The sequence below is a fragment of the Scardinius erythrophthalmus genome (genome assembly GCF_964197995.2).
Source record: "Scardinius erythrophthalmus genome assembly, chromosome: 24".
Taxonomy (NCBI): Eukaryota; Metazoa; Chordata; class Actinopteri; order Cypriniformes; family Leuciscidae; genus Scardinius; species Scardinius erythrophthalmus.
Genome location: NC_138244.1, coordinates 14,731,471 through 14,803,432, shown reverse-complemented (window position 1 = coordinate 14,803,432; position 71,962 = coordinate 14,731,471). Strand labels below are relative to the sequence as shown.

General features: G+C 40.7%; 1 protein-coding gene across 3 annotated transcripts; it reads right to left on the bottom strand.

Moving 5' to 3' along the window:
- Positions 1-17,248: 17,248 nt before the first annotated feature.
- LOC308685228 (interferon-induced GTP-binding protein Mx3-like) lies at positions 17,249-43,905 on the bottom strand. 3 transcript variants are annotated; one of them, XM_081356893.1, is made up of 15 exons: positions 43,794-43,905; positions 29,783-29,889; positions 26,657-26,853; positions 24,311-24,412; positions 24,089-24,199; positions 20,822-20,976; positions 20,600-20,738; positions 20,288-20,486; positions 19,567-19,663; positions 19,345-19,467; positions 18,663-18,795; positions 18,395-18,538; positions 18,178-18,254; positions 17,853-18,062; positions 17,249-17,770 (listed from the first exon to the last, which is right to left on the bottom strand). In XM_081356893.1, exons 2-15 carry the CDS (start codon positions 29,884-29,886, stop codon positions 17,528-17,530), a joined length of 2,034 nt encoding a protein of 677 aa, XP_081213019.1. In that variant the 5' UTR covers positions 29,887-29,889; positions 43,794-43,905; the 3' UTR covers positions 17,249-17,527. The 3 variants fall into 3 exon arrangements, with proteins under 3 accessions (XP_081213019.1, XP_081213018.1, XP_081213020.1); XM_081356892.1 differs by lacking the exon at positions 43,794-43,905 and having other exon boundaries at positions 29,783-30,004; XM_081356894.1 differs by lacking the exon at positions 43,794-43,905 and having other exon boundaries at positions 24,332-24,412; positions 29,783-30,004.
- Between the last annotated feature and the right edge of the window lie 28,057 nt (positions 43,906-71,962).

The window sequence follows — 71,962 nt, the reverse complement described above, 5'->3', positions numbered from 1 at the left end:
ATCTCCTCTGGAAGCTGGTTCCAGCTACGGCTGGCATAATAGCTAAAAGCGGACTCACCATGCTTAGAGTGAACCCTTGGTATTTCTAGCTGATATGATCCTAGTGATCTGAGTGATCTGTTGGGTTTATATTCAGTGAGCATATCTGCAATGTATTGAGGTCCTAGGCCATTGAATGATTTATATACCAGTAATAATACTTTAAAATCAATCCTAAATTTAACTGGGAGCCAGTGTAAAGACCTGAGGACTGGTGTGGGGTGTTCATATTTTCTAGTTCTGCTCAGAATCCTGGCGGAAGCATTCTGTATGAGCTGCAACTGTCTTATGGTCTTTTTGGGAAGGCCAGTGAGGAGTCTATTACAGTAATCCACCCTGCTGGTGATGAAAGCATGAACAAGTTTCTCTAAGTCTTGTCTGGAAACAAAGCATCTAATTATTGCAATATTTTTCAGATGATAGTATGCTGATTTAGTTATTGCTTTGACATGACTACTGAAACTAAGGTCTGACTCTAGTGTCACATCAAGATTCCTGACTTGATGTTTAGTTGTTTGACCCCTAGAGTGAAGGTATGCGTTCACCTTGAGAACTTCATCTTTGTTTCCAAGAAGTATGTTATGATCGACAGTGTCAAATGCAGCACTAAGGTCAAGTAGTACCAGCACTGATAATTTGCCTGAATCAGTATTTAAGCGAATATCGTTTATTATCTTTATGAGCGCTGTCTCTGTGCTGTGGTGCGGTCGGAAACCAGACTGAAAATTGTCAAAGGATCCATTCAAGCTCAAGAATTTGTTCAGCTGATTGAAGACAACTTTTTCAATGATCTTGCCTATGAAAGGAAGATTTGAGATCGGCCTATAGTTGCTTAATATGGTCTTATACAGATTGCTCTTTTTCAGGAGGGGCTTGACAACTGCAGTTTTCAGGGAGTATGGAAAACTCCCAGAGCGAAGTGAGACATTTACCACTTCTAGAAGATCTGCTTCTAAACTGTTTAAGACACTTTTGAAAAATGATGTGGGGAGTGTGTCAAGAGCGCATGTTGATGTTTTAAGGTGCTGTACAGTTTCTTCCAAAATTTTGGGATCAATTTCTTTGAAATCAGACATAGTAACTACTTTCTCTAGTCAGGTCCGAATCTTCAAGATTGTGTAACCCTGTAGGCATTTTTGAGGAAAAGTTGTTATACCACATTTTTAGAAAGTTCAATGTCTCCTGAATAAGGATCCACCGTATAACATTGAAATAAGGGTCCCATTTTCTTGTAATTGTTATCGAAACAATAGGTGCATTATTCACAGCCGAAACACTACAGGTGGATAGGGTAAAATTTTTAAGTTATAGATATCACCATAAAACCTTTCCAGTTTTTCACTTGCATAGAGACAGACATTTTTTGTATTACAAGTTTTCTGAAATGTCATGTTTACATATGCAAATGAGGCATACCAGTATATGTATATATATATATATATATATATATATATATATATATATATATATATATATAATTTGAGGGGCAGGCATACCAGTACGTGGTTCTCCCTTTCGGGCTAGCCCTGTCTCCTTTCGTCTTCACGAAGGTTGTCAAGGCAGCCCTTGTTCCTCTCGACGACTGGCTGATCCTAGCTCACTCTCGAGACAAGGTTTGCGAACACAGGGACCTAGTGCTCCGGCACCTAGCTTGTCTGGGCCTCCGGGTCAACTGGGAGAAGAGCAAACTCTGCTCCGTGCAAAGGATCTCTTCTCTCGGTATGGAAATCGACTCGGTCGCCGAGCGCGCGCAGTCACTGCTGACTTACCTTCGTCAGTTCGAGGACAAGAGTGCGGTTCCACTGAAATTATTTCAGAGGCTCCTGGGGCATATGGCATCCGCAGCCGCAGTAACGCCGCTCGGTTTGCTTCATATGAGACCGCTTCAGCTTTGGCTTCGCGATCAAGTCCCGAGGTGGGCATGGCAACACGGCATGCTCCGAGTCCCAGTGACTTTGACCTGCCGTCAGACCTTCACCCCGTGGACAAACCTCAGTTTTCTATGGGCTGGAGTGCCCATAGAACGAGTTTCCTGGCATGTTGTTGTGTCAACAGATGCCTCCACAATGGGCTGGGGTGCCATGTGCAATGGACATGCGGCCGCGGGCTCCAGGACAGGACCCCAGCACCTTTGTCATGTCAATAGCCTCGAGTTGCAGGCTGTACGTCTCGCCCCGCACCTCTTCTGTGCGTTGCTCAGGGGTCAGCACGTATTAGTCCGTATTAGAACCGGTTCAGCTGATTTGGGATCAGTTCGGGGACGCACAGGTAGATCTGTTTGCCTCCCACGACTCGTCCCACTGCGACCAGTTTTATTCCCTGACCGAGGGCACGCTCAGCACGGATGCACTGGCGCACAGCTGGCCGCGGGGCCTCCGCAAGTATGCGTTTCCCCCAGTGAGCCTTCTTGCGCAGACTTTGCACAGGATCAGGGAGGAAGAGGAGCAGGTAATTTTGGTTGCCCCGTATTGGCACAACCGCACCTGGTTCCCAGAACTAGTACTCCTCGCGACAGCACCTCCCTGGCCAATTCCTCTGAGAAAGAACCTGCTTTCTCAGGGACGGGGCACCCTATGGCACCCTCGTCCCGATCTTTGAAACCTCCATGTGTGGTTCCTGGACAGGACGAGGCAGGTTTGAGTACCCTACCACCAGCGGTGGTGGCTACCATCACTTATGCTAGAGCATTGTCCACGAGACATGCCTATGCGTTGAAGTGGAACCTCTTCGTCAACTGGTGTTCTTCTAAACTTCAAGAACCCACGAAAGGCCCGATCAGTGTCGTGCTTTCCTTCCTGCAAGAAGGGTTGGAGCGAACGCTGTCTCCCTCTACCCTGAAAGTTTATGGTGCCGCCATTGCCACACATCACGACGCAGTTGAAGGTAAGTCCATTGGAAAGCACGACCTGATCCTGAGAGGAGTGAGGAGACTGAATCCTCCTCGCCCTCCTCTCATACCCTCTTGGGACCTCTCAGTGGTTTTAACTGCTCTGCAGAGTGTGCTCCCTTTGAGCCTCTGCAATCAGTGGAGCTTAAGTTCCTGTCAATGAAGACAGCACTCCTGGTTGCATTGGCCTCCATCAAGAGGGTAGGGGACCTGCAGGCATTTTCGGTTGACGAAGCGTGCCTGGAATTTGGACCGGCTAACTCTTACGGGATCCTGAGACCCCGGCCTGGATATGTGCCCATGGTTCCCACCACACCCTTTCAAGACCAGGTGGTAAACCTGCAAGCGCTGCCCTCGGAGGAGGCAGACCCAGCCTTGGCACTGCTCTGTCCAGTACGCACCCTCCGTGCTTACGTAGACAGAACGCAGTGTTTCAGGATCTCAGACCAGCTCTTTGTCTGTCATGGTGGGAAGCTGAAGGGAAAGGCTCTCTCCAAGCAAAGGTTGTCTCACTGGATAGTGGACGCCATTGCTTTGGCTTACCAGCAGCAAGGTTGACCATGCCCCCTTGGTGTGGCATCCTCTTGGGCTCTAGCGCATGGCGCCTCGCTAACAGACATCTGTAGAGCTGCAGGCTGGGCGACACCTAACACGGCCTCTGGGCGACACCTAACACGGCCTCTGGGTGACCCCCACGTGTGTATTCCACTGTAAGCCTCTCTGAGTATGTATCTTTCCCTCGGCAAGCCACCTTGCCACCCCTGGGTTTGAAATATTCCACCTGCAGCTGGACACCCCAGTGATTCTCAATATGCAGCCCCCTGGGGTCATGTGTATTCCAAGTCCCCCCCTTCGGGCTGGGCATAATTGCATATTTCCAATGATATATGCTTCCCAGTGTACCTTGGTACCTTGGCATAATTCCAGCAGCCATTAAAAACTGTCCCTTTCATGTTAATGTTGTTTTTTCATTGTTTACATGTTTAAATATTCTGAGAATGCATAGTTTAGTTCTAATGTTTAAACTGCAATAAATGCACTAAAACGTTTTTTTTTGGCAGCCAAAAAAAGTTTGTTTTTATTGTTTATGCCAAAACAGTGATGTTTACAACTTGTTATATGGCAGAAATGGATTCAGCACCTAAAAATCATATAGAAACAAGACTTGAAGTACTTTTCCTCAAAAATGCCTACTGCATCTTATCCAGGGCTATTTATCTATTTTGGGACTCGACTACTCGGGTGGTCTGATCTGTCTGACCTCAGTGCAACTCAAGGATGTGCTGATCACCTTTCTGATATTATTGATTTTCTCAGAGAAGAAAGAAGCAAACTCACTGCACTTGTTCTCTGAGAGCATTTCACTGGGAATCTGGCTTGGAGGGTTTGTCAGTCTCTCTACAGTAGCAAAAAGAGTGCGTGTGTTGTTTAAATTACTGTTTATAATATTTGAGAAGAAAGTCTGTCTAGCTTTGCCTAGTTCCATATTGAAAGCATGAAGGCTGTCTTTGTAGATGTTATAATGGACTACAAGTTTTGTCTTCCGCCACATGCGCTCTGCTTTTCTGCATTGTCTTTTCATATTTTGCACTGTTGTTGAGTTTCTCCAAGGTGCTTTTTGTCTACCACTCTTCTTCCTGACTTTAACAGGAGCAATATCATCAATTATACCTTTAACTTTTGAGTTAAAAGAATCAAGGAGAAAATCAACAGAGTCTGCAGATATGCTTGGTGTTAAGGATATAGCCTTCATAAATAGTACACTAGTGTTCTCATTTAAGCATCTCTTCTTGACAGACACAGATCTAGCTTCAGTGGCAGGAGAGATCAATATATCAAAGAAAATACAGAAATGATCAGACAGTGCTACATCCTTAATAACAATTAATGAAATGTTTAGACCCTTACTGATAAGTAAATCTAGAGTGTGTCCACGATTGTGTGTGGGTCCATGTACATGCTGAGTCAGATCAAAAGTTTTTAAAACAGTTTTGATTTCTTTTGCCATATTGTTTTCTGCACTATCTATGTGGATGTTAAAATCTCCAGCAATGGCAAAACAGTCAAACTCTGAGGTAATTGTTGATAACAGTTCTGTAAAGTCCTCAGCGAAGGCTGGAGAGTATTTTGGAGGCCTGTAAATAATGATAAGTAAAATGCGTGGAGCACCTTTCAACACAATACCCAGATATTCGAAAGAAGGGTAATTCCCAAATGATATTTGCTTACATTGATAGATATCTTTAAAAAGAGCAGCTAGACCCCCACCTCTCTTAACAGCTCTGCAGACACTCATAAAGTTAGGGGGGGCTGCTTCATTGAGGATTGTTGCACTGTAGCTGTCTTCTAGCCAGGTTTCGTTTAGAAGCATAAAATCCAGGTTGTTTGTGGTTATTAAATCGTTGACTAGAAGTGATTTATTTTTAAGTGAACGAATGTTTAAAAGTGCTAACTTAACAGTCTTACTTTTTGTCCCCACATCAATCTTACTTTGACGTGTAATAGGCACCAGATTAGTTAGGTTTGCTGCACGGCTATTGAAGGCCTTAGATTTTCTATCTTGTAATAGAACAGCAATAGAGAAAGATACAGGCACACTGGGTTCCCGCTTGTTTTGTAAACATTTGAGAAAGTTACTGTTATCAGAGCGGGGACCCAAAACACATCACTGAGAGCTGGTATCAGTTGTTTTTGGTTCACCTCGAGCAGATGGAGGAGGGTGTGGGCCCTGGCGTTGTGGTAGAGGCCGAAGAGCTCTCACAGGAGGGGGAGGGCGAGCTGGGCCCGCAGGCTTTGGTGCGGGTGGTAATGGTGCCTGTCGTTTTTTGGTTGGTATCTGGGGGCTTGCAAAAGAGTGGGATAGTCTGGTTCCAGCATACACCAGTTCTTCCATTTTCTGTGAGAAACACAGTAGTGGCGATGCTGGAGAGAGGGATAGCGTGTCTGGTGAAAGGGGCTGTTGCTCTGGTGTTATAGGAGGGTGATATGCTGTCCTGGCTTCCCTGGCTGTTTTCCAGGAAGTCGTCCTTGGGTGTTGAATCTTCAAGCAGTTCTGATATGTTTTAAGATAATACTGATATAGTATTAAGAGATTTAACTCTTTTCGATTTACATGTACCTGAAATATTTTCAAATGAATCAGTAACTTATCAAATCGGGAAATTCATATCAACACTCAACCCTTTAGTTTAATTTAATCAAATAAAATCATCACACAAACGGATTCTTACTAAATGTAAACCATTAGTTGGTCCACATCTTCTTCCAGGTCATCTCGTTTGCCCCACGGACGTTCCCTCTTCACCAGGGTGACTCTTTACGAGCCATTGCAATGGGATTTCCTTTCCTTCCTTGGCGAGGGAGGTACATTACCAGCATGTCCTTTGATCCCCACTTTATGCTGTGTGGGGTCGTTGAGGCTGGTTGGTGTAGTTTAAGGTGAGAGGCTTGGACCCAGATGTCACACTCTTCAACCATTTTGTTGATCATTGCAAGATGCAACCAAACCCCCACTGATCCTTATTGGTGGAGTGAACCATTTCCTGGCTGCTGTCACCTGTGAATGCAGACCTTAAGTATTTTTGTTAGTGTCAACATCTATTAACTCATTTCATCTGGCTGGGTGTCCCACATGTTGTCACCTGTGGAAATTTTTGTGTGGGCTGAGAGCTGTCCTGGCTCTTTTTGAGCTCTCACTTTCATTGCCATCAATACAATGAGCAGGACTTGAACCTTGAACCAATCATTTTCTGTCATGCACAATTTTAGGTTCACTTTCATAGGTTCACTCAACGCTGCGGATAGCGCAGTGGGATATTCTCTGAATGTGCCGACTGTCTGAAGCCCTATAGAATCACGCCAATTCATTGGCTGATGGCGCCCGCGCAATCTGGCTCCGCCCCGACGCGCTTACGTCGCATCATTACATATTTGCGCGCGCCATCTGCTCCTCAGATTTCTCTGCCTTCAGAACGAAGCGGTCACGTTTGCCCTTCGCTCGTGATTTTTCTGAGCTCGAATTACAACTTCTGGATTATTCTCGGCGCTTCTGCGACTGTTCAAGCGGAACTCTGTTTCTCCTTACGGTGAAGTGCCATGGAATACCGACGCTGTACCCCGCCATGTGGTCGTTACATTGCTAACGACGACCCACACAGTAAGTGTGTTAAATGTTTGGGCTTTTCACATGCGCGCGAGGCAGTCATAGGATCGTCTAAATGCAAATTCTGTGAAAATTTGTTGCTCAAAACCCTCAAATCGCGGCTCGCGGTTTTTGAGAGGGAATCATTCGTCTCCCCCTGTCGCGCTCCCGAGGCCTCTCGAGGATCCGCGACTTGGGGTTCGGATGTAGAGCTTGAGGATGTGGAGTTCGAGCAGACGAGCCCCGCTCTTTCTCTCCCTCCCTCCATCCCCTCGGCACGCGCGAGGCATGCCAGTCGAATTTTCGCACGATTATTTGCGCCCCAGCCCGAGAGCACGCGATGCGGTTTCTTTCGGGCTGGAGGATGTACTTTATACCGAGGCCTCCGACTCCGAGGATTTCGGGCCTACTCTCGCCGACGAGGTTATCCCGCCGAGCGGCCAGGAAGCGCGGCCTACTGCGGCCTACGCGGAGCTCGTTGACGTACTTTCGCGCGCTACAGAGAAGCTCGCTATTGATTGGCCCGACGAGCCCCGCGAATCTTCTCAGTGGCCCTAATTCTAGGCCTCAACGGAGAAAGCTGCCATTTTTCAGTGATCTGCATCACGAGATTTCCAGATCCTGGAAGCAGCCTTTCTCTGCGCCTCACTAATGCGGCAGCTGCTGATTTCACCAACCTAGTGGGTTCAGTGGAACAGGGCTATTCCGCCATTCCGGCGATTGAGGAGACTTTAGCCGACCATCTTGCACCGTCGTCCGCGCCGTCCTGGAAGTCGCGCCCCCTCCTCCCCTCTAAAGCATGTAGGACCACTTCCTCTCTCATTGGAAAATCCTACATGGCGGCTGGGCAGGCAGGCATGACCCTGCACACTATGGCCATTCTTCAGGCCTACCAAGCGGACGTCCTGAAGGAAATGGACGAGGGCGATGGCATCACCCCTGAAGCGGTCAAGGAGCTTCGTAAGGCTACGGATTTAGCCTTAAGAGCCACCAAACATACCGCACACGCTATAGGTCGCTCTATGGCTGGTTCTGTTGCGGTGGAGCGCCACTTGTGGCTTAATCTCACAGAGATCCGTGACAAGGAGAAGGTTTTCCTCTTGGACGCCCCCATTTCTCAAACAGGGTTGTTTGGTGAGGCGGTCAACACGGTGGTTGAGAAATTCCGCTCCTCCAAATCCCAATCGGCCGCGTTCAGACAGTTCATGCCCAGGAGGGCTAGGGAACCTTCTGCTCCCTCCCCTGTTCGACCCAGAGAACGTCCCTCTCATAGACCGGAGTTCTTTAACAGGAGGAGCGAACCGGTGCATCCCCCACCTAACACGGTTTGGGGAGCCCGTGGTCGCCCGTTTCCCCGTCAACGGCCTCACAAGCGCCTCCAGATGAAGCGGTCCGACAAACCGACCGCTCCGGCGGCCCAAAGCTGTTCCTGACCCTTGGGTCGGAAAAAGGAGAGCTCCTCTGCTTCCTCAAGGTTGGGACAGACCGCGCAAGCGAAAAACAGCGAAAAACGACTGAACTTCTCCCTTTACAAAGGGAAATTCAAGATGTTGACGCTGAAAGCTATCATATCTCAGATTCGACCAGGGGATTGGTTCGTGACAGTAGACCTAAAGGATGCTTACTTTCACATCCAGGTTGTATGGCGACACAGGCAGTTCCTCAGGTTCGCCTTTGGAGAAAGAGTGTTCCAGTACAGGGTCCTTCCCTTCGGCCTCGCTCTGGCCCCGAGGACATTCACGAAGTGTATGGATGCAGCTCTGGCCCCATTGAGGCTCCAGGGCATCCGTATTCTAAATTACCTGGACGATTGGCTCATTTTAGCTCAGTCCAGGGAGCTAGTGACCCACCACAGAGACATAGTCTTGAGTCATATCCAGTCTCTCGGTTTGAGGTTGAGGTTGCGGAGAAGAGTGTTCTTGCTCCGGCTCAAAGCACCGTTTTCTTGGGGGTGAACATGGATTCCGTTCTCATGCAGGCCCGCTTGGCTCCTGCGCGGATTTCCAGTCTAATGACATGCTTGGCCTGTTTTTCGCTAGGCCATCATGTGTCTGTGGGCACTTGCCGCAGGATGCTGGGCCTAATGGCCGCGGCCTCCTCCGTGCTACCGCTGGGCCTGCTCCACATGAGACCCTTCATGTGGTGGATGAAGCTCTCAGGGGTTCGGCCCTCCGGGCCAACCCTTCGCCTACTGAAGGTATCGCGCAGTTGCTTTCGAGCCCTGTCAGTTTGGCGGGACCCTCTTTTTCTTCGGAAAGGGGTCAGCATGGGTCCGGTATTTCGTCGCCAGATGATTACGACGGATGCCTCTCTCACCGGCTGGGGAGCAGTTTTCGAGGGCAGACCAGCGTGTGGGGTCTGGACTGGCGAGACTCTCTCTTGGCACATAAACTGCCTGGAGTTAAGAGCCGTTTTTCTGGCTCTGCATCATTTTCTCCCTCTTCTGGAGGGACACCATGTAATTGTCAGAACAGACAACATGGCAGTGGTGTCTCATGTGAACCGGCAGGGGGGTTCTCGGTCGCGCACCCTAGACAGGCATGCGCGTCACCTTCTCCTGTGGTCTCAGAGCAGATTCCTATCTCTGAGAGCAGTTCATGTCCCAGGGGTTCTGAACCTCGCAGCAGATTTTTTGTCGAGGCAGAAACTCAGATCGGGAGAATGGATGTTGAACCGCCAGACGGTGGCCCTGATCTGGGAGGTTTTCGGAGAAGCGGAAGTGGACCTCTTTGCATCTCAAGAGTCGGCCCAATGCCCGCTTTGGTTCTCCCTGAGTCCCCCGGCTCCATTAGGGATAGATGCGTTCGCTCACCCTTGGCCAACGCAGAAACTCTATGCCTTCCCGCCCATCAAACTGATCCAGGCGGTCTTGGCCAGAGTGAGGGAGAGCGGAGTCCGCCTCCTCCTGGTAGCTCCGTTCTGGCCGTCTCAGCCATGGTTTTCGGAGCTAATTCCTCTGCTGGAATTTCCCCCCTGGAAGATCCCGGTCAGGGAAGACCTGCTGTCCCAGCTGCAGGGCAGGATATGGCATCCTCGCCCAGACATGTGGAAGCTGTATGTTTGGCCGATCAGAGGCCGTTAGCATTAAGTTCTGATCTCCCAACTGACGGAAACTAAGATTAGTTTCGGCCTTCATGCGTGGGGATGAAACCGGCTCGCTCCCCTAGAGTTCCCTCATGGGACCTTTCTGTTGTCCTAGAGGGTTTGACGAAGGCCCCCTTTGAGCCCTTGGAGTCAGCTCCGGAGCGGATTCTAACTCTCAAGGTTTCTCTTTTGTTGGCTTTGTCCTCATTAAAGCGGGTAGGAGACTTACAAGCTCTTTCTGTTAGCGAGTCTTGCTTGGACTTTGCTCCTGGCTTGGTCAAGGTTTCCTTGAGGCCGAGACCAGGGTATGTCCCCAAAGTTCTTTCCACAACTTTCCGCTCGCAGGTGGTTAACCTTAACGCTTTCCACCCTCCTCCATTTTCTTCTGAGGAAGATAAGAAGCTTAATTTGCTCTGCCCAGTTCGTTCTCTTAAGATATATTTAGACCGCTCAGGCGGTTGGAGGAAATCTAACCAGCTTCTGGTTTGCTTCGGTGCTGGCCGCCGTGGGCTTGCTGCATCAAAGCAGAGGATTTCCCACTGGGTCACAGAAGCTATCTCGTTGGCTTATGAGGTGCGTGGCTTGCCTTCACCTCTTAGCATTAGAGCACATTCCACCAGAAGTGTGGCATCTTCTCAAGCTCTTTTTAGAGGAGCACTTTTGGAGGACATTTGTGTTGTGGCAGGCTGGTCCTCTCCGCACACTTTTGTAAGGTTCTATAATTTGGATCTTGACATGACCCCGGGTTCCCAGGTTCTTTCTGTTTGAACTCATCTTGGTCGTTGTCTCATTTATGTACCAGTCATGGAAAGCGCTCTAGCTTGGCGAGTTTGGTAGTCCGTTCCCACTGCGCTATCCGCAGCGTTGAGTGAACCTATGAAAGAGAACGTCTCTGGTTACTTGCGTAACCTATGTTCTCTGAATAGGGAACGAGACGCTGCGTTAGCTGCCAAGCTCCTCGCGCTGCTGACAGTTTTCTTTTCGGCAGAGAAATCTGAGGAGCAGATGGCACGCACAAATATGTAATGATGCGACATAAGTGCGTCGGGGCGGAGCCAGATTGCGCAGGCGCCATCAGCCAATGAATTGGCGTGATTCTACAGTCGGCACATTCAGAGAATATCCCACTGCGCTATCCGCCGCGTCTCGTTCCCTATTCAGAGAACATAGGTTACGCAAGTAACCAGAGACGTTTTATCATCTGATTTGCATTCTCACTATTTATTCACCTTGTGGATGATATGCACAATCAATTTCAAATTTATTCTCTGTTTCTCCTTGTTTTACAAACTGAAACATATCACCAGATACATTCTTGAGCTCACTCAGTAGCACATGACTTTTTTACCTGAAAAACACTTTGCTCATGTTTACAGTAACAAGACAACATTCTATACATTTGGAGCAGAATCAGGTCTGCTCGATGCAATCCATCATGATATCCTGCAAAAGGAAAAAGTTAAGTGTGGGGTGGACAGGGCAAGCTTGCTTGCTCTCTGCCTTCCCACCTTATGCGCTGCACAGGTGTGGCACGGTTTCTTTCACAACAGTAACCCAGGCCAGGATAGGTAGCCAAATTCATCCATGGCCACTAATTTATTGGGCATATATTTTGCCCAGTGGGCCCACTTAATAAATTTAGATACAGCTGTTTTTATATTGGAATGATTCATTTGTTTTTGGTGTCTCACCAAACACCATATCTCAGTCTCTCACACACACTTTCACACCTCTGGCCAGTGCATCACACTTTTTTTCATCACACACTTGTGAATTGAATGGGGAATGTATATATTAGCAGTGGAATACCACCAAGTCTGAAAGGGTAACAAAACTTTGCCGACGACAGAAGCTACTGAATGCAATACGCATTCCCCTTGAGACAGTGTCTAAACATTAGGATATCAATTTTCCGATGTCAGTCGCCATGAGATAGGGTTTAACACAGCCAACGTAAACCTTCCAAAAATCAAATAAATTGAATGTTTTAAAATAATCATATAGACCTAGGCCTGCAGTTGACAGAGCCAATTTAAATTTCTCAAATGCAATTTGTCATTCATTGCGCAATTACAATTTTCAAACGTTTTGTTGTTGCTCATGAGCTTCTTAGAAGAATATTGAAGATCTCTTCAATCTTGGATCCATGGCCAAAAAACATTCCTATCTCATACCCCTGGTAATGACAGCATTTGTGATTTCAAAAGTTTGGAATTTTAGATTATTATTTTTTCTTTCTATTGAATCTAGAAAATGACCTTTAAACGAAATAGAGTAATCAATATTGTTGATTTTCTAGCCATAATTTTCTCTTTGGACACCTTGTGCCCTATTTCCCTTTTCTTTTTCAGAGAACTCTGCATAGTCAATAACCTATTTATGTCTTTACCACTTGTTGGTTGATGTAATAACCCTAACTATGCCCCAGTTTTAACTGATTGGTGAGTCAAGATCCCACTTCTGTTAATGAACTTCCTTTTCCTTCAATAAGATGCAAAGTAGGGCTGGACTGGTACCTATTGAAAGCAGATTCAGAATGTTAGTTTAACAGAGAATACAAAAAACTGCTGTGAGACAAGTGAATAATCAAAGTAACCAAGTTTATATAACAATGAACACATTTTGAAGCGGTCTCTAGTGATCATTAAAAATGCTTTAAGGGAGGGGATGGAAGTCATTGTCATTCAGTTGAACTTGTTGGGCTGATGCATTAGATCATCAGCCTGTGATGGCACTCAAAGGCCTGGTGTTGTGGTGTATGGGCTCCGTTGCTTCTCTCCTCAGTCTGGCTTTTGATCCATCCTGGCACAAAATTGCATACGTGAATTTTTCACCTTTTCCTGCAGTGAATTAGTGTCTATCCATGCTGACCCCTCTAAGAAGTGTCAACTTCCTCTTTCAGGAGGGGAGCTGAACGCCCATCCACCACTTCCTCTTCTTATTTCAGCAGTCATCTCATTGAAGACTCAGAGAACCGCAAAAATCAAATTCTGGTTAAACACAGCAGTTCCCCATTCAATTAATAAGCCAATGTTCTTTTTTTTCAGAAAAAAGCAAGCAGATTCTTCCTTGGAAATGCAGGAAAAAGCAATAAAATAATCTAATTAATATAGATTATGGTGTATAATAAAATGGTAAAGAATTCCTTGTCTTTTGTCTTAGAAACTAGAAACTAAAATTACTGTGAGATGTCTGTTATGTGCCTGTTTAAATCAAAATGTCTATTTAACTTGGTCACCCAATCTCGTTCTTATTCAACACAATGCACAAAAGTTATCTTATTTTACATAAATCAAAATCTTAGAATCTCTGCAATGGATAAACCTTTTCACACTGTCTCCCAGGAATAACGGGATACAAATTCTAGACGTCTTCAGATACAGAGTATAATATTTAAGCATGTGCAGTTAAAATCATACTATTAATTCATTACTTTTAGAGTGCCTATTTCTTGATTTAATGAAAGCCATCTTATACATAAATTAAAAACCCATAAAGTTTGTTCACGAGTGATGCACAGGTGCATATTCCAATTATTTATAATTTTAACAATTTAAGAAATTATTTATTTATTTCATAAATCTCAGGATATTGATTGTTAACAATTTTTTAGAGCTGCTTACAGTGTTTGCTCTCTTCTGTCTCATTGTTTGTATCAGGACTGATCCAATTACTCATTTGTCATTCATACTCTTGTCATTCATACTCACTCATACTCAATTTGTCAGCCATATTTTATTTTCATTTCCCTATAAATGGGACTGTTCCAATTGTCAGGACAAAATTTCTGTTTGGTATCTCCAGACCCCATGTCTCTCGGTCACTTAACCTTGGGTCGTCCCTTTTTCTTTCCCCTTCCTTTCTACAAACCAGCACAGATTTGGCTAAAAAAAAATTTGACACAATTTTAAATTTTATTGCATAATGTTTTCTAAACTATTATAATTATTTGTGAATCATCCGTGATTGTATATACATTGTTGTGATTGATTGCGATTAGACTTTTTAAAGAACCTGGTAAGAATAAATAATCAAATAGATAAATTAAAAAAAATATTTTCTGTATCTGGAATTTTTATTTCTAGAAAATATTCACATCTTTAAAATTGCACTGTAATGTCACTCTTTACATGGTCGTCTTCTGGCCTTTGCGCTAGCCACAAGTTTTGTACGTGACCATTCAGCACATTATAGGCATCTAAAGAATTATACTCCCCCAGTTTCTCTTTAATCTCGGTTTCTCTATCAGGTAGGTGTAGATGTCAGGCCACTCAATCTGAGGTTGCGTTAATGTTAATACTGTCAGATCGTCCATCCATTGAGTGAACGAGTACTGGTTGGTTAATCTGGTTCCGTCCGTTAAAATTTATTCCAGTCATTGTTAAAAAACAAGCAAACAAAACGTGCTAACTAACGTTAGTGAAGTGGCCAGGGGAATCGTTCTGCCTCCACCTAAGCCCCGCCCACAACAAGACGTCACAATGTTTATTAACTGAAAAGGGGTCTGTACCCTCTCCTAGATCACCTTTTGATCCTTTCTTAATTAATTTCCAATATTTTAGAAATTTCTTAAACCCCACGCCGGAGGAGGAAAGGGGTGTAAAACAGAGAATCAAGTGTCTAGGTACACCAAAATAAAATTAACTGGTTTCAACAGACTCACACCACTCTGGGCCTCAGAAATTTGTCCCTCCTCCCTGAAACCTTCAGGGTAGGGAGTCATTCTTTGGAAACCAGGATGTTCAGCCTCAACACGTTCTCAGGTCCAGCTGAATCACACATGGAATCCCACTTCTGACACATAGGGAGTGTTGAGGAAATTATCTATTTAGTGGTGAGACTGCAATGAACTTTATTCTTGCAAGACAAGAATTGACAAATTTCCCCCACACTGACAAAGCAATTTGCTTAATAAATTTACAGGGGAAAAACCAGAGTACAAGCAGTTCTAGCTTAAAATGAAAAAGACAAGCCAAAACAACAGTAGATGAATATGAATAGTTATTAATGAACTAATATTAAAAAATATAGTTAGTTATTGTTGCATTGTAGCATTTTACCCCACTCCACCATAAAGCTCTGCTTATTCTAAGCACATGTTGCAAGGTTTGTTGTCTGCCGCTTTAAATGCTCAAGCTCTTGTAGCCTATTCTGAGTGGCTGTCAAAGTTTTTTGTCAGCTGGAAAAAAATCGTTCTGAAATTATTCCAATTATATCGTTTCTCTGTCGTTGTGGTTGTGGTGTGGATTACTGTGGTGTGCTATTCTTTTATATGTATAACATTTTTAAAACAATCATTAGGGCCTCGTTATCATCCTGGTGTGAATGTGTTTAAATACATTAATATCGATTTGGATTTAACCCTGAAAAATCAGATTTTTGGATTTGACACTGAGCAACTAGCCTGACTACGTCAGACTTCGTACTTCCGCTCAATTTCAGTTTGCTTCTGTACTCAGTCTGAGATAGCGACCTATCTCCCAGTTTTCCTCTGGCCTCAAAACAGCCGGCCAATCAACGAACAGAGGGCGGGCTGAGAGCCATGACGTAGACACTGATTGTACCGTGGATGCATAGATTTACTTCATATAATCTGCAAAAGTCGTTCACAGCCATGTTCACTGCGGTGTTTCGCTCGATGGTTTTGTTTTCGCATCATACATGTGTTTACAGTGGAAGTTCGATGCGGCTGAGCCGGCGCATAACACACGTCATAACCAAACGTTATGTGATTGGCTTACGGGTAACCAATGATTTTAAACTTCAGACAAGCCCCCCCCCCCCCCCCCGGGGAGAAAGAAAACGCTTTTCAATTACGCCCTTCCAGACTCTGTCTACGAAGCAAAGCGAAGTAGCAGAGTTTGGTATTACCAGGCTACTGAGCAACTGCCATGCTTCGCTTGTTTGCAAGCCATGATGTCTCCCGAGGAAAAACCAATATCGCGCTCGCGTAGCTCATTTTCTCATGGGCGGGCCAAATTCTTTTTGCGGTCAAATAAGAGAAAGGGGAGGTAACCTTTCCCCTTATGGCGACATAAGGGGAAGATTTCTAGATTCGTCCGTCTGAGCTTTTGTTTTCTCAAAAATACCCAGGACTTGGTTTACACCCATCAAAACGTCTAGCCACTGGGGGACCATAGGCAGGCTAGGGAAACTCATATTAAGGTTAAAAAACCTCATGAAGTGAAATTTTCATGCAATGGGACCTTTAAGACAATACTGAGGTGATCAACACAGTATGACTGTGTCTCGGATGAGGATGCTAATTTCGCAAGAGAGAGTTCAAATGTCCTTTGATTTCTCAGAGAGTAGCCTATACCTTCTCTAAGCCAGATGGCTTGACTCTAGTCTTACATACTCGCTGAACTACAGTGAGTGAATGCTATTCACTGCATCAGTGTACACAATCTTATACATGCACTGCCATCATTTTCACTGGCCCTCAAAAATTATAAATATATATATATTTTGCATATTTTTAAACATTTTATATGAGCCAAAAAAATCATTAAATCTCAAGTTAGACCTAATCTTAAAGCAACATCATGTAGTTTTTCTACCTTCATAATATATTTCCAAGACCCTTGTGATGGTACATCAACTTACAATAGGTTGAATGACACATCTGCCATAGCCTGACGGGGTCTGTATCACTTTTACTGGCACTACGGAACTTCGGGGTTTGAGTAGTAACCCAAACACAAAAAGAACTACAAAATTCGACTGCTTTACGGCATACCTCACTTCCCCCACCACGCCCCACCCCCCCATTTCCTCAAATTCGGACGTATATAGCGTGTGGTATAGAGTGTGTATGTTGTTGTCATGGCCGAAGCAGCAACGAAACCGAAGAAGGCAAAGGTTTTGTCGGAGGAGACTAGGAAGAGAAAAAGGGAGAGTGACAAAATCAAAGGCCGATGAAGTTTTCGATGAAAAAATAAAACCCATGAAATTAACAATTTCAACAAATTAACTTGTTAATTAAAAAAACAAGTTAACTTGTCAACAAATGCATGTGTATCCCCTGGTGTAACCATGACAGATTTTATGACAGTGGTAAAGACAATACTGTTTCCCAACTGTAGGGGGACCCCGAGAGCAAATGTCACTTGGTGCTGCTTTAAGTTAGACCTTACCTTGTAGCTAACGCACTGAAGCTTTTAGCTATTTTAGAAAAACAAAATGTATCGGCCCTGCTTTAGCCCATTTTGTGAGTAATATGGAAACAATCAAAAAGTATAAGATGTGGGTTAATGTATGTATGTATATTTTAATATTCTGAAGAAAATTGTATAGGTTTATTTATGGAAAATGGATGTTTGTTTTGAACTTGTCAGATACATTATAAGATTGACATAGATCCATTATATGTATTTTCAGTTACCCTCTAGTCTAGTAAAAAAAGTGCTAAGTACTTCCTGAGCAGCACTCAAACGATCCCGGCGCTCTCGTAGGTCTTTGCGCTTTCTGCTGACTTCAGAGTCCTCAAACAGGAGCTCGTGCACATTTGCCCCATCCAGTAAACTCAACATGTCAATAGACAGGAGCTCAGCAGTCTGCGTCAACATGAAAAATAAGATCATCATGGGCAGTTGGTCAGCCATTCGCTGCACCACAACCTGAAAGAAAACAAAGAGATAGTTACTTCCACATACACATACACAGCACTGCTATTTGTTTCTGAAAACTAAGAAGATCTACCTCATAATACGCCTCCAGCATCTTACTGTACGTGCATTTTTTGTCAAAGAAGGGTAACTGATCTTCTGAAAACTTCTCATTCGTAATCTCATTCAAGAGCTTTAAGTAGATGGGATCTTGAGTGTAGAGCCTGTTTTCCATTTCAAACTGCTCTGAGATCCTCTGCTCCATCTTTTCTTGCTGGGTTAACTGAATGTTCTTGATTTTGTCCTATGGGCAAAATGGAAAAGTCAAATGAAAAAGTAGCGAGGAAAGAGAACTTGATTAAACTGGATTAGTTTTAGTTTAGTTATTAGTTTTTCCACCAATTAGAAGCAATATTTACCTTAGCAGTGTTTTGAAGGACAGAGTAGTTCCTGAAACACTGATTCACCACGTCAGTCAAATGTGTGATGATGATGTCTTCAGGAGAAATACATCAAGTCAAGAAGACAAACAGCCACATTTGTTAAATCTATTAATGTCATTAAATTTGTGATCTAATCTTTTGGTTTTATAATGGAGGCTCTCCACAATAACCATAAAGTCTTTTGTGATGGTACCTTTGGTGGTATTGAGTAATTCAGTGGCTGGCTTCTTAAGTTTGGCCACATGTTTTTGCAGAACCGACTCAAACACTCTGTAGTTACTGAATCCGAGCAGTTCCCGCCCTCTGTTTTTCAGGCTCAACTCTTTTGAATTGCTGACTTGTTTGGAAACAAAATGGATTTCTTATGAAATTAACTGACTTTTTCATTTTTATAAGAACTCTAAGAAAACAACAACATCAACAGTGAATTCAAAGTTGTTGCATGTTGTAAATAAACTGACAGGATGTTTTTGTTCTGTTAAGATGATCATTCCACTTCTTGAATTCAACTCGAAGCTGGACAAACAAATTTTCTTCACTCATCAGCTCCCCTGATGATAAAGAGTTCATTTGATCACTGAATCTTTTTAGGGTCTGTGAAGAAAAATGTTTTGTTTCATTAGCCTTTTACAATATCATTTTACAGCAAAAGTGAATCTTCTGAGGAGGTAAAAGAGGTATTATCTGAAGAGAGAACATTTTCAGGGGCTGTTCACACAAGGCACGAGACAAAGCATAGTGGATTTAAACAGAATGAACCTTGCTTTTCAAACATTTACTTCTTTTAACTTGACGTTAAGGTAATTTAAAAAAAATATTATTCACAATTCTGATTTAATATTTTCTTATTCTTTTTTTCCTAAGAAAAAAATCTTGCAATTCAAATTTTTCTCAGAATTGTGAGTTTGTTATTCTGACTTTCTTTCTTGCAAACACAAAAAAATATGTATCTCGCAATTTTGACTTTTTTCAGTATTCTGTATTTTTATCTTTTTAAAGGGCTGCTAATTTTACGGATGAAATTATCTGTTTCACAAAATGCATATTGAGAAATGTTTACATTCCATCTTATAGGGTTCCAGCATCTTGAACCCCTAATCATAATTCTCCTAAGCAAGAAGATGTGATGACTTGAGGTCCTACTTCAGTGAGGAACTGTTTGGCTCCCTTAAGATCTTCTGGTGGTCCAGTCTCGTACTCCTTAAGATCATTCTTCACATCCCACAACTGTTTTTTAATCTTCTGATTGAGATGTGGCAGTGATTTCTGACAAAGATAGGTAAGAAACAATTTGATTATAGAAACCACAAATGCAGTTCACCACATTTAGGACTCTTAGTTTAGTTTAGACATTTACAAACTTACTTTGATATGATCAACAAGATTCTGAGTCAGCTTGACAGCAAGACATTCAATAGTTGCTTTACCCTCACTCAATTTATTTGGAGACGGTAAGAGGTCTCTGTAGTAGAACAAGAGAAGGCACTTAGTTTAGATGGGGTTTACTTTAGCTCATTTAGCCTACTGTAGCTTGGCAAACAGGTATTCTTGAAAAAATAATAATGGACAAAGTGAACATCACAAAAATCTAACATTAATAAAAAAAATAATAATTTAGGTTTTGGGGGAGTTATACCACATATTACAATTTTACAATCTGAACTAACTTTGCCTTGTCCCATAAAGGTGAAATATATCTGAGACTTTTATTGACCTTGATACAGTCTTAAGGGTCTGCAAGGCTTCTTTCTGTGATTTTTTGTTTTGTTTTGTTTTTTGTTTTGCATGTAGTTTATGCCATATGGCTATATGATTTTGTGGACAAACTTTTTTCCAAGAATATTAATAAGCAGCGAATCTCATGTCTTGTGAAAATATTTTTCTTAAGAAATATTACTAAAAGATTATGCCAAACTACTTAAGGTTTTATTTTCATTCATTTAATTCTTAAGTTTTTTATTTTATTTACTTTTATCAGGACAGTTGTGTCACCCTGAATATATGCACCTCAAAACATAAAATTAATTTGAATTCATAAATGACATGCTAAAAGTATAATTATATTCTTAAATATATAGTCTGTAACCTGAAATGGTCATGGTTTTGGAAGAAATCTCTCTCTATTTGTGTCGCCTCCTCCAGAGGAATTTTCTCATCGATCTGCTGTTGTCCTCTACACTTCACCATGGTGTAACCTTTGTGGAGAGGAATCACTTTGTTGTGGACAATAGCCAGAATGTTCTTCTCTGTTCCCTTGTCTATGAGATCCGGCTTGGTCAAAATGGCTGTGAGAATGAAACATTTTCTTTTAAAAAGTGCATTTGATGAGTTGAAGCCTCAAATCCTCAAAGATATTTAATGTTATTAGATGTTTTGTGCGGATCATCTGCTTCATTACCGACAGTTCTTCTGCCCTCAGGATCTACTTTTTGTGCCATTTGTAATGCTTCTGTTGTTGCAATGTCAGTGTTACAAGGAACCACTACCAGGTTTATAGTCTCTTGCTTCCCAATAAATTTCATAATCAGAAGTTTGATCTGCAAGACATGAAGACATAGTTTTAAAACTGGATGTCTATGGTACTGAAATGTGGTGCGCAAAATCAGCTTATGCTGCTCACCTGGTTTCCAATATCCTCTGGTTGTCCTTTTACTGGGACTCTGGCAATTCCAGGTAGATCGATCAGTGTGAGGTCACACACATCTGGTGACATGACCTCTAAAGTGATGAGCTCATCACATATTCCTACACCTTTTCCTGCCAGCTCATTCTGGGCTGTACAACACACACACTGTAAAATTAACTGTGTTTATAAGAAAAAATATGTCATTTAAAGCAGCATGAGCCTGAAGCTTCCCTTAAGCTCTTTCATTGATACAAATGTTTCTTTTAAGAAACAGTAGGCTAAATGTTAGAGACAATGATTTGATACTTTTAAGTACTGAATGAAATATGTTTAATTATAACCGTTTTGGTCACATTTGGTGGTGAAAAAATTATAATTAGCTATTATTATTATTATTAATAGTGAGTGGCCGGGGCTCTTTCTCTGCTCGTTCTTATATATGCCCTGTCCAGCGAGCCATGTTAAACTGACAGGACTTAAAAACACATGCAAATGATAAACTTTCACTCTATGATGGTTAAACTGTGCAATTAATCTGATAATGATAGGAAACCCAACAACGGCGATGATCAGCTTATCCTCCATTTTCTCGGAACTAATGTTTTGGTAAGAACGAAAGTTATCCTCTCTCTCACGTCTGTATTCCGATTGGTTGCTGGCGTTTGCCGCTGCTTGCCGCCCTATGCTTGCCACTGAACCGCGTCATAGCTCATTACCATAAAGTTGAGCTACTTTCAACTTTCTGATTGACGCTCAAAACGCTCAAAACGCCCAAAACGCGACGCCGATGGATTTGACACTCCTTGCAGCTGAGAGAAGCCAGCTTCCTTTGAAAATGAATGACTTCCGGTAACTTTGGAAGCTCAAGTCGGCGGTGGTGTGAACGTACAGTTAGGATATTGTATTCACTATCAGTCGCAACTTACACTAAATGAATGCAGAATAGTAATTTTTTGTTATTTACGTTTTAATCAGGCTATTTGTCCGGTCGGGCAAGTAACATTCTCTTTCACTTGCCCCTTCAAAAAGTCCACTTGGCCCGGACAAGTGTAAATGTCGAGCCTGTAATAGGCCTACATATCAAAACATATTTTAAATATGATGTACTAATTCCATTATAGCACTCATCAGCCTGCAGCATCTACGATGATGTTTACTGTAAACAACAGAACAGCACAAACAAACAAACTATAGGGTCAGAACTCATGTCTCCATTTGTGTTTAAAATAGTTACAGTTTTTAGACTTTAAAACATTTATCACCACTTGTGATTCACAAAGTGAAAATTAATTTTAAGAAGTTTGTTTCTATCCAGTTGGCTATTGGCTTTTACTGATAAAACAGACATATTTTAATTTGTTTACACAACAGCTCTGACAAAAAAATATGATAATTAAAGGTTTTGGGTTGAACACCAAATTACAAAAACATTATTATGTGAAAGTGAATAAAGTTGTGTGTGTTCAGTTATAAATATAGCCAATGCTGTGTAAGTTACTTTTGAAAATGATAGGCCAATAACTTTAAACAAACATTTAATAACCCATATAAATAAATTATAATTTATAATATGGAATGCATTTACTTAATTTACAATGTAACATTTATTAATTTACTCTAGCACTTAAGATATCAGTAAAAAAAAGGCCAAAATAAACTAAAGGATTAAAATGCGGGTAAATCTAAAAGTAAGTCTGCTTTAAAAAAATATTACAAGTTCGAACATGGCCAGAATGTGCACGTTGAGAAACACGTTCAAATTGGTCGTCTTAACATGGTAAAACTGTGTGTCTAACGCGACGAAAACTGACGCCTTAACACGACCAGAATGTGCGTGTCTACACAAACAAAAGAAACACGTAAAAAAATTGCTGCGTTATCGCGGACAAATAGTGCGTGTTGACGCGGGCAAAATTCACGCGTTTCGTTTACTAAACTCCATAGAGTCAATCGGCGATTGGTAAAGTCATTGCATCACTGCAGCTGCCATTAGAAGATCCGATTGCTATAGACAGAAACTAGGGCGCCGCCATCTTTCGAATATTGTCTTTGAACTTCCGTTTTTGCGGTCGCTCTGTATATTTCTATGGCATTGCTGTCCAGGAGTATTTAGCTTTTGAAGTGGATTTACTTGTAAAGTTAACGAAAGTTATCATGAGGATTGTAATGTTTAAAGCAGATGTCTTAACAAATGTCAGTAGACCGGGAAGATTTTAAAACGAGCCGTTCATTCATAAATACGTAAGATCGCTGTGAAAATACAGACCGGAAGTCAAAAGACAATGAGCGCAGCGCTGAAAAGGGGCGGGGCTACATAAGGTCTTATAGAAACAGTCAAGCTGCGTCCGAAATCGCGTACTATGTGAGTAGGTACTACATTTAAATTAGAACGTACTTCACGACCATTAAAAAAGTACGTTCTATATAGTATGAATACGGGTAGTATGAATGGAGTCCGGACGTACTTTAGAATCTCGATGGAAGTAGTAGGTCATCCGGGTACTTTTCGCCTACTGTTTTTCGAATTCTATGATTTCGGACATACTACTCTGTTCGCGTTCTGTTTTTCGCATACTATATAGTAGGGACGTATTCGATTTCGGACGCAGCTTCAGTGTTATGAGACCGAGACGCGTGCTTAGGAATCCACATGTGCATTAGCTTAGCCCAGCTTTTAAAAAAAATCATTTTTTTGGTCATGATACAAGCGTTTAGAAATAAAATTTATGAGACAAATTTCATTGATGATTTCAAATATGAAATTTAATCGTAAGCTTTGCAAACAGTTTTGGAGATTTTCCCATTCAAAGAGATATTTGCCTTAAAGGGACACATCCTCGGACTCAGAATTATGTGTTTCTATGGCAACACTTTCAATGCCAAAATGAATCTGCAGCAGTCAGGGGGTAAAGCAGTCATGTGGTTTAAGTCGAAGCTCTTCAAAAATTCTGAGTCATAATTACGAGTTTCTACGAGGACATGTGCTTTTTACAAGTCGGAATCTCATAATTACGACATGGCGTACATGGACAGCCTAACAGGATGTTGCTATGCAATATTAGTTCTGTGCAGTGATATGATGAACTGGAATAATACATTTAATTGACTGAATCAGCATCCAAGACAACAGCCATCAATTTTATAAGACAAAACAAATTTTTATATTTATTTACTGATTGTGACTGCAGCTTGAGATTTTGTTCTCTATATTATGTTCAAGTAACTCTGAAAAGAAAGGAGTTTTCCTGCAGATTTACTAACCTGCTGTAACACGTTCTTCAACTAATGAAGGATCTCCAAATTCAAATTTCTTCAAATCACAAGATGGATGTGCTACCTTTCCATTTGCCAATTTGCTGGCTTTAATAGGACCTGCAAGATTTCATAATTTAAATTCAGTTGTAAGATTGATAATTTCGAGTCAGTTGCAAAAAAACAACATCAAGTGAAGAACGCAAAAGAAACTGCAAGCAGTTTATAAACCTAATTCATTTATCTTTTTACGGTAGGATAGAACAGCCTTCCATTTGGCTCCACCAGTAACCTTCTTCAGCCTCAGCTCTAGTGGACATCTAGTGACAATTCCTATAACAAACACAGTCCAGTTAGCAACCAAGAAAACTGACAGTGGAAAATGGTGTGACAACAGTGCATGTGCTGACAAAAGTTATCATTCTTTAATTCTTAAGGCCCATTCACACCATGGACGATAACGATAGCGATAAAGATGTCCAAAAAAAAAAAAAATTCTATGTATGTAAATGAATAGCAGAGTCCAAATCACAACTACATGGATATTAACGGCACAGAGAAAATATATTTTGGAATTACTTTCAAAGTGTTTTTTCCAAGCTGATAAAACTATAAAAACTTTGAAAGCCAATTTTTGTCTTTTTCAGTTTTGTTTTTTGATCGCTTTGCCTGTGTTAATACTAACTGCATAAAATGCGGCACAGGTGTGTATTTTTATTGGATTTTTACTATTTCACCCTCATTTCCTTTAAAAAAATAGTTCCTCTTAGCGCCTTTTGGACAAAAAGAAAAATTTTAATCCCAGTGCCATTTAACTATAAAATGATGTAATCTTTATTAAGAGGCTTTCATTCTGTTGGCAAATTTTTTTACAATTTTTTACTAGCCTGGGAAAACCCAGACAACTTCTGGCAAATTTATATTTGTTCTGCAAGTAGTCTGGCAAAGAGCTCATTCAAGCCCATTTCTAATCCGTCGAAATCGTGGCACCAATCAGAAACGTTGGGGCTGGCTTTACACAATGACGATCGCTCTGATTGGTTTTAGGTCTATCCAATTGCGCCCAGAGGCATTTGAGCGACGTCCGTTGGTGACGCCCCTTTGGAAATGAGTTATTAATGAAGCTTTGCCAGACCATAACTCAGTTACTAATCTTGTTAATATTTATGGCTTTGAATTTATATCAGTTTTAGAGTTCAACATGTTCCATAAAATATATAATCTATATAAAATAATTCATAATGTTCATAAATCATTTTCATAAACTTAAACTTCTATAACTTTTTTTTGGTTTCACTTTTTTAACTTCAGCAATAATCTGCCATGGGTCTTCTTTAAAATGAGACCAAATTTAAGTCTGTGCTCCCAAGCTTAAAATTTGTATGACAGTTTTTTGACACGGACATTTTTGTCCACTATGGACCTATATGTGTAACTTTTTTTAATTGATGCACAAGAGTTAAGAGCTCAAGCATTTAAAGTGGCAGACTACAAAACTGTAGTGTGCGCTTGTAATAAACAGAACATTATTATCGACGCTAATAGTTATCGTTATAGTTATCTTTAGTTATGGTTCTTGGTGTGAACAGGCCTTCAGAATTCAACTTGAACATACAACCCGTTCCAGAATTGCGGGTACATTTCAAGTAGAGAAAGAAAACAAAAATAGGAGTAATTATTCTGTTAAACTTTTTTTATTTTCATGGAACACACTTTAAATTTAATATTTTCAATATCTGCTGATCTTAAACTTGTAATATTTAAAATAATTCAGAAAATCAATGTGCTAACAGAAAAAGCTGTCAACTCTGTTATAGACAAATTGGGTCAAACATATACAGTTAACATATAATTAAAAACCATGTCTTCCCTAAGATAACTTTTGTCTCTTCTTCCATTAATTCAACTTTAAGCCTAATAAGATAGAGACTTATTGTTTTGGAGTAAAAATATCAACATGTTTAACTAAAAAGTTGCCAAGATGGTATGCATTTTCATTAAACATAGCTTTAAAAATGAATAAAATCCTTTAAGAATACTAGTTATGCTAATCAGCTTCTGATCAATTTGTTGACAATAAAACACACATAATGATAATTTTTAAAGCAAAACCTTAAAACAAACAGAGTTGACATTGATGGTAACAGAGTTGATATCAATAACAGAGATCTTCTGCTAGACTCCAGAAACCATTTTAAATGTAAAAACAACTATTTAATCCTAACAAATACATCTGAATTACAAATCTTTCATAAACTTGAAAATTAACTGCATGTGTCTCATGCATTACTGATCTGGTAACCACTTTACCTTTACACCTGCTTGTTGATGCAAATATCTGATTAGCCAATCTAATGAAATCTGATTAAAGTGGTTTGTTGCTTCCAGACCAACTTTCTGCTGTGACATGCAGATGGTAGGGTCAGACTTTGGCATAAACAATTTGAATTCATGGATCCATCCTACCTTTCAGGCTAGAAGTGCAATAGAGCAACATTGGAGAGGTGTAGGCTACCTAAAATGGTCATTGTGTTTATATGAATTTCCAATACCAAAGGAGAGTAAACCAGTCCTCACCACTTCCTCTTGGTAGTGCAACTCCAGACAGCGCTTCCAACACCGAGCTTTTCCCAGAACTCTGGTCTCCGATCACTGCAATAGTCGGTAATGCCAAGTCCTTCTGAATGCCAACTGACCGCAGAGTGTCGATCAGATCAATGTATGGACGAATTCTCTCCTCTAAATGACTGTGAACTGCTCCCTTCATTTGCTGACTGTAAAGATAAAAACATACATTTGTAGACATATATAAACAAATCTCATTATTGCACAGTATTAATTCAGTTTTTAGGCATTAATTAAAGCTTAATGGTACAGGTTTTCTTTCTTCAAAAATCACATGGTAACATTATTTCTAATATATTGGAAATAATCTTATTATTGTGGTCGTCTGAGGGCACTATGCCCTTTCTAATATCTTGTCTGAGTGCAAAATGCTGCTTGGACAAGAGAATTTCAATACTAAAAATGCATACAATATTGTACACTTGTTTAGATCTGTTTATTATTGTTTGGAGTTTTTTTTTAATTCACATTCAAATGATTATGAACATAAGCATGAAAAACCAAATTAACATTGTGGCAAGCAGGACGAGGCCTGGGGCAGTGAGAGAATGGCGCGAGGCGGTGACGTGATTGATGATGAGCGACACCTGCGTGATGCACCGCTTTTCGCACCTCTTGTCGCGTGCCTTGTCACGTGGCACACCACCCGTTTTCACAGACTGTGACGACGTGTTTTAAAGGTCATCCACATTGTAAATCCTGCAAAGTATATATATATATACAAAGCTTTTGTATATATATATATACAGCGGGGGAAATAAGTATTGAACACATTTTTCTCAGTAAATATATTTCCAAAGGTGCTATTGACATGAAATTTCAGATGTTGGTAACAACCCAAGTAAGCCATACATACAAAGACACAAACAAAAATAAGTTCAGAAATTAAGTTATGTGTAGGGGAGACCGGGGACAGTTGTAACAGGGGATGGTTGCAACATGTCATTTTTCTCCAATCAGAAACAAGCTAGAGTGATGACACTCACACTGAACATGCACAGTTAGACCCTCCTCCCACCAAGAAAACGGTAGACACATTCAACATCTGCTGCTGCATTTATTGAACAAAACTTGTTTTGGAGGTATGAAAGTAATTTTTTTCACTAGATATATTTTTGTCATACTGTCCTGAAATTTTGTATGAATTAATCAAAACTTACTTAGTTTGAATTACTGTTGTGCTGACTTCTAAGTGACATGGTTAGCATGTGTCAAAGTCAGTGTGTCTAGCAGGAATATGATGTTCTGTCATGGCTGATAGGGTCGGGGACGGTTGCAACAAGTTATAAATTGCATGTTTAATAAAAGTTTGTTGCATTGCAAATTGTTCAATTCTTCCTGTCTGACACTAAAATATGGAGAGATTGAATAGCATCTGTAACACCTGCACACTGAATCTATGTAGGCCTATGTTCTACGCATGAACAAACAAAACTCAATAACCGTTATTTGATAAATATGACTAAATAAATAAATAATAGGCTACAATAATATTATTGAAATAAATAATACTATAATATTATAGTAGGCCTAAAACAGTTAATATTTTCAGAATTATATGCTCATTGAGACAAGAAGATTAAGTTAATTAATTAAATTTAAGGTATTTTTAATCATGTTGCAACCGTCCCTGGGTTGTGTTGCAACCGTCCCCTGGGTCGGGGTCAGTTGCAACATCTGACTTCTTCCATTCAAATAAATACTGTGAACGATATGTCATATATAATCATCTTTAAATGGTATGGGTAATTAGCAGACAGATGCAAGTTTAATATATACAAATTTGGCTGGTCTAGTCCAAATAGTCTCTGAGTAATTGAGAGAAATGCAAAAAGTGTTGCAACTGTCCCCGGTCTCCCCTAATAATGTGAAATGACACAGGGAAAAAGTATTGAACTTTTCCAAATATACATTTGGATATAGCCTATATATATATATATATACACGTGATATAGATCATTTTTAATTTAAATGACTATTATTATCATAATTAGATAGGCTATCTTTGCAACAAAAACAAAAGAGACAAGCATTATTTCTGCCATCTGTAGCCCGAAAATAATTGCCTGTCCTTTGGTTTGTATAATAGTAACTTATACAACTACATTTGGATTATTAGACAATGTCGAAATAAAGTGACTCTTCAGAGTTTTGCATTCATATTACTGCACACACATTACCGCGGGATGGCGGGTGTTCATTTTATAAACTGTAGCTTATTTAATGTATACATTATTGTTGTGTGCAAATTTTTACCTCACTTTTATTGAGTAGATTCTATAGATTTTTTAAACAGTGTATGTATATTTTGTGCAACATTTGCAACTGCTCTTTATCACTTAATTAGAAGCGATACAATTTAAACAATTTAAAATAAAAAAGCTCTGTAAACACTTGCATTTTTGCAACACTATAAGTGTGTCTGTGTCCCATCGGGAAATCAAAAGTTCTACACACAGTTGCAGTCCAAACACTTGGGCCAAATACAGGAAATACATAATGTAGACAAGCATAGTCAAGTGTAAAGACCGCAAGTGCGTGTTTGGTCAGGCCCATAGAACATATTCATAACAGCGCCATATTTGCCATTTTTAACAGGAATGATTGTGATGCTGTGAGGGACAGACATTCATCCCTTCAGAGGGTTGTGTTATTTAATGTTTTTGGATTGTTCTGAATTGTTTTGAAACACAGCAAAAATATATTTCAGAGAATTTTCTGTCGACAAAAAACTCCAGAAAAAAAAAAAGCTTTGTAAAATTATAAGTGATCTAGGAGCTTTATGCAGCTTTTTACAGCAGATGCACTGAAAAGACGGTAAGTCTATTCCTCACAGCCTCGCTTTTAATACTTGTCATGGCACTTCTCTGAAAAAGGTCTATAGTACACTCAAGTGACCTGCCCTAATAAACTCACATTGCCTTGTACATTTCTTTTTCTTTTCTTTTTTACATCTAGATAAAAAGAAATTAACATGGCCAATAAAAGCATGTACAAATATTTCTACATAAATAAATAAAAACAATTTAATAAATAATTCAGCAATAGTTTAATAATAAGCAAATAAAATATACTAACCTTTCATTTTGAGAACTGTCACTATCTTCATCATCATCATCATCATCATCATTAGAATTTCTTCGATTTGGAGATGAGAAAGAAAGTATGCCTGAAGTAAACATTTTCTGGATAAACAAGGAAAATTTGTTAAAAAATCAGTTCTGAGAAAAGATAATGTTCTTAGTTTTAAATGCCTCTTGTAAATTGTATAATTTAGGTTTCAGCCAAATAGAGCATTTGAGGTGATGCTGAAGAGAAATCAAAATGAGTTTAAATCTGTATTTCAGACTGAATTTATAGTGAAACACACCCATGTTAACTATGCAAATGCAAACAGAGGTAGAACATGTGACAGCAGGTGAGGTGTAAGACTGGAAGAACTGGAAGAGAGGGCTACTCTCTGAGAGAATAAAGGAAACTAACATTTGAACTCACTCTTGTGAAGGTAGCATTACCATTCGAGATGCAAGTCTCACCTCAGAATGATCTTAATCTACATTTCTTTCCCTCTTCTCCCATCTCTTCTCCCTCATGCTGAGATCACCAAAATTCACCCAAGAATCTATATAGCTTAATGTGAATAATTATCAAACAGTATTACACATGTTTGGTATCATTTGAAATGTCTCAGTGCGACTGGTACAAATGCCCCATTCCCAAAGAGGTAAACCAAAAGGTAATAAGTTATTAAGAGTTTTAGGGATAACTTGTACACAAAGGAGGGTGTTTCTTCCAGGCAAATGTATGAGGGGCCGTACAAGCCAAAATCCATTCTTCTACTTTTACACACATAAATTCTCCTTTCACATACATACATTTCTACTCTCACACGCAGATACATTCTCCTTTAGCATCTCTCTCTCTCTCTCTCTCTCTCTCTCTCTCACACACACACACACACACACACACACACACACACACACACACACACACACATTCTCCTTTCACCAGAGGTGGGTAGAGTATCCAAAAACTGTACTCAAGTAAAAGTACAAGTACTTATAGAAATATTTACTCAAAGTAAAAGTAAAAGTAAAAGTAATAATCTTAATAGTTACTTGAGTAAAAGTAAAAAGTATCCAATGAAAAAACTAGTAGCTAGTTACTTCGGATCATATATATATATATATATATATATATATATATATATATATATATATATATATATATATATATATATATATATATATATACATTATGATAATGATAACTATTATGATAATAATAGTCATTTAAATTAAAAATGATCTAAATAATATCCCGTGTATATATATATATATATATATATATATATATATATATATATATATATATATATATATATACTATATATATATATATATATATATATATATACTATATATATATATATATATATATATATATATATAGTATATATATATATATATATATATATATATATATATATAGCCTATATATATATATATATATATATATATATATATATATATATAGCCTATATATATATATATATATATATATATATATATATATACACGGGATATTATTTAGATCATTTTTAATTTAAATGACTATTATTATCATAATTAGATAGGCTATGCAACAAAAACAAAAGAGACAAGCATTATTTCTGCCATCTGTAGCCCGAAAATAATTGCCTGTCCTTTGGTTTGTATAATAGTAACTTATACAACTACATTTGGATTATTAGACAATGTCGAAATAAAGTGACTCTTCAGAGTTTTGCATTCATATTACTGCACACACATTACCGCGGGATGGCGGGTGTTCATTTCATAAACTGTAGCTTATTTAATGTATACATTAATGTATATGTCCAAAAAACGGGTAATGTCATACTTTGTAGTAGTGCTATCGTGGCGTAATAATCTATTTGGTTGTAAAATGTATTATGAAATTAAATCGAATGTATCGTCCTGTGGAAACATTCATTCACAGACAGCTTACGAAGATGTTCAACTAATAAAGATCTTCATCGCTGGCAAAAATATGATGCATTTGCAGATTTGCTTTCACTGACTGTAGCCTACTGTAGGTCCACGGCCACTTCATATAACGCTCTTGATGTGCTTAAATCTTCCTGTTACGACTCCGAGTCGAGTGTGAATTGATAGCGCTTCAGACGATTCAGTGCGTGCAGGAACTGAACAGATCATTCAAACTGATTCGCGAACCGATTTAGACAGATCTGCCAACTTGTTTGATGAAGTCTTTGAACAGAATCGAATCAAAAGAGTGATTAATTTGTGAATTGAGCATCACTCATGCCCAGAAAAAAGATACAGCGTGCTTGTTGGTATAAACTACGCATTTAACACCATGTAGGCTATTGCATTAAAATAAAGTAACAAGAGGAACATCGCCCAACGTAACAAAGTAAAATTTTTTTTCATTAGAATTGTACTCGGGTTAAAGTAAAAGTACCCACATTTAAATCTACTCTTAAAAGTAAAAATGTACCAAAAAAATACTCAAGTAAATGTAACAAAGTAATTGTACTTTGTTACTACCCACCTCTGCCTTTCACATAGGCCTACATATATTTTTACTCACATACATATATTTTTACTCACACACTCATACAGTATCCTTTCACATAGGCCTATATACATTTCTGCTCTCACACACACATACATTCTCCTTTCACATATATTATTTTTTTTGTATCCATTACTTCCTCTTTAAGCAGGAAGTCACACTCAGACCAGGAAATACATGTGCAAGACTTGCTCAGCTCACAACTTTACAATGATGCTATTCAAAGTAACCCTGTTCTCTTACGAGAGATACTCTCGTACTGCGTAGAATACGCTAGGGGAAAATCCTTTTTCCACGAGAATACTGAAGCCAAAAAAATTATCCTTTAATTTTGTATTAATGTAAAACGCGTTGCGGCAGCATACAGACATAGGCGAGGCAGCTCGCGCGCCTATTGGCTGGTCTGCTGGCAACTGCTTAAGCCTATCGAGCGAGACCTAGAGTGACGTCAGACCCAATGAGGGCGCTTCGCGCCCTCTGCGTCACGTCCCGCCGAAACGGACGTGGCTTAGGTCTATAAATACCGCTCGCAGGCATTATTTCTCTGATTTTTCATCCTTCAGCGAAGCAACTCACATCGCTGGATCCGAGAAGAAGCCGCGCTGTTGAAGGAGCACCTCAGCGGGACGAGTCGAAGAAGCTGCCGGCCGCGCCGCCTTCATCGCCTTCCTGCTGCGCTATCCAGCGCCTATATCCTTTTCATTGCACTGTGTGTGTGTGTTCGCCGGCGCGACTCACACTATCTAAAAGAGCTGCGTCTTTTTCAAGATGCCTGCTTGTGGCTCGTGCAGAGCCGCACTCAGCGACGGGGACCGCCATGTCATCTGCGCTTCCTGCCTGGGTCAAGAACACGCAGCTCTCGCGCTCGCTGATGGCGGCTGCCATCACTGCGAGCTGTTGCCTTTAGCGACTCTGAGGACTCGCTTGGCACTGTTCACCGAGACTGCGCCCACACCTGCTGTTGTGCCGCGCCGCGCTCAGCGAATCCCGGAGCCCTCTCTCAGCCGTCAAAGCTCGCCGGTGCGCCCGCCTGCTTCTCCGGTTTCATCAGCGTCGCTCACGGACGGACAGCGGCCGTGGTCTGCCGCCGCTTCTGTCGATGACGCTGATGAGATCGACGCGCTGCTTCGAGAGGGGGATTCCTGCTCTCTCATAGCATCAGGCAGTGAGGATTGGGCGGGCTCTGAGGATCCCACCCCCCCTGCCCGTGCTTCTACGGGAAAGAGAGCGAGCATTGAGGCGGAGCTCATGCGCGTGCTCACTCAGGCCACGGCGAGCCTCGGCCTCGAGTGGATTACGCCTGAGCAGCCTGCTCACAACCAGCTGGACGGCTACTTCCTGCCTGGGGAGCGCGTTTCACCTGCATCCAAGCCAGCGCCTTTTCTTCCTGGGCTTCATGAAGAAGTCGCTAAATCTTGGGACTCCCCTTTTTCGGCCAGGACGCGGTCATCTGTTTCTTTGGCGTTCTCCGCTGTTGACGACGCAAAGAACAGAGGCTACCACTCCCTGCCGCCGTTCGAAGAGGCTATTGCAGCGCACTTATGCCCGCCCTCCGCTGGATGGCGTGCTAAGATGGCGCTGCCCTCAAAAGCCTGCCGCACGACGTCAACCCTGCTCCGCCGCGCTTTCTCCGCCGCCGGGCAGGCCGCGTCAGCGTTGCACACCATGGCCACGCTCCAGATATACCAGTCCGATCTCCTCCGCCAGCTGGACGAGAGAGGACCTGACGCAATCTGCGTGCCGGACTTGAGGAGCGCTACAGACCTCGCTCTTCGCGCCACCAAGTCAGCAGCACAGGCCATTGGACGGAGCATGGCCTCGCTCACCGTGTCTGAGAGACATCTGTGGCTTACGCTCTCTGACATGACTGAGTCGGAACGCACCGCGTTCCTCGACGCGCCGCTTTCCCCTGCCGGCCTCTTCGGAACCTCGGTCAAAGATTTCGCCGATAGGTTCGCTGAGGTGCAGAAAGCGACCCAGGCCATGAAGCACTTCCTCCCGAAGCGCTCCAGTTCTGCAGCAGGCCGTGCGAAACCGTCTGCTCAGAGCTCACAGCCTAAGCCTCCGCCCGCCGCCTCCTCTTCTCAACGCCGCCAAACCCAGAGCTCGAGACCGCGCTCTCGCTCATCTGGCCGCCGCCCCGCTCCGCGTGGCCCGCGGCAGAAGGTTGCGTTGAAGCCAGAGGCCCCAAAATCATCCTAGCACGCCTAGGAAAGCGACGGTGTCCAAGTCCCGCTGCGGCCGGACTTCCACCAAAGCTTGCCGCTCGTCCAGTTCCAGGAAATGTGACTGGTTCAGCGTATTTAGCAGCCAACAAGCCGGTTCCATTACCCGCTTGCCTGCACACAAAAGCCGTTTTTACGGCTACCCAGATAAATCCCTTAAAGAGTGTATTTTCTGGTGTCCCGGCCACGGCCGACGGTGTTTCATGTGTAGAAAAAATGCCCGCTACTCAGTGCCCATTCCTACACACAAGCACAGCCCTTCACACAGGGCGCGCGCACATAAAATCGACTCAGATCGATTGCGCTTCAAATGTAGCAAAAGTGCCCACTACCCAGTGCCCACTAACGCTACGTCCCACATGTCTCACGGTCCCTGTAAATACAGGACCCGTATGCATATGCTCTGCTCACGCGAGCAATGCTGTAAAGGTGGTGTATGTGCCCGCTGCTCCGCGCCCACGCCCACACACAGACATGAAACTAGCCCAGCCCTCCTCCTCTCGGCTAAACACTGCAGAGGAGTCGAGCGCGGGCATTCTGCCAGCTGTTATCAGCGCGCCCCCTGCCTCAGATGTCATGAGCGCGACGCTTATGTCACAGCACACAAAAGCCGCTGTATCGCGAGCCGATCAGAGCGTGCTTCGCATCCGGCCCCTAGCTGCTCGCGCACCTGCGTGGGAAAAGCTTCCCGGGGTTTCGAGATGGGTGCTGAACATCATAAAAGGAGGCTATTCGCTGCAGTTTCGCCGACGCCCTCGCCGCTTCATGGCGCGCGTCGAGACCACGGTAGAATCGAAAGTAGCCCATCTACTTCGAGCCGAGATTTTGAAACTGTTGAGCAAAGGGGCTATAGAACCCCTATCTCAAGCTCAAAGCGAGGGGGGGCTTTACAGCAGATACTTCCTGGTGCCCAAAAAAGACGGGGGTCTCAGACCCATACTAGATCTGCGGCAGTTGAACAGAGCGCTTATGAAGCGCCAGTTCAGGATGCTCACAACCAGAAAAATCCTCGCGCACGTCCGCCAGGGGGACTGGTTTGTATCAATAGATCTGAAAGACGCGTATTTTCAAATACAGATAGCGTCACGTCACAGCCGATTTTTGAGATTCGCCTTCGAGGGCCAGGCATATCAGTACACAGTCCTGCCTTTCGGCTTGTCCCTGGCACCCCGTACATTTACGAAGTGCATGGATGCAGCGCTCGCACCCCTCAGATTACGGGGCATACGAGTGCTGAACTATCTGGACGACTGGCTGATTCTAGCCCAATCTCACTCAGAGCTCGTGGAGCACAGGACCATTTTACTCGATCACCTCGAGAATCTCGGTCTCGCAGTGAACTGGGAAAAGAGCTCGCTTTTCCCCAGACAGATTATATCTTTTCTGGGAATAGAGCTGAACTCGCTGCTAATGACAGCACGCCTGTCATCTCAGCGCACACTGGACATTCGGCGCGCAGCCGGCTCGTTCCGCTGCGGCGCGATAGTCCCTCTCAAAGCTTTTCAAAGGATGCTCGGTCTGATGGCCTCAGCATCTTCAGTTCTCCAGTTGGGCCTTCTGCGCATGCGCCCACTGCAGTTCTGGCTCAGAAAGAGAGTACCACGCTCAGCGTGGGCCTCCGGTCAGCTTCGCGTCAAGGTCAATCAAGCATGAATTGCAGCTTTGAAACCTTGGGAGGCAAAAGACTGGTACCAATCAGGTGTAAGCCTGGGGACTTCCTCGAGAGTGATGGTGGTGTCCACGGACGCATCCACCTCGGGATGGGGAGCGCTGCTCGAGGGCAGACCGCTTTTTGGCCTATGGTCAAAGCGGGAGAAGCTCTTACATATCAACTGCCTCGAAATGTTGGCAGTAAGCAAAGCGCTCACGTGCTTTTGTCCCCTCATACAGGGACACCACGTGCTAATACGTTCAGACAACGTCTCAGTGGTGTCCTACATAAATCGCCAGGGCGGCCTCAGGTCCCTGACTCTGTACAGGCTAACCAGGCGCCTCCTGATATGGGCCCGCAGCAACCTGCTCTCGCTGAGAGCAGCGCACGTGCCAGGGCTCCTAAATATAGGACCAGACAGACTGTCCAGGAACCAGGTTCCGACAGGAGAATGGTCTTTGCACCCACAGACAGTCCAGCTGCTGTGGAAGAAATTCGGCAGAGCGGAAGTAGACCTGTTCGCGTCTCAGGAAAACGCTCACTGTCCAGAATTTTTCTCGAAGAGCAAGGACGCGCTGACCCACGAGTGGCCTCGCCGTCCTCTCTACGCTTTTCCCCCCGTCTCCCTCCTGACTCAGGTGGTAGAACGGGTCAGGGAAGAAGGATGCTCAGTGCTGCTTGTAGCCCCACTTTGGATGAGCCAACCTTGGTTCCCAATTGTGATGCAGTTAGCGAGCACCGCCCTGTGGCCAGTGCCTCTGAGGAGGGATCTCCTCTCTCAAGCCAACGGCTGGATCTGGCATCCTCACCCAGAGCTGTGGTCCCTCCATGTGTGGGCCATCAACGGGTACCCGCTGACCTCCCGCAGGGAGTGTTAAACACTATCACACAGGCCAGAGCTCCGTCTACGCGACGTCTCTATGCCTCAAAATGGTCAGTGTTCTCTAGCTGGTGCACAGCTCGTGGTGTGTCACCCCTGCATTGCGGTGTGACGGAGGTTCTCTCCTTCCTACAGGAGCTGTTGGATAAGGGCAGGTCCCCTTCCACGCTCAAAGTCTATGTAGCGGCCATAGCAGTGTTCTCTTCGACCACGCTCGGCCAGTCCATTGGAAGGAACGATTTAGTCATTCGCTTCCTTCGAGGAGCTAAGAGACTGAATCCTCCCAGACCTCCCACAGTCCCTATATGGGACCTTTCTACGGTACTGGAAGCCATGAAAGGTCATCCATTTGAGCCCTTGCAGGAGATTGATCTTAAACACCTGTCTTTCAAGACGGCGTTTCTTCTGGCTCTCGCTTCAGTGAAGCGCATAGGGGACTTACACGCGCTCTCAGTAAGCGCGACGTGCATGGAATTTGGGCCGAATGACTCTAGAGTTATACTCAAACCTAAGCACGGTTATGTTCCTAAATCCCTCAATACACCGTTCAGAGCACAGGTCATTTCCCTGTCTGCCCTGCCGGTCACTGAAGGAAATATGGACGAAAGCTCCCTTTGCCCAGTCAGGGCGTTAAGAGCTTATGTGTCTCGCTCGTCTGTTTTCAGACAGACGGAGCAGCTCTTTGTTTCGTTCAGCGGGCGTTCTAAGGGACTAGCCGCTTCGAAACAGACCCTATCCAGATGGGTAGTGGACGCAATAGCGCTAGCTTACACAACCAAGGGCATGCAGTGCCCGCTGGGTGTCAAAGCGCACTCCACGAGAAGCATGGCTTCATCGTGGGCATGGTCGAGTGGGATTGCCTTGCAAGATATTTGTATGGCGGCAGGCTGGGCCTCTCCGTCTACATTTATAAGGTTTTACAACCTAGAGGTTCCCGCACTACAGGCCAGACTACTGTCGGTCTAGTATGGCCAAAATCTCATAACTGGCGCTGTCAGTTATGCAGCTATTGAGTATTGCAATCCTTGCTCTATGCTGCTATAAGGAAGATAGTGGCTAACCCCCCTCTCTTCCAGGATTCCCTGTGAGTCCCCTGGGTGATTATGTACTGTATGAACTCCGGGCTGTCGCCCTTGAGTCTATGGTATCAGATCCCAGCACGCACGGCGTTTTACAGTAGGTTCCCCTAGCGTATTCTACGCAGTACGAGAGTATCTCTCGTAAGAGAACGTACTCGGTTACTAACGTAACCTCGGTTCTCTCTAGAGAGAGGAACGAGTACTGCGTATCCTGCCGTGCCTGCACGCGCTCTGGTTGCTTCGACTATGAAAAACCAGAGAAATAATGCCTGCGAGCGGTATTTATAGACCTAAGCCACGCCCGTTTCGGCGGGACGTGACGCAGAGGGCGCAAAGCGCCCTCATTGGGTCTGACGTCACTCTAGGTCTCGCTCGATAGGCTTAAGCAGTTGCCAGCAGACCAGCCAATAGGCGCGCGAGCTGCCTCGCCTATGTCTGTATGCTGCCGCAACGCGTTTTACATTAATACAAAATTAAAGGATAATTTTTTTGGCTTCAGTATTCTCGTGGAAAAGGATTTTCCCCTAGCGTATTCTACGCAGTACTCGTTCCTCTCTCTAGAGAGAACCGAGGTTACGTTAGTAACCGAGTACGTTTTCTTTCCAAGTACAGTTTTTAGTTTTGGGAGTAAGTAGCAATGAACATGAAATCAGACAATTTTTTATCAATGTACTGGAATGTACTGACCAAATGCAAAGAGAAACAGATTATTTTGTGCATGATAGGCTGCATAGAGAACTCTGTGATCACATTCAAACCCTATGTGGATTTCTGTCAGTCTCAACATTTGTTGAGGATTCAAGAAATAGAGCAGCAGTAAATACATTGGAGTCCTTATATGGATGTCTGAATTTAGAGCGGACTGCTTATGAATCCAGACAAAGAGTCAGATCTTAGGACAGTTATGTCCTGTTGCCTCCACCTGTCATTATGGACATCAGGGCAGACCTCGATGCAGCATTTCAGGAGAGCAAATTTCTCATTTGGTATCCCTGGGAATGAATTGGCAAAGCATTGCAATGTGCTTAGGCGTAAGCTCTCGGACTCTGTACAGGCACAGACAGCAGTTGGGTGTTCAGCCACTGATGTATGCATACAAGTGACAACCTGAACAGAGTTGTTGGGGAAATTCTTCAGTCGACAACAAACGCAGGAGAACGATATGTGCATGGGGGTCACCGTGATTTTGCCAAGTAAGACATGTTCCTGGATCAACATATTTTGTTGATCCTGGAATAACATTCCTGTCCCAAAATTTTGTCCTTACCCTATACCTACCCCTAAACCTAACCCTACCCATAACTTTTCCCTAAAATCAGAGGGGAATGATAGGTGAATAACACTGATGTTGACCACCTCACCCTGGTTCTAAGTCTAAACTTGACATAAACTGTAAACTTGTCCCTCAAATCTGATTGGTTGATTCGAAAGTTGTTCCAGGATCAACAAAGATGTTGATTCAGGAACATGTGGTACTTAGTGAAATCACGTTCACCTGTGCATGGGAGATTGAGGTCACGTGGGTTACGCATTCAAAGGTGTCAGACAGAGTCTACAAGAAGTTGATCCTATTGGGCGATCGTTCAGATTCAGAAGACGGCGTACAATCCGACGGCGAATTTACAGTGTTGCAACTCCAAATCAACTATGGTGAGTAAATTCCTTAAAGATCAAATTAGTGTAAATGTAGTAGCACAAAGTCAAGAGTCTCTCACAATCCACTTGGACGTGATGGAAGTAGCACCATACGTCTTAGGTGCAGTACAAAATCAGGGCTCCAGACTGCGACCAAATATTTATTTAGGTCGCGCTGGCGTGACGATAACGTTATAATTCACTTATAGACTGTGGTGGAGGAAGTATACTGAATCTCAGTACTTAAGTAAAAGTACAAATAACCAGAGACATATTTACTTTAGTAAAAGTAAAGTACCACAATGAAAACCCTACTAAAGTAAAAAGTACCTGATTTTATATGTACTTTAAGTATTAAAAGTAAAAGTAATTTCTTAACAATTTATTCTCTAAATGTCTGTATTCTAATAATTAGGGCTGTAACAATATGCAATATGAAACCGAAATCGCGACACTCGGATCCACGAACCTGTGTCGCGGTGTGAGTGTGAGAAAGCAGAATCGCGACACACCCCTTATTTGAAGTTAACATTATACAATACGTAGACCTGGATAAATTCTTTAAAATTTTGCAATCCCAGCGTTATGGACGTGACAAATTGCAGTAAAAACTTGAAATGTAAAACTTGAAATGTAAATTGTCAAATACCAATTGAAACTGTTTATATATCCATACTCCCCAAACTCCCTTAATAAAGAAGTCCAGACATTAGAAAAATACTAGTCTACAGACACATGCGTTTTATATTTAATATGGAGGGAAATATAAATCCGTAACGGACGTGACACAAAAAAAATCTTTAACTTTTAGGTGGCAAAATATTTTTTAGTAATTCTGTGAATTTCACTGCACAAACCAAAAGTAATATACCCACCGGATGAAGAAGGGTTGGCTCTCCACAGAACATAATTTATTTATTTTTTTATTTTTTTTTGTGTTCACATTTATGAGGAAAAAACAATGTTACGGAAGTGAGCGCTCTGAAAGCAGCACTAAAATACTGCTTTAAAACGTTCACAGAGACCTCAAAAGCCCTTCTTTAAAGTGAATTTCGTTCCGTATTAATTGTATCTTAATTTTAATCAATGTTTCATCAACCAATTGCCTGGATTTAATAAATAAGTAAATATAGCAGAAAATAGTTCAGCTCTCGTTCCCTTGGTAAACTGTATGCATGCATGTAGGGGAGCGCGGGGCACAACCTAACGCGGGGCTAGTTGTAACACGCTTGTTTTAAATACTTCCGCACATGCTTGGATGACGAAACTTTGTGTATTTACTAGTTGCCATATCAACACTATATAGAAAAAAAAATTCTGCCAAAATGTTTTTTTTGGAAGATATCCATAGACATTTATTAAACCATAGCAAAAGTCAGCGGTAGTGACTTGACTTGACTACAGAAAAATGGACAAAGCATCAAAAGCCAAATAGATCATAATACTCTGGTTTCAATATCTCTTAGGCACATAGACGGAAACCACAAACTTGTGAGATGGAGGATGGTTTTCCATGGCTGTGTTGATGGTTTCAGTCGTACCATTATCGACCTTGCTTGTCTAGACAACAACAGAGCCTCTAGCGTTTTGTCACAATTCATTGCTGGAGTTCAGAACTTTGGAATGCTATCTAGGGTGAGGTGTGATCATGGCCTTGAAAACACTGGTGTTGCCTGTTTTATGCTTTACAGGTTAGGATTAAACAGTCATAGTGTTATTACTGGCAGGTCAGTGCTTAATCAAAGAATTGAGAGGTTACGGGCAGAGCTAAATTGAGTAGTGTCATTTAATTTTGTTAATCTTTCAAATTTATGGAGGAGCATGGTTTTTTAGATTCACTTAATGAGCTTCATTTATTTTGTCTTCACTATATTTATTTGCCACAAATTCAAAGAAGCGCTGCTGAATTTCAGAACCAGTGGAATAACCATGGTCTATCAACTCAAGGGGGGCAAACTTCTCTTCAGCTGTGGCAAAGGGGCATAGTCAACAATGCAGGAATGCATAACCCAAGTAGAATGGTATTTATGACGCAGACATTGGATTTGGTATTGATGACAACATAACACTCTCAGACTAACAGACAAATAATAATGTTGTTGTTCCATCAATTACCATTAACATCAGTGACACCACAATGCATACAATGCAGACTTTTGATCCTTATGAAAATGATGGAAATCATGGTATTGTTTTGCAACCTTATGCAATTTCTAGAAGAAAGGCATTCCTAAAATCCATATACATGTAAAAAAAATGGAACCAATCCCTCCCCCCTCAACAGATATGCGATTCGACAAATAGACTAACAGCACATTCAACCGAAAAGGTCAACACAAAATATTTATTTACTGTACATGTGTAATCCACAGAAAAATTAAGAACACATTACCATGCTTTGTAATAGCTTTAATAAAGTGCAATTATTGTCATAGCTTTATGTTGATAGTTTTAGTTTTCTTCCATTTCACGGATCTTTGCTGTGTATGGGATAAGACCTTTATCAGTGTGGTTCTGTGAGCTGAAAGCTCTATATTTACATTTTAAATGTGTCTTTAAATGTTCTTCTTTAAAAAAAAACAAATGATAAAACATGTAAAACTATGAAACCATTTCATTAAAGTGTTTGGATACGGAGAAATCATATTGACTGAAATATTATTTATTTTAACATTTGATGCCTTTTGTTGAATAGGATGATTAACAACATCAACATTTATACACTGTAAGAGGTTCAACCAGGCGCTCAGGTAAAGTTATAAAGTCCGTGATAGGTGCTCTTGGGGTAGGGAAAAAAATCCAAAGAAACGAAAAACAGGTCCCAGGCACTCAGTCAAACTTTCAATGAGGAGAAGGATAGAGTTAAAAAGCCTTTATTTAGTATGGCTTAAGTCATTTTAAAAACAAAACAATACACGAGCCAACATGTTTCGACCAACAGGTGGTCTCCTTCAGGGCAAAGTAACACAGAGAATGAGAATGACACCAAATAATAAGTTATGTCCCACCCATAATCCGAGAAAATTCAATTTAAGAAAAGTCCCAAATTCAAGAAAAAGTCCCATTCACCTGTAGTGTGATAATAGTGTCACCGATTATGGTCATTTTCAGGACTTTCATCCCGGGTACAGATTTTGGCACACGTCCCACGTTGTTCAATGGGGTCATATTAGTCTATAACAGTTGAGATATTCTCCACTAAATCAAAGCTACACTGTGTGATATTTTCCCCCATCTAGCGGTGAAATTGTATATGACTACCCAGTGAATATTAGTTTCTGTTCCTTTCAATTCCGAGGGCGTTTTAACTCCTACGGTGGCCATATTATTCCAAGATTAACATGGCTTCCAGTTCGACTTCGTCCTTGAGTGTTCCTTCAAGTGATGAGTTTAGAACTATTCATCACCTGTGATCCGTTGCAGCACAGATTTATGTTACAGGGTAAACAATACTTTTTCACCATTGATGCGAGGAAAAGTAACGCAAGTTATACTAGAGGTCGTTCTGGCATTATGCACAACCATGCTATGGTTAGACAAGCAACTATAACACTTCGAATTTACACAAATAGGCTGAATTGAACTGATTTGCCTGTCGCATTGAAGTTTTAATATTCTCTTTTGCTTCCTTGGCGACTCTGCTACATGTCCTCAAAAATAGGCGTGATCCTCCATCTTCAGCAATCTTTCAAATCTGCCGGCAGTTGCGAGTAATCTCCCCCTTGCATTCGTCATGCTGTCACTGAGTGTAAAACGCGAAAGGCGAAGCTTGAATTCCCAGGTATGTCCCTGGCGAATGTATTTTCAAGATGGAGGCGCAACATGGCTGCCGCCATTCGAGCGACTCGCTCGTATGTATTATAAATGGCAGATTTTACTCTTACGAGAATAGTTTATTAGTTGGTGGAAGTTATTACACATGAATAAGCACATATACTTTTGATAGAACAAAGTGTTTTTTGCTAAGAATCAACTTAAAAAGTTACACAGTGTAGCTTTAAGTGCATACAAATCTTACCCAGGACCTCTACTATCTTGAATTCAGCCCGAAGCTGGAAGAATAAGTTTTCCTCAATGATCAATTCTCCTGATGATAAAGAGTTGATTTGATCATTGAATTTTGTTAAAATCTGTGGGAAAGAAAAAGATTTGTTACATGAGCACGTTATAAGTGATATTATAATTATACAGTAGAAGCATTTTCTCTGAAAAAAAAAGAAAGTTAAATAGAGGTGTCATGTCTATCACAAATGCCACAAACCATAGAATCCAAGTGTCAGAGAAGAATTTAACTGTAGAACATCAAAACAGGATGGAAGCCCCAAAACTATCTATCCTAATATACTTCAAGCAAAACACAAACAATTGTAGGTGGATCCTATCACATAGAAGAGATAAAATTCCACATCCAGGCACTCTCTTTTTTTTTTTTTTTTTTTGAGTACCAGATGCGCTCTTGGTTAAAAAAAAATTATAATACTTCAATCAAAGTTCTTCTACAAAAGAAGGGTTAAAAACACACAATTTAATTATAGCCTTTCAATCCATCCTTCCACAAAATGCAATTGACTAATTCATGCTCAGTGTGTAAATTGGCCTTTGGATTGAGACCTTTAAAAACTTACTTTGATATGATCAACAAGATCTTGGGCCCTTTCTTGCACCCAGCACAATTGACTTTGTACATGTTTCATTCCAATTTTGCACCCGATGCACAGCAAACTTTTCCCTCCACAGATGGACGTCGGTAAATAAGGGAATGAACTTGCGCTCTGGGGCCGGTTCAGCGAAAAGAGGAGGCGTGTTCCGGCGCAAACGTTCCCTGGTGCTATTTTGCAGTTCCAGAAAACAATTCCGCCACAGACCAGGAAAAACCTAGTCTAAAGTCAGTGGCGCGTTCAGATGGTATTTTAAGGGCGCATACTTGGCCAAAATGTAGCGTGTGCACAACGCGCATACACTTTGCATCTACAGCGATGCAGCAGTTGACATTTTTGCAAACCATACATAATTACAAGGAAAAATATTCCACACGAGGGAAATCATTGTGGTGTCCATGAAGATGTGAAAAAATAGGCATAAATCTAGCTTACACATTTACCCAAATTGTTATACGCCTGTTTAACCGAAGCTAATTTGGGTGGGTTTCTCCCATCCCCATACAATGTCACCTCTCTGTTTTTATGGCCCTGACGAGAACGTCGGTCTCCTCGGCTGTGAACCGCTCCTGGCGTGCGCCTGGCAAATCCGCCGATATAATAGCAATCCGCCATGAAACAAGCGCCTGCTCTTAAAGGAAATGTGAGATGTTGCTCTGATTGGTTTATTTCACGTTACGCCCAAACCACACCTATGAGTAATGTAGCTACTTCAGACCAACTTATTTTAGATTTGCGTATTTAATTTAGATTTAGATACTGAAAAATATTTCAGTCAAAAATGACCAAACAGCACCAGAGGGTTAAATAAACTTTTTTTTTTTTTTATCTTATTGTCTATTTTTTTACTTGTTCATATTTTCAACCTTTTTAATTGTTTTTTTTTTCTCTCTCACACACACTTTATGATGCCAGTGTAAAACATTTGGAAATATGAAATTTGTTATATAAATACACTCGTATTACCTCATAAATATAAATGTACTTTTTCTAATTGTGCAATAACAAGAAATACACTATGCCTATAAAAAATCTATCAAATATTTATCTCAAAATGTACTAATAAAAAAGATCTAAATTATGCTAACCTTTCGTTTATGACTCTTGCCACTGGATCGCCTCATATCTCTATTTGGATCAAATGAGCTGTTCAGCTGGGTCCTAATGTCAGTTCTCTTCAGAATCAGTATGCATTCAGATACACATGTAGACACGCAGGCCCCGTCCATAGTTCACATTTAGAGGGTAGCAGACTCTGCATATCCTGCCTGAAGACGAAGGCGGGGCGCAGCCAACCCCCCGGGGAAGTATGGACAGGGACCATCCTGGTGGTGGTGGGGAGGATGGAGGTGAATGTTTGCGTCATCATCTGCAAACTCAAACATGTGTAAGTATCAATCTTTTATACGTAACATTGAGTCTTCCTGGCAGAACTTTAATTCCATTTAGCCCCCTACAGTCGCTTATATGACAAATTAGTTAAATGCAAACAGTTTTTGTGCTTTAACTAAGTGTCACAAAATGGCACAGTGGCCATTTTGGCGGATTTACAAGATGTGATAGATTTAATTTGTGTTACTATTTGGCTAACAGCTCCCATGGAACAGGGAGGAAAAGTGTGTGTTCTCTGAGTGGGTGTACCCTTGGGCTCAGATACAAGCCACTCTCAGAAACATTGTCATGTATTTTATTGACTTAAATATAGTAACAACATCACTATCATTCTGTGTATCAGTTTTTAAGCTTATCACCTCTTAATTATTTGTAATCCAAAGTAATTCCGCTTTTAACTCTTTCATCTGTTGCATCACATCACCCTGATTTTTCCCAACTTTGCTTTTCATAAACAAATGCATCAACCTGCCTTTTCATTTATCAAATTATATGTTTTGCAATTGTTTATGCATTTTACATTTTTATTCTGTTGTTTGTTCTTTCTAATCAAAGGGTTGCTTGTTTGTTGCAACAAAACCAATAAAAAATAGAGAGGCAATTTGCTGATTTTAAAACTTTAGGCTTACAACTCTACACCGAGTAACAGAACATAATTTGGAAGATGATAATTTATGTTTCATCTCTTGTTGCTTAGGCAAACAAAGTTATCTTTAAATTCATAGCAATGATTTCCTTCCTAATCAACACTGCTGCTATATGTCCCTGAAGCAATGTGATTGTTATCTAATTCTCAAGCCCCTCCAGATTTATGCAGTCTCCGGTCTTAAAGGACAAGTTCGGTATTTTACACTTAAAGCCCTGTTTACAGATCGTTTCTGGTGAAATAGAACGGTTAAGATTAAAATTTGGACAAATGCTGCTGTCCCGAGAATTTTAGGTTTCTTTCGCTTTCCCCAAAACCTCTAGAATGGGTGTATAGGTGCACTCGAACAATCCTTCCTAATACGCATTAAACTTTCGTTTACAAAGACGTGAAACTCACCGAGTGGTCAGTGGTGTTCACTGATATGTTCACACAAAAATTGCTGCAAAATATGCTTTCCAACAGGTGTTTTACCATTCGTTGTAAAACTGTGGACCTATTTTTCCAAGCATCTCACACCCGAACATTCTTCCGTTGAGAGCTTGAATAATAGACACTCCAGCCCAGTTGGTGGCGATAATGCACCTTTGCAAGCAAACCACTGGCATTTCAGTTTGCGATCCGCCGTAAAAAAAAACACAAGAAGAAGAAGAAGAAGAAGAAGAAGAAGAAGAAGAAGAAGAAGAAGAAAACAACCCCATTTCAGTTTCCGCGCGGAGTAATACCGTACCTCACATCACATCCAATACAAGTCAATGGAGGAGACAAAAACTACGATAAAACCTGTTGGAAAGCATATTTTGCAGCGATTATTGTGTGAGCATATCAGTGAACAACCCTGACCACTCGATGAGTTTCACGTCTTTGTAAACGAAAGTTTAATGCGTATTAGGAAGGATTGTTCGAGTGCACCTATACACCCATTCTGGAGGTTTTGGGGAAAGCGAAAGAAACCTAAAATTCTCGGGACAGCAGCATCTGTCCAAATTTTAATCTTAACCGTTCTATTTAATCAGAAACGATCTGTAAACAGGGCTTTAAGTGTAAAATACCGAACTTGTCCTTTAACACTTGGTATTACCGACCCATTCTATAAATGTGTCTATGGGGTGCGTCTGTTTTTCCCTCAACACTTCTAAAAAGCCAAATAAGAATTGATTTACCACCAGCTGAAGAAAGAGAAGAAGACCAAACCTCTTGCTGGTTGCAAATCCCAATATTTTGCTGAAAAGGCGTTGCTCGCCTGAGTTGTGATATCATGTTGGGGTCACTACTTTGTAAGGCCTTACCAATGGACCCAACGGTGGTTTCCAGTAGGGCGGGTGAAGGAAACCTGCACGTTTTGTCTTTTCAGTGTGGCAAAGTAATTTGATTCCAATTTACTTTTATCTGACTCCTGTCAGAACGAAGGACTCAAACCCGAAGACTTGAAAAAAATGAACTAATCATTTCTGTTTCTGCATAGTGCTATGGGTTTGTGGCTTGAAGAACGAATAACTCGAACCCGAAGGCTCGAAAGATGAACTAATCGTTTCTCTTTCCGGTACTGACAGCATAGCCTCTATGGGACTGACAGGAAGAACGAAAGACTCGGACCCGGCTGAACCCGAACTCGAGACTCGAAAGATGAACTAATCATTTCTGTTTCCGGCCCTGCTGTATCACACACGGCACGGCCCAGCAGACAGATCAGAGTCAGACACTGACGAGTCGACAACTAACGTCTCGAGACACGAGAGGAGAAGAACAAACGTGAATATGAAGTTGCAAAGGAAAGAATGTCTCGGATGAGGAGGTGAGGTGAACTAACAGAGTCAGACTTCAATAGCCTGAACTTAAGACCCAACAGCTAATCAATTAATAAAACATTTCGGTTTCTTATAATTTGGCTTTGGCTGCATTACCCTATAGCAGGGTTCACCAATCTCGGTCCTGGAGGGCCGCTATCCTGCAGAGTTTAGCTCCAACCAGCTCCAACACACCTGTTTGAAAGTTTCTAGTATGCCTAATGAGACCTTGATTATCGGGTTCAGGTGTGTTTAATTGGGGTTGGAGCTAAACTCTGCAGGACAGCGGCCCTCCAGGACCGAGATTGGTGAACCCTGACCTATAGTTTATTTTTATTCTTTTTACAAATGTAATCAACATTTTCATAAGTACTAGATGTGTTGGGATATTTAACATGCCATTTTATTTATATTATGCTGAAATGAACGAAATGGCTCGAAAAAAGATTCGTTCATTTTGCTGAACGAGACTCAAAGATCCGAGTCAGTAAAATTATCCGAACTTCCCACTACTAGAGTCTGAGCCTAGGACCCAAGTAATCCGATCGGTTCAAAGCACGTTTTATGGGTAATCGCTTTAGTGCATGGTTACAAATCATACAACATCACTTTATTATAGAAGACGTTTGTACTATTCGTAATGCAATTATAATTATGTCATTATTTTTTATTATTTTAAATCTACCAAACAATATATATACTTTTGTACATAGTGCTTCGGGATTCTGACCCGGTCATCCTCATATCAAATCAGTGCCCATGTGTAGCTGGCACTGCAGTGTGTAACCACACAGTTGCTCTGCTGTTTCAAACGGCACACTATTCTGAGCTGAATGTGCAGGTTGTGCCTGCCTTGAATCCTCAAAGGAACAAGGCAGACTGCTGAGATGAGAAGAGGTGCAGACATTGAGTTTAAGGCAGCAACAGAGTACTGCCGGATGAAAGATGTCAACTACACATGCTGGGGCCTTGTCATCCACCCTGATGCCTCTTGGCTTGGTGCCTCACCCAGATGGCTTGATTTTTGGTCCAGCTGCACAGACACCATTTGGACTAGTTGAGATAAAGTGCCATAATGTAAAGAACTATGTGGACTATAAATACCTTTGAATGCAGAATGGCACTTTGGCTCTCCGTGAAAGGCCCTCGTACTACTGCAGGTGCAGGGTCAACTGTTGATCACTGGCCTGAAATGGTGCGACTTGGTGATTTGTGCCCAGGAAGACATGCTGGTACAGCGTATCTATGTTGACCTGAAGGTAACAGCAGTCATCAGAGAGAGAGTGGACCAGTTTTACTTCTATGTGTACATGCAGAAGTACCTGTTTGTCTCCAATAGAATTTAATGATTGATGCAACTGCTAAAGAGGTAACGTTCGTCAAACGGTTACACGGTAATTGTTACATAAATAGGTACTGTATATTTTACAATGAACATAAAGACAAAAAAATAATAATTCAGAAAGATTTATTGGTCATTGACAAAATAATGGCAACATTAAAACATTTCATAATACAACATGTCTCATTGTGACTATATGGTGTTTATAAAGTATGTTTTCTGATTTCATATTTTATGGATTGTTTGATTTCACACTTTATTAGATATAAAAGTTGACATTTTAAACAAATTAAACCAGTCAAAGTAAAAAATGTATTAATAATAATCATTAAAATAATAATAATACATCATAGAATATGTATAAAATTGTATAAAATCTGCAACATCAGAGAATCCCGTTCTTGTTGAAATTGTTGTGATGTGTTATTGTTTATCACAAAGAGACAAAAGAAACAGAATCGAGGGAAGCCCATTCTCAGTTTGGCAAGCAGATCTGAGACAAGCATATTGACAGGCTATTCAGTGTGCAAGGATCCAGAGAGGCTGGCTCACCAAGTTCAATACATAGTCAGTTCTTTGACCCAAGCCTTAAGCAGTGGCTTGTTTTGATAGTTTGTTAGGAGGCAGGCTACCGCAAAAAGCTGGTTGATACTGCCAGCAATGGTCAGGGGGATAATAGTGTCAAAAAGTTTGTTCTATTTGATGCGCCTAATTGTCCTCTTCACGTGTATCCTTAACCGTGCAATGTCCTGGGACTTTTTACTTAGAAAAGGTGGTCTGTAAACTTTTCTGAATCCCTTGTCCAATATTATTGCCATATCTTTTTCCAAAAGAGGGATAATGCCAGACTGTCTACTCTAAACAGTTCTACGTCACTGATTGAGCCAGAATACAATGAGAAAACGAAAGTAACAGCACCATGCGGTGACACGCCTATCATTCCTTTCAGGGTAGTGTGGGATTTATATTGTGAAAACATCTCACTATGCAAGATTAAAGATGAAAGCATCTGACATCTTATCTCTGTACAGTCAATAAGGACTTGGGTGTCAGAGTACTTGCCGAACACACTCGGCATTGTGGCTCTAACTGACTCTGGAGACATCCGTATCCCAACAGCGCCCAATAAGGTGTACAAAAAAATTACCCAGGCTGAGATTATCCTGCTGACTGTGGACTGATGTATGTTAAAACGATCACCCAGATCTTTCTCCTTCCGACCCAGCGCAGGTACACCAAGAACAGGAACAGTTCATCGATCATTGGAAGGCATCAGCTCTGGTGGGGGGGCAGGGGGACAGCGTGTTTTTGTAATAACAATAATCATTGTATGATAACAATAATCATGATGACCATATGTGATTTTAATTAGATTTAATTAAACAGTAGTGTTCTCTTGGGTGCTGATTTATCAGAAAAGTGCTTTTAAAAACAAAATGATGTAGTATGACCTATGCCTACCGGTCGACGAGGTGGATCAGCGGCCTTGTCGGGAGCTGCTGTTGTGCTGGAAGTAGATGATCGTGTACCAACATGCCAAATTCTCCTTGTTGTGGGTTCAATCAGTCTCCATAATGCCTGTAAATGACGGTAAATGGCGATAACTGGCAAATCTGAAAGAGAGAAAGAAAATTATTATTTTTAAATCAAAGCATAACTCATTCATTGCCATAGTTAGATCTAATCCAAAATGTAATCACCTTGTTTTAAAGTTGAGTTAATGTCAATCTTATTCTGATTTAATTCATTTACTTTAATTTGTCCTAGTGTTACTTTAGTGTTTGTAGCCCAATATTTTTTATATTATGATAAATTATATTTTTGGGGAAACTGATTCAGGAATAGGAGAATCAGGAATAGAAAAAACAGTATACAGAGATGACAAAGCTCAATGGAAAAGAGGGAGAAACCTGCAGTATGTAGGGAAAAAAGGGAAAAACAAAGGTAATATGTTTTTCAAAAAAGAAAAAAAACTCCTGAAGTTAAATTAAAGTTACATAAACAAACATTAGAGCAAGTATCACTATAGGTATCTGGGAGTGTAGATGGTGTAACGTCTGGCTGTATTGATCACACGACGAAGGCATTTAGAGGCAGGAGTGGCAGGAGTGGATTGGTGTGCGACAACCACAAGGCATTCTCTAAAAAGGGTATACTGTGTATTGATTACGTCATCAATTGATTATGGTAGAATAATCAATAATAATATTAATAGAATAACTACAAAGTTTGTACAGAATATGCCAACTGAAAATTATAGCAGTTTTTTTTATGGGTGCCGGCTCATGCTGAAGTGGAGAGAACTGTAATTTTCAGAATATTTATAAGAGTTTTATGATCTTTATAAGAACTGTTTAGCACATTCTGTAATCTCAGAGAATTAATGCCAGCAGATTTGAACTCCTCTTAACTGGAGTCTCTCACAATCAAATGCCCTACTTTTAATCAACGCATGCTCTACTGTTTCTGGAAGTCCACAATGATTACTCTGGCTGGATTCATGTTTTTGATTGATTTATTAAGAGTAGAGTGTCCAATTTTTAACCGAGATATACCATCCCTTATAACCATAAGCTTTCTGAAACCTACTTTAAATCTTTTAATTTACTCTTCTTTCAAGGGTATGTGCATTGTATGCTTAAGAGCCTGTTTGATCTTGTCCACCTCCTCATTTATATAATGAAATATAGGTTTTACATTTACTCTTGATATCAACACCTCACACTCCATCCCAGTAGGTGATGGAATATGTAACATAAACTGGTTTGACAACCGCCATAAGACATCAAAGGAAGAAGAACGCATGAGGAGATCAAGAAATCACATGACATGTTCATACCTGTCAACATTTGGGTACCAAAATATAGGAGGCCTGGGGGGGGTTTCAGTTCAACCACATGCGGTTTCATGTCATCTTTACACAACCCATCGCCAAATCATAGAAAAATTCAGTTAAGACAGTTGTATTCATCTTAACAATACACAACAAATCAATATACAGAAAAACAGATTTCTAAAATAAGGTATAGGCCACAAATCTGTGAGTAGGCTACAGTTTTCAAAACTGAACAGGTGATGTTGTGTAATATTCAGTTCCTGTAAGAAACTGTTCCAGCGGGTGGAGTTTACTGGTACTGAATATTACACATCACCTGTGTATACTCCCATTAACTGGAACAGATTTTCACTGGAACTGAATATTACATCCAAATATTGTTATGTAATCAATCAGCTATTGTTGTGTAACTTCTCCTATTGGAACAGTATTTCACAATTTTTCACAGGAACTGAATATTACAAACAACTATTGTAAAAGAACGATTTACAAAACAACGATTGTGAAAGCGTGCACAGATTATGAATTTGTTCACTGTTACCTTTGTACGTAGTTTTTTTTTTTTTTTTTCTGTATAGTTTTATTTTGTTAATAAATTTTGCGTTCTATTTTGGCTTTCTCGTGGGTCCCTATTTTTGTTGTGTCCCTTTTGAGCCACGGGGCGAAACGGGTAAAAGCAACTGTGCGGTTTACAAATCTGAGCACAGCTGAGACTTTTTCTCTGGTACTTTTGGCGTAGGATATTTATTTACGTCAAGGTCAGACTGCGATGTCAAATGTATTCCCAGGAATGAGTGATGCGCTTTCCGCTTTTAAAGTTTTATAAAATAAGTAGCCTAAGATATGGCTTGAATGGTTTAAAAGCATTAGCAAGAATAAAAGCGCATCATATAATGTAACGCCATGCAGCCAAAGGATGACAGAAAAAAACGGATGCTGCGTTAATTGCGTTAAATATTTACTTACCACTGAGTCTTTTCCCATTTCTACCAGTAACGCTTATTCAACTTCCCGCGTCTACTAGCCTACCTGTGCAGATATTGACGGCACAACTGGCCTAGGTTGCCAGGTTGAGCTCACAAATGGGTTAAAATTTGTATGATGTGTTGATTGCACGAGTTGGATGGGTTTCATACAAGATCTGGCAACTGGACACCCTTGGAATAATATATTGATGTGATTATTCTTATAACAACGTTTGGGCCATACAAACGGGGGAAACGGGAGTGTTGACAGGTATGCATGTTCCAACCAAAAACAGACATGACAAGTCAGTAGGTCCCTCAATTAAAATAACTTAGTGCTTCTAGAGTAGCAGTTAAACAGTCCAAGCGAGTCTGTAGGAATCTGCGTCTTGTACCAACTTGAGTCCTCAACTAGGAGCTCACCCACATTTGCCCCATCCAGTAAACTCAACATGTCAATAGACTGGAGCTGAGCAGTCTGCTTCAACATGAAAAATGGGATCATCATGGGCAGTTGGTCAGCCATTCGCTGCACCACAATCTGAAAGACAATCAAAGAGTAGCATCCACACACAAGTACTGCAGTCCGTTCAATCATGGAGAAAAACAATTATATTTGTTACTGAAATAATATCTACCTCATAATACGCCTGGAGCATTTCACTGTACTTGCTCTTTATGTCAAAGACAGGTAACTGATCTTCTGAAAATGTGTCTTCGCTAATCTCACTCAAGAACTTCAAGTAGATGGGATCTTGAGTGTAGACCATGTTTTCCATTTCAAACTGTTCTAAGATCCTCTGCTCCGTTTTGTCTTCCTGACTTGACTGAATATTGTAGATTTTGTTCTATGGTTTCAAATAAAGAAGTACAGAGGAAAGAGTACCTGATTAAAGGGATATTTCGGCATCAGTACAAATTAAGTACAATTAAAAGCATTTGTGGCATAATGTTGATTATCATTGCAAAGATGGATATTTTCATCAAAAAATGTAAATTTTGTCATCATTTGCTCACCTCATGTCATGAAAAACATACCACTGCCACTTTGACACTTCAAAAAGTTCAGAAAGAGATCGTAAAAATAATACATATGAAAAGAGTGGTTTAGAGTGTCTGAAGAGACACGATCACTTTAAATGATGAACAGACACTGAATTTAGGCTTTTTTCACATTTAAACATTGATCAGAGAGCATAAACAGAAGCTCAAGTTCAACCTTCCTGAGGAAGCTCAAACGTGCTGCGTAACACAAGAATGAACCTCATTGGTTCTTGCACATCAAGCAATCATGATTTTTCAGCAATCAGAAAATTTAGACTAAACTGCTCAATTCATACGGAGAGGTTTTAATCTCTTTATGAACTAGTGGTAGTTGTGCAGCTGTCTATGGAGAGACAGAAAGCTCTCAGATATAATATAAAATAGCTTCATTTTGTGTTCCTTAGATGAACAAAAGTCTTAAGTGTGTGCAACGACGTGTGGGTGAGTAATTGACAGAATTTAAATTTTTGAGTGAACTAACCCTTTAATTCTGACTCTTGCTTCCTCTTCTTTTTCAAAGAATTTGGTTAAAAACACAAGAGCGCATGGCAAATGAGGCAATTTGATTTTTTAAACTGCTGTGAAAAACTCAATAATAATTAAAATAATCTTTGTTTTAACATTTTTTGTTGAATAATAAAAAGCACTCACCATTGAAAAACCTAAACTGTTTGTTTGTCAGAAAGCCAACATTGTTCTGTCATTTTTCCTTCTTATTTTTTTTCTTTTCAATTTTTTTGTTGCAAAACAAACAATAAAACAATGACATTAGGCCAATAAAATGGATTTTATCCCCAAATAAATAACTGGGGGGGAAAAAGAGAGAGAAAAAGATTATTGTAGCAATATTTACCACAGTGATGTTTTGAAGTACATGGTACTTCTGAAAACATCTATAGGACACATCTTTGAATTGCTTGAGGATGATGGCTTCATGAAATACATACATCAGAAAGACAAGTTTCACAATATAGATGTGCTATTAAACATTAATTCAATTGTGATCTAATCTTTTGGTTTTATAATGGAGATCAGGTGTGTGATGGTACCTTTGATTGCAATGAGCAATTCAATGGCTGGCTTCTTAAGTTTGGCCACATGCTCCTGCAGAACCAACTCAAACCCTCTGTAGTTGCTGAAACCGAGCAGTTCCCTCCCTCTATATTTCTGGCTAAACTCTTTCAAACTGCAAACTTGTTTAGGAACAAGATGGATTTCTCATTAAATTAACTTTAACTTTCTTGTAAAATCCCAACAACAGTGAATTCAAGGTTTAATGTTTAATATTGAAAATATACTGACAGGATGTTTTTTTTGCTGTTAAGATGATCATTCCACTTCTTGAATTCAGCCCGAAGCTGGACAAACAAATTTTCTGCATTAATCAGCTCTCCTGATGATAAGGAGTAGATTTGACCATTGAATCTTGTTAGGATCTGTGATAAAGAGAAAATATTTGTTACATGAACATGTTATTGTATACTATCATTTTACGGCAAAAGTGTTGTCTCTGGGGAGGTTGAAAAAGACATTTGGGTGTGAAAATAATTTAGAATACGAACTCTACCATAACCATAGCACCACCTAGTGTCAGACAGTGGGGTGTACGTGTGCCTGAACAGTGATGAGATTTGGGACTCTCTCTGACGCCAAGATATTTTTAGAGCCGTTCCATAAGGAAGAAGGAGAAAATCACAACAAACACAATATGGTTCTAGCAGCTTGAACTCCAAATGATAATTCTCAGAAGCAAGAAGATGCGATGACTTGAGATCCTACTTTAATGAGGAACTGTTTGGCTCCCTTAGTGTCCAGTGGCGGTCCAGCCTCACACTCCTTGAGCTCATTCTTCACTTCCCACAACTGTGTTTTTATCTGCTCAGTGAGCTGTGGCAGTGATTTCTGGCAAAGATGGATAAAAAAAACATGATTTATTATAGTCTCGCAATCTATCTGCATTTTTGCAACACATATACAGTAAATTCATGTTAAGTGTAAACAGGCCTTTAGAGTGAGACATTTAAAAACTTACTTTGATATGATCTACAAGATTTTGTGTCAGTTTGACAGCAAGACATTTAATAGTTGCTTTATCCTCATTCAAGAGGCATCTGTTGAAAATGACAAAGCACTTTTTGTAAGGTGGTGTAAGAATTGATAAATTAGGGAATTCTGGACAGTCTGTTTTGGGGGTGGCCAGGCCCTGAGAGGACAAAGGGACCTCTCTGGAGATTACCATTTGAACTGGCCCTCGTGCACCATCGAGACGAAAGTCTCACCTCTGAGTCATCTTAATCTACATCTCCTTCCCTCTCCCCTCACCCCCTCTCTCTCAGGCTCAGACGATCACCTGATTTCACCCAAGAAAATGTATAGTTTAATGTGAATGATTATCACAGAGTATTTTCATGTTTGGTATCGTATCATTTAAAATGTCACAGTGCGACTGGTACAAATGTCCTATTTCCAGAATAAGTGAAACACAATTAATAAGGTTTTTGAAGGTTTATGGATAACTAGCATACAAGGAGGGGTTGGTCTCTCAAGTAAATGGTTGCGCACCCCCAAGAGGTGTTACAGTGTACCTCTGAATGCAAATTTCTATTGTTAGCACATGGTTCCAGGTGAAAAGGTTTGTCTATTTAAGGAAGTACAGCAGGGAGATCGGGGCCTTTTCTGTACTTCAGATCGGCCCGTGAGGCTGAGAGACCGAGATCTCTCAGCCTCATGTATTTCTTAATGTTGGGTTTGCATCTTTTCTTTATTCCGGAGAATTTGATGTTTTGTATCGATTATCTTTGAATTGATTATGAAATTGGCATGATACATTTACCTGACATAATAAATTGTTACGTGATTATTCCAACTGATTTTGACATTGTTCATTTAATGGTTAAAAGGAATAGTCAAACATTCGCTCACTTTTAGTGAGGCACAAACATTATTAAAACCTTTCATTTATGGAGTCAGATGAATTAACGAGTAAATATATGATTAATATATTGCATTTAACCAACCAATACTTCGCATGAGTGAGGACAGAGCACGTGAGACCTTCCCTGTGTTATTGGAAAACCTCCATTGGACCAATTTCACGGGCCTTACAGTGGTTTAGTTTATTCCAAATATCTTGCTAACCAGCTATTAAGAATAGTAACGTCCATGGAACATTTTTAATCCAAAAAAGGTTCTTTATGGAAAAAGATGCTAGTGTATAAAATGTTCTTCACACTAATCATTTTTTTAAGAACTGTTCACTAAAAGGTTCTTTGGAGAACCAAAAACTGTTCTTCTGTGGCATCAGGAACCCCACTGTGTGAGTGTAGAAAACTGTGAAATTGAAAACAAAATCTGACCTAAACAGTGTGAATCAAGTCTTTCAGAATAATTTTTGGGAACACAAAGTTCAATTAGAAAAACAGACTGTAACCTGAAATAGTCATGGTTTTGGAAGAAATCTCTCTCTATTTGTGTCGCCTCCTCCAGAGGAATTTTCTCATCGATCTGCTGTTGTCCTCTACACTTCACCATGGTGTAACCTTTGTGGAGAGGAATCACTTTGTTGTGGACAATGGCCATGATGTCCTTCTCTGTTCCCTTGTCTATGAGATCTGGCTTGGTCAAAATAGCTGTAAAATGAGAATGAAAAATAGATAAGATAAAACTTTATTAATCCTGTAAGGGGAAACTCATTTGCCACCATTGCACATTACAAACAACACCGATAGACAATTGAACATTAAAAAGAACAACAATCAATACATACAAATAATTACACAACTTCATTAAAAAACCTAACTGCAGTAGGAATAAAAAAAAGACCTTCTAAATCGCTCTGTAAAACACTGAGGCATTACTAATCTTCCACTAAATGAGCTTTTAAGTCCACTAAAGATATAGTGTAGTGGATGACCTTTGTAAACCAGAATCATTTTTAATTTTGCCCTTGTTCTCTTTTCCACAATGACCTCAAGTGAATCAGGATTAGCCTTGTTAGCCTTTATAATCAGTTTATTAATCCTATTTTTATCATCTACTACTACTACATCCCCAACGAAGCACTGCATAAAACAAAACACTGACCATGATTCCTGATAACAAACATGAAGAAGCTTCCTGATACCAATGGAACTAAACTTCCTCAAAAAGAATAGTGTTGATTGTGCTTTCTTAAAAACAGTCTCACTGTTGTTCTTCCGGTTTAATTTACTATCCAAATGGACGCCAATATTTTCATAAGACTGAACAAATCTCTATTGACCTTTAATTGTCATTGGTTGTATCACTTCTTTTTTTCCATCTATAATCAATAATCAACTTCTTCTCCACATTCAATTTTAGGAAATTTTCATCACACCATGTAAGAAATAATTCAACCTCTCCTCTATAGCCCACATCATTACCTTGATTTATTAAACCCACAAGGGCAGTTTCGTCTGAAAACAAAATACAAATACAAATACAAAATACAAACTGAATACCAAATGTCTGAGTGTGCCCATAGTTAGAAGTATACAATGCAAGTAAAAAAAAAAAATTTTTAGTCATAATAATATCAGACATTTTATCACTCAGCCTAACAATCTGGGGTCGACATAGAAGATAATCCAATAAAACGCAAAAACATAATCCTAACAGAACTGGCAGCTGTTTCCAATTGATTATAAATATTATGCAACATAAAAAGTATGACATCATCTACTCCCACACCTTTTTGATTTGCAAATTGTAATGGATCTTGTAAAACTGAAAACTGTCTACCCAGATGACGGAGGATAATCCTTTCAAAACATTTATTTTTATATCAAACATTTAAAAAAATAGTTAAATGTTAAAAATAAGAATAGCTACATCAGTAAAAAAAAAAAAAGAAAAAAAGTTAAGAACAGTAAAATGTGTATTTGTTGACACAGGTGCTCATAAATCAAATTTATTTGGTGAGAGTACATTACCGATAGTTCTTCTGCCCTCAGGATCTACTTCTTGTGCCATTTTTAATGCTTCTGTTGTTGCAATGTCAGTGTTACAAGGAACCACTACCAGGTTTATAGTCTCTTGCTTCTCAATAAACTTTGCTATAAGACTTTTAATCTACAAGACATGAGACATAGTTTTAAAACTGGTATTGTACAGAATGTGACTTGTAAAATCAGATTATGCTGCTCACCTGGTTTTCAATATCCTCTGGTTGTCCTTTTACTGGGACTCTGGCAATTCCAGGTAGATCGATCAGTGTGAGGTCACACACATCTGGTGACATGACCTCTAAAGTGGCAGACCTCATATGAAAAGGTGTTTTACTTAATTGAATTGCAAGAATCAAATCATTGTTTTATAGCACAAATGACAACATTAGCCTGCCATACAAGATACAAATGGAAAAATATTAGGGGGTAAAGTTTTCCACAGAAACGTATTTTCCAGATTATAAGTCGCAGTGTTGTTATCATTTTCTGCTACTTACAGTATAGGCTTATTCCAAAGTGACATTCGATGCAATTCACTTCAAGCACGCAAACATTTTTGACACATTTGAATATGTGCTGAATGACAGTGGTACCTACAGAGGTTTATCAGCGAATTTCTCACACGCCAGCAGTTTCGCTTTAAATAAATTTGTTTAGGCTAAGCTTGGCTTTCTTGTCAATGTTGTTTATAATGAATGTCACTATCATTTGTTTGTTTTATAGGATAAAATATGAACTGTAATTTGGTGATTGCGTTGGTGTCAGTGCAGTGTGTCAGGTGCGACTTCATTTTCAGAAAATACTGTAGTAGACTAAAGGTCCATTCACACCAAGAACAATAGGCTAACTATCTTTAACCATAAAGATATTAACGTAAACAACAAGGAATGATATGGTACGTGGGGAAAACGCCCCCTTGAGGACCATGTAGGCTATGTTTTCTGTGGATTTTTTTTTTTTTTTTTTTTTTAGATGTGTCTAGAATAGTTATCGTTTCAGTGACAATGACAAATCATAAACCAAGTATCAAAAATGTCCACCATGTTCTTGTTATTGGATTCTTACATTAATTTGTACCAAGGGGTTGTTTTGACCCACAGGTGGGGTAAAATGCCTCCCAAAATGCCCCCACACTGGCAAAGCAATTTGCTTAATAAATTTACAGGGGAAAAAAACAGAGTACAAGCAGTTCTAGCTTAAAATGAAAAAGACAAGCTAAAACAACAGTAGATGAATATGAATAGTTATTAATGAACTAATATTAAAAAATATAGTTAGTTATTGTTGCGTTGTAGCGTTTTACCCCACTCCACCATAAAGCTCTGCTTATTCTAAGCACACGTTGCAAGGTTTGTCGTCTGCCGCTTTAAATGCTCAAGATCTTGTAGCCTATTCTGAGTGGCTGTCAAAGTTTTTCATCAGCTGGAAAAAAAATCGTTCTGAAATGATTCCAATTATATCGTTTCTCTGTCGTTATCGTTGTAGTTGTGGTGTGGACTACTGTGGTGTGCTATTCTTTTATATGTGTAACATTTTATAAACAATCATAGGGCCTCGTTATTGTCCTGGTGTGAATGTGCCTTAATACATTAATATCGATTTGGATTTAACCCTGTAAAAGTGTGACTGTATCTTTTTTAGGCCTAACTTTGTGTTAATGTTACAATAAATATAGGCTTTATTTGGTAGTAGCTTAGTCTATCTATATTACACTTTACACACAGAGTGTTCCCTCATTCTCAACCACTTTGGCTCTGTAAATGCATATTAGCCAACAGTGTTTTTACAAGCTTTGAACACTTTATTCCTAACACTTTTTAAAGAAAGCCAAAACAGATTGCTAGAAATTGTACTAAATTATGTTTTATTAACAAAGTTCGGGAGGAGCACGTTCAGATAATTAAACCTAATTAAACACATGTAGAGCACATTCAGACAATCAAACCTAATTAGACACGAGTGGACCACACTCTGTTAATCAACCCAGTCAACGAGGTAAGAGGTGTATACACTCACCTAAAGGATTATTAGGAACACCATACTAATACTGTGTTTGACCCCCTTTCGCCTTCAGAACTGCCTTAATTCTACGTGGCATTGATTCAACAAGGTGCTGAAAGCATTCTTTAGAAATGTTGGCCCATATTGATAGGATAACATCTTGGAGTTGATGGAGATTTGTGGGATGCACATCCAGGGCACGAAGCTCCCGTTCCACCACATCCCAAAGATGCTCTATTGGGTTGAGATCTGGTGACTGTGGGGGCCATTTTAGTACAGTGAACTCATTGTCATGTTCAAGAAACCAATTTGAAATGATTCGAGCTTTGTGACATGGTGCATTATCCTGCTGGAAGTAGCCATCAGAGGATGGGTACATGGTGGTCATAAAGGGATGGACATGGTCAGAAACAATGCTCAGGTAGGCCGTGGCATTTAAACGATGCCCAATTGGCACTAAGGGGCCTAAAGTGTGCCAAGAAAACATCCCCCACACCATTACACCACCACCACCAGCCTGCACAGTGGTAACAAGGCATGATGGATCCATGTTCTCATTCTGTTTACGCCAAATTCTGACTCTACCATCTGAATGTCTCAACAGAAATCAAGACTCATCAGACCAGGCAACATTTTTCCAGTCTTCAACTGTCCAATTGGTACCCGGTGGGGTCTTCTGCTGTTGTAGCCCATCCGCCTCAAGGTTGTGCGTGTGCGTTGTGGCTTCACAAATGCTTTGCTGCATACCTCGGTTGTAACGAGTGGTTATTTCAGTCAAAGTTGCTCTTCTATCAGTTTGAATCAGTCGGCCCATTCTCCTCTGACCTCTAGCATCAACAAGGCATTTTCACCCACAGGACTGCCGCATACTGGATGTTTTTCCCTTTTCACACCATTCTTTGTAAACCCTAGAAATGGTTGTGCGTGAAAATCCCAGTAACTGAGCAGATTGTGAAATACTCAGACCGGCCCGTCTGGCACCAACAACCATGCCACGCTCAAAATAGCTTAAATCACCTTTCTTTCCCATTCTGACATTCAGTTTGGAGTTCAGGAGATTGTCTTGACCAGGACCACACCCCTAAATGCATTGAAGCAACTGCCATGTGATTGGTTGATTAGATAATTGCATTAATGAGAAATTGAACAGGTGTTCCTTTAGGTGAGTGTATATATACTGCAAACTTACCTCTGTTCGTTGACAGTTTAACAGCATTACTCCACCACCCTATGTCCTCACTTCTAGTCCTAAATACTCTTACGACAACGGGGAGTACTCTGGGTTCGGGCAAAATTTCCGAGCTCGGAGCCCTCCCCCGGACAACACGCCAAATACTCATAATCTTTACTGTTTAACTGATGTAAGGGTGAACTCATGAACCTGTTTCAACATGTCTTTCAGCCAATTAAGAATGCACAAATTAGTTTTTCTTATCACGTTAAGATAGAACAGGCTTCCAGCTGACTCCACCTGTTACCTTCTTCAGCCTCAGCTCCAGTGGACTTGGAGAGAAAGCTTTTACATGTGTTCAGTGCAAGAAGAGTTTTACATATCAAAGAGACCTGAATTTTAAATTTGCTAACTCATTTGCAAACTCATACTAGAAAAAAATCTCAGGGCTCTAAATGTGAGAAAAAGTCTACAAAAGTCTACAAAAGTCTGAAGTCTACAAAAAGGAGCAATTTCAAAAATCACCTGCGCATTCACTCTGAAGAAAGACAATTTGAATGTGGTAAGTGTAACAAAAAAAATATTTTGCCATCACACTTACAGATACATAAAAGTCATGCAGATGTCAGACGTTATTTTTGTTCTTTGTGTGGAAAGAGATTTAAATGGCTTGGTCATTTAAAATGGCATCAGAAAACACGTATCTGTGTGAAACTAAGGCTACGTTCACATAACAGCTGAATGAGGGACAGACATATAGTGTACATTCATGACCATTTGCATTCTTCACCTCTTTATAACTTTGCCTTGAGACTTTTTTTTGGTCATGTATGAACTCCCGTGGCTGCACCTCATCATCTGCTTTAATATAGTTTAGTTGCTCTGAAACTCTTTTTATCCTAAGGCACACTATTGTGAATCTTTTTCTTTTCGTAATACAATGATGAGCTCACGATGAACAAAAACTTGTTGAAAATGAATTGCACCAAGCAGTCCTCGCTGTAGTTACAACCAGGGCCGTTTGAAGGAATTTGGGGGCCCCAAGCAAAATGGACATGGAGGCCCCCCCAATAAAAAACATATTATAATTCCGTCTGTTCGAAAAAAAAGTTGCACTAACTGTTTGTTACAAGCAGCATTTGCCGTCAGGCAGGTAGCTAACATAAACATATTTTTTCTAGCCTACCTGCTGCAAAATTACACCATTTGTACAAGACAAGTGGAGCTATTTTATCCAGTGTAATTTATCACTTACCACTAGGGGTGTAACAAAATTCACGGTTCGGTTCAATACGATACACACGGTTTGGTATGTTTTCGATACAGCAAAAAGAAAGAAATGCCAATTTCCTTGATTTATTTATTTTTCTTCTTTTTTTAATTAAAACTACCATCATAAAATATGATTTCTTTTTACTTTGAGCGATTCTGGAGCTATAATTGACTCTTCTTAGGAGCATATAAAACAAAACAGCTCCTTGGAAAAAATGAAATGTAATATTGTAGTAGTTATAAACAAATGTTTATTTTAGTTAAGATTAACATTTGAGGGCATTGTATTCATAATGTCAAAATAAAACCGACGTAATGTTACTGGGCATAATAGCCTACTATTCCTGCCAAACTATGTGAATGTTTCTCACTAGATCTCGCAGCGATGTTATTACTTCTGTGGCGAATTCAAATGCTTTCTTTACTGGATCTCTTATTAGCGCTGTGTAGTAACAGTGTCGCATGAACACGATCGGCTCGCGCTGCACTGGTCCAAACTGATAAACAACGGTCCGTCAACCACACAATAACGAGTAGCTCAGTTTCGTTCCGCTTGCATTACGTTTGCACATTTGATGCTGGGCAATGTTGTGGTCGCGCCGGCGTCTCTACATTATGAGCGCGCTTGCCACGCGCAACGCGCCTACATTTGAAATAACGAAATTTTGGTCGGCAGGAAAAATGATCCAACGAACTGTTCGGTTTGAAAATGCGTACCGAACACTGAACCGAAAGCCTCGTACCGAACGGTTCAATACGAATACGTGTATCATTACACCCCTACTTACCACTATCTTGTTTTTTTCTTATCCTCCTCTTCCTTTCTCTTCATTCTTTTCTGGCTTCCTGAAGCATAATTCCGCTTCATGACGACTGCCGAGGAGTTTTTGTATTTTGCCGGCAGCAGAGATCGCGTGGTTGGCTGGCTGCTGTCAGCGGCTAAGGGGGACCCCCTTGAGGGGGATCCCGATAACAGTGTCATTGCACTTTACTGCATTGACTATCAAAGGGAGAAGCACCTGGCTGCAGCCTGCAGATTTGGGCGGGGGTGCACCTGGGGCGGGGCTGCACGTGCATCCCCGCCCACAATGCTTCTCATTGGTTACTGACAAGTGATGACGTCGGTCGAGGTGGGGCCGCACCTGGGGCGGGGCTGCACGTCTCTTCCCGCCAACATCTCTTCTCTTTGGTTATGGCGTGAACGTGAAGTCATGACGTCGATTCTAGCATGTTTTCATTTCTGATGTTCATCGCTGCATGGTGAGTACACTCAAAGTCTCTGGTACACTACAGGCAAGCTACTCTTTTTTTGTTGTAATTTTATTTACATTTTATTTTACCATTTTTAATTCTGAAGTGATGTTTAGTGTGATGTTAAAATTAAGTGGTGTAAAAATGAGTTCGTGTAACTTTACTCATCATATCACACAAATAACTAGGACAGCATAGGTCTAAGTGTGTGTGTGTGTGTGTGTGTGTGTGTAGTGTGTAGTGTGTAGTGTGTGTGTGTGTGTGTGTGTTTGTGTGTGTGTGTGTATTGTGTGTGTGTATTGTGTGTGTGTGTGTGTGTGTGTGTGTAGTGTGGTTTTGGTGGGATTAGGATAAAGTGTTAAAACAAGACCCTTAAAAAGAAATACAGTGGCAAAAACTGAACCAGGAGAAGAAATATAGGATTTAAGAGTTAATAGTAATATACAAAGTTATATTGTAGGATTTTTTTTTCTATGAATAAATTGATTAAATGTATTTTGATAGTATTAATATATATATATATATATATATATATATATATATATATATATATATATATATATATATATATATATAGCCTATATATATATATATATATATATATATATATATATATATATGTATGTATATATATATATATATAAGGTTATGAAAACCTTCAAGCTTTTAAAACTATTTCAAACTTTTAGGATAGGCTTTCTCAAGCCAAATTAAAGTTTGTGTTGACAACTTTTTAACTAGTTTGTTTTTCATAAAGTCTCTTAGGTACTTTACAGACAAAGCCAATAACACTCAAGCATTATCTTGTATAACATTTTCCTATAATATGTTTAAAATATATAAAAAAGCAATTCCTTGTATGACTCTGTCCTATGTTAATGCATTTCTTCAAAATTATTCAATATTGTTTGTTCTGTATTTTATCTAAATTAGGTGTTGTGAACTGGAGTGCAGTTCCGGGTGCCCTGCTCGTTGACTCTGCTTGCACTGTATACAAGGACTGCCCACTGAGTATGTGGGTGATGGCCGAAGGGGAGTCCTGCAGGGAATTTATTCTGAGAAGGAGGTTGAGGGCTATTGCTCGGTTGACTGTTTTTTTTTTTCAGGCTGAGTAGATTGTGTGTGAGTGTATGTACGTATGTGTGTGAGTGTACATACATGTGTGAGTGTACGTATGTACGTACGTGTGTGAGTGAGTGTACATACGTGTGTGAGTGTACGTACGTGTGTGAGTGTACATACGTGTGTGAGTGTACGTACGTGTGTGAGTGTACATGTGTGAGTGTACGTGTGTGAGTGTACGTACGTGTGTGAGCGTACGTACGTGTGTGAGTGTACGTACGTGTGTGAGCGTACGTATTTGTGTGAGCGTACGTACGTGTGTGAGTGTACATACGTGTGTGAGTGTACGTACGTGTGTGAGTGTACGTACGTGTGTGAGCGTACGTACGTACGTGTGTGAGCGTACGTATTTGTGTGAGCGTACGTACGTGTGTGAGCGTACGTACGTGTGTGAGCGTACGTATTTGTGTGAGCGTACGTACGTGTGTGAGCGTACGTACGTGTGTGAGCGTACGTACGTGTGTGTGTGTGAGTGAGTGTACGTACATGTGTGTGTGTGTGTGTGTGTGTGTGTGTGTGTGTGTGTGTGTGTGAGTGTACGTATGTGTGAATATACGCGTGTGTGTGTGTACGTACGCGCATGTGTGTGTCTGTGTACGTACGCGCGTGTGTGTATGGTTGATGTACGTGATTATCTGTATGTGTGCATATCTCTTTTACACAATTATTTTTGTTTTGAAATAAAAGTTACCACTGGTATGAGTTTGTTTTTTCGAGTTGGCATGCATAATATGGGATACAGAGATTGACAATGTACTGTATGTAGTTAGTTTAATTTTAAACTACTTTATTGGCATAAATGTTTTATAATAACCTAATGCACAAAAAGAAACAATAACTATTACAGAGGAATGATTAACATAAAAAATATATAAGGTGCCATTAATGTTTACAGTAATTTTGTAATTTACACAGTGAAGTGCAACAGAATGTGAAAAACTTTTAAAATGCTACAGATATTACACAATATATAGCCTACTCTGTAACTCCTTATGTTTACCTTAGATCAGGCATAGTTTAAACTATGGATATGCGCTCTACTACTTTTTGCTGCTTTCATTATTACTTTAGAGCTGTTTTAGTTCTTTTTATTAAAGTATTATTTCAAATTTGCGCATGCGTTTTTAAGACGCGTGACGTCACCACTTAAAGCAAATACGACGCATGCGCTGTCAGCGTGATATGGCGCATGCGTTTTAAAGATCGCATTTTCAACCGCATTTCCTAGGTGTTTCTCAATGTCAAGGATACTTCCTTGGCAGGACTGGTCCTTCCAAGTCACTTCCTTCAGAGGCTAGACGAGGCTCCTCTTAAGCATTCTACTGTCTATGGTTTTTCAACGGCTCTGGAACAGGCTAGCAAGTGCACGTCAGTGCGTCATTACGTCAGTAAAAATGAAAAACAGAGCGTTGCTATGGACGCAGTTCTGTTCACTCGGGCAATATAATCGTTTTTAAATCAATAAACTCCTTTTTAATCATATTGATTATTTGACTGTCAAGTGTGTTTATACAGTGCAGGTCAATTTGATCCATAACATAATGGATGTAATTATTTTTTTTAAACAAATGTTTGGTAACGTAAATATATTTACATTTGAAAGCATATTAACGCTCCGACTCCGTTAGTCCGTTAACGTCTAACATTTTGAATTTTTTTTAACAAGATAGCAAAGCTGCGCGCAGAGGATTGTGGGTGATTTGAGAGCGTGAAGAGCGCGAAGTCTACTCATATGCATCCTTTCCTGTGTATGGGATATTTTTCGAACGAAGGACGCAGTCCTTGGTTGAAATTCCGAGGAGCCTCGACATTGGAACAGTCCTTCGACGGATGTCGATGACGTAGCATCCTCGGAATTCTGGCTTCCGAGGATCCTTCCTTGACATTGAGAAACGCCTACAGTTTACCGTGGCGTCGACGTCATTACTGTGCCACTAACCAATGAGAAGCCCCAGGTGCGGCCCCGCCTCGATTGACGTCATCACTTTGCTAACCAATGAGAAGTGTTATGGGTGCAGCCGTGCACGTGCAGCCCCGCCTCAGGTGCAGCCCCGCCCCGATCTGCAGGCTGCAGCCAGGTGTACTTGATCAAAGGGGCGCTCACACAGTTTGTCGTTGCATTTTATTCTTAACCAGTCGTTGTCTTGGGGCCCCAGGCCAGCTCGGGGCCCCAAGCAATTGCTTGGTTTGCCTGCCTGCCTGCCTTGTCGCGACGGGCCTGGTTACAACATTAAATCACAGCATGCCACTGTCACGGTTCATAAATTCATTGTTTCCTTCTTGTCTCGTGCAACTGTTGTTTTGTGTGTCTGGGTGTGTGAGAGTGGGCGTTACCACTCATTCCGGTAGATCAGCGATCCAGCTGATCTCATTCATCGCTCCAGCTGCAGCTCATTCACGCACCTTTAAAACCTCACCGCACTTTCCTCTCATTGTCAGATCGTTGTTTGATGTCTCCCGTGTGTTATCCTGTTCCCGTCGACGTTCCTGTTCGTGTTTCCGTTTCCGTTCCCGTTCCTGTTCCTGTTTCTTGTTCACCTGGATTTCGTCTTCACTTGGGTCATCACATCTGCATCACTTCACTTCACGGACACCTCGCTGACCATCCAGTCCCTGTGTCATCAGCTGCTCACCCACTACCGGACTTTCATACCTCTCATAAATAGTGAGCAAAGTGACAAATCTGATGCAGTAAAGACCCTCCCCCTATTTCTGTCGCTCCAAAAATAAAAACAGTTTCTAGTGAAAGAATTGAGACAACATTGTTAGTTTTTTTGCTGTTAATTCATATGAATTAGCTCATAATCTCACCTCGTAACTCATAATGTCTTCAGAATTAATTTAATTGACAGTTAATATTAAACTTTGCATTAACATTAATTATATAAATTTATACATGTAAATACAAGCTTTAATATATATTTAATATATATTAAATGACCAAGCTTGGATGTTTTCTTATGTGCTCTTTGTGAACCTATATAAGTTAAATTCAGTTGATTCATTTGCACTGAAATCGTAGATATTTTCAGCTGCCTTCTCAAACTTTTGCTGCCGCAGCAGTATTCTTCCTCCTTTGTAAATGTTTAAGTTCATGCTACATTTATTATGATCTCTTCTTCTCCAACAAAGAAGTGAATTGAGCCAGTTCTTGTGAGAAGTGAATCTTGTGGAAAAGTTTAATTTAATTTGGGTTGGAGCCCAACAGGGCTGAGCTCTCGCTCTCTCCGGACATCCAAATGGCCCCCTCATGGAGTTTAGATACTTCAGTATCACAATGTTGACAGATATTGAGCGTCAGCGTCAGTTCTGGCAGGCCAGGTAGTCAAGACGCTGCTAATGCATTGCTTCAACACTGTCCCGCCAGCTGATCTGCTCCAGCTGATCTGCTTCAGCTGAGTTGCATTAGCTGGGTAACTCCCCTCGCTGCTCAATGGCCAAGCTCAAACAAGGCGCCCTATTTAAAGCACATTCAGTTTGCTCATACATGCTTGCTGCTCGCTACTGCTGCCCGCCACCTCCCCAGCTCCTCCTTATGCATAACGTGGCATTTTGCTTTGTCATGTTGCCTGCTCTGTTCACAGGGGGATATTTTAGCTCTCACAGTCCTAAACTGTGTGAACGTTCCCTAATGCTGCTGCTGCTGTCCTCTGACTCTCTGCTATTTCATGGTGCTCATGAAAGGTCAGAGGACTCCCTGAACAGAGCCATACCGCCAAATTTCAATTCAGGAACATCAACCTGTTTGCAATCTATTCAATAAAAATTCTTAAATTATTTTTATTGTCTGTGTGTTCTTGACTTAATGGACCTGACAGAACTGCCCTTCTGGCTTGAAACATCCACATTCACTGACCTAACAAAATCCTGAATGTAACTCCTTAAATTTCTCTACTTGTAATCACAGTTAACAATTGCATCAGACTGCAGACGTATAAGACAAACAGGCTGTTGCCTGTGAGTGCAAACACACAAGGGATTTGTTGTAGTTTCCAGGAGCTCTGGGTACGTAAATACATAAATACATAGAAAACACAAAAGCATAAAAAGAATATTTAAACAAGATGAAAAAATATATATAAAAAATTATTTGCAATAAAAAGTAATATACCTGGTTGGGAATACCCCCGAGCTTTACATCCTTGGGGCTCTGCATAAGGTCGGGCCAGCTACAGCTTCCCCTGTCCTCAATGGTGGAGGAGTTAAAAGTCGCCAAATGCAGACTGTCCCTGACATATAATCCGATGAGCGTTCTGTGTAGGCTGCCATCTTGTGGCGACGCCATTACTGAGCTGTAACCGGTATGTAAACAAACCTCCGTGATAACGCACCCTCGATGACAGCTACAGCCAGGCAGAATGACTTGTTGGGTTGATGATGTTAGACAGTGGCCTCCAGTCACAGATGAAGGTACAAACGATCTTACAGATTATTTATGAAAATAGCTTGGCAAAAACTATGCTAGCTAGGCTAGCTAACGAGGAAACTATAAAAATATCTGTCCATTTGGCAACAATAAATAAATGAATGATATCAAATAAACGAATTCATGTTTTTCATTTGTGTCCATTATTTATCTCATTTTCACATTGCAAAAGGAAAGGGTAAGGTACAGCTAACTGTAAATTATTTTTTTAAATAAAATTTAAAATAAACATGTATCCAAATTAGTCAATATTGAATCAAAATCGGAATCAAATCACAAGAATGGAATTGAAATCTTGAAATTTTTGTCAAGCAATAATAAAAACTGTATCCTACCAGTCATTGTAGTCACTAAATGTTGTCACTAAACTTCATAAAATTCTATTTAGAATTTAAAAAAAAAACAAAAAAAAATCTCACTCCAAGCTAAACTCAATAGTTGGTAGCCCTGGCTAACTGCTAGCGTTGTTGATTCTCAGAGTGAGAGTCACAGTCAAGCAAATCAAACATTAACAACAGACATAACAGTAATGTTACTAACGTTACTGCCCCAATGCGCCCCTTCTGTTGTTTTAAAGGTATTCAAGAGTATTTTCTCCTTCGCCTGGCATCCGATGATCAACAAAATGCCAACTACAGGTCACTGATAGAGGGTCAAAATTATCTGAGCTCCGGATGGGTTGGTCAAATAATGCACACTCTACCAGATGATAAACACATAGTTCTAAAAGGACCTGTCCGATTTTCACAGACCATTAACAACACTCATACTGTACAAATAACTCTGCAGAGGAAGAATGGGAAAGTTGTAGATGTGCACTGTGATTGCATGGCTAACAGAGGGAAGTGTTGCAGTCATACGGCAGGTCTACTTTACAAGCTGAAAGATGCTGTGTCTCGAGGCTTCACAGGTACAGCCTGCACGGACCAACTGTGTGCCTGGAACCAATCAACTTGGAGGAATGTGGTACCAGACACGATTGAGAACATTCAAGGGCCAGACCATGAGGGTATAAGTATGAAAGCGATCTCCATGGCATTTGAGACTGATGCAGAGGTCATACAACACTTCTCATCCCCTGAGTTGGTCGGCTTAGCCATGATACCTGGGAGCATTTTGCATCAGGTGCTGACTGCACACCCACAGAAAAAAGCAACCAATGAGCTACCCAGAGAGCATGAACAGTGTGCTGAACATAAATGTAACCTATGCAATGTAGTGTTTGAAAAATATGTAAAATGTGGGAAAGATCAGAGAGAGAAAATTTAAACAAAATCAAAAGGCCAGGATTGTCAATTTTGGCTGGA

Coding starts and splice junctions, on each gene's coding strand:
- LOC308685228 (XM_081356893.1), bottom strand. CDS start 29,886: ATGTTTACTTCAGGCATACTTTCTTTCTCATCTCCAAATCGAAGAAAT. Junction 20,487..20,599: donor TGAGGGCAGAAGAACTGTCG/GTAATGAAGCAG, acceptor TCATTCTCACAG/CCATTTTGACCAAGCCGGAT. Junction 18,255..18,394: donor ATTACTCAATACCACCAAAG/GTACCATCACAA, acceptor TTTCTCCTGAAG/ACATCATCATCACACATTTG.